The sequence below is a fragment of the Microtus oregoni genome, unplaced genomic scaffold, assembly GCF_018167655.1.
Source record: "Microtus oregoni isolate MIOR12 unplaced genomic scaffold, Mior012 000027F_ref0000203, whole genome shotgun sequence".
NCBI classification, from domain to species: Eukaryota; Metazoa; Chordata; class Mammalia; order Rodentia; family Cricetidae; genus Microtus; species Microtus oregoni.
The window spans coordinates 6,483,918-6,556,006 of NW_024543086.1; the positions used below are offsets into that span (position 1 = coordinate 6,483,918).

Consider the following 72,089-nt stretch of genomic DNA (forward strand, 5'->3'; position numbering starts at 1 on the left):
AGTGTGCAAAGTAATGGAGTTATCTGCAACGGTCATGTGCTACTGAAATATCAAAGATATGTTTTCATTTAAAAAATAAACCATGTTTTTAAAAACAAAAGGGCAACTTGGAAGTATTGTCCATTACATTTGAACCTGAAGTAAACTTTCCTGAGGCAAGTGTGTTTGTCCAGTAACTGCCAAAGGGGACTTGTTCATGGACTTTTAAGCAGCTTCAGTGATGGCAGAAGCTTTCGCATGAAGCTACACTTGACTACATCCTCAGGTTTTAGTGTATAGAAAACTTTCCCATGGAGGAAAATACAAGCTCAGGTGCATGCAAAGTGGGATGCCTGTAGGAGGTGGTGTAGGATTTCATCACCCTAACACCACATTCTTCGGTGAAGAAAGTTTTTTTCAATGCACTTATTGCTGAATTTTGAAAGAACTGATTTTACTGTAAAGATACCAAAAAGAATAATAATTCATATTTGGGTGGGCTGTCATGAAGAGAAAAATTAGCTCAATAAATTGGTGATAACAGCCTAGTTGAATATATCAGAATTCTGAGAATTTTATGTCAAGTAATATTTAATACAGAAATGCTATATTTAGATATTCCTTTTAAAATAATGTCTGGAAAAAGAATAAACATCAAAAAACCAAACATTATTAATCTAATCAACAAATCACATAGGTGGATAAGATAAGCTATAAGGAGCAGTCAAAACAATTCCAAGAAAATGACTGCAATACTCCAAAATGATTCTAAATATCGATGAGTTTAATTACCCACTTAAAATAAATAAATAAATTGGATGAGATAGTTTTAAAAAACCTAACAATACACTGTATACAGGACAGTTTGACTCACCAGCAAACATATGCATAAGCTGAAAGCAAAAGAGCAGAAACTAGTTCACAATGAAACACACTTCTAAAGCAAGAACCAACTATATTTTTATCAATGAACATAAAAGCATAAGAAAAAACTGTAATGAGAGAGAATTTACATTATCACAATCAAGTGATTAACTCTTTAAAAGACATAAAAGCTATAAATCAAAATGTAGACAGTGTTAGTACACCAATTTTTTCCCCCTTTTCACATTTATTTATTTATTTATCTATTTGTTTGTTTGTTTGTTTGTTTGTCCTATGAGTGGAGAGTGTCTGTGACTCATTTACATGCTCTTGAAACACTTTTCCTATTACTGAGTGGCTCTGTTCAGCCTTGATATGAGCGTTTGTGCCTAGTCTTATTGTAATTTGTTGACCCATGTTCACTTGATATCACTGGGAAGACTGCTTTTTTTCTGATAGAAAAAATAAAGGTGTAGACCTGTAGGGAGAGGAGATGGGAGGGGAAGAAGGAGGGGAAACAACCATCTGGGTAATGTATGAAAGAACAATTTAAAAAAATTATATGATTTTATCTTGATTATAGTTTCCCCACCTTCTGTTCTGACCAGTTTCTCTGCACCTTCCTTGCCATCTAGATCTATGTTCTTTTTATTTCTCATTATAAAAGAACAGACTTTTAAGAGGTAACAACAAAACACAAAAAAACAAAATATAACAGAAAACAAAAGTCATCACAGAGAAGTTAGACAAGACAAACTAACAGAAAGAAAAGAGCCCCAAGAGAAGGGAATAGAGTTAGAGATCCACTCATTCACACACTCTGGAGTCACATGAGCACACTAAACTGAAAGCTATGGTATATAGGATAAGGCCCTGGTGGATACCAATATAGTCTTTGTGTGTGGTGTTTCAATCTCTGTGAGATCATATGAGCTTCTTCAGTTGATTTTAAAGGCCTTGCTCTCCTGGTGTACTCTATCAAATATGGCTCTTACACTCTGCCTCGTCTACCACAGGGGTTCCTGAACTCTGAGGTGATGGTTTTTCTATAGACCTCCTACTTAGAGTTGTGTGCTCCACGGTCTCTCTCCCCATGAAATGTTTGAGTGTGGGTATCTGTATTTGTACCCATCTGCTGTAAGAGAAAAATCTCTGAGTAAAGCAGAATACCATTAGGATTTATTTTATTTTTTTGTAGAGCAGTAGTATTTTATTTTACCCTAGGTCTCTGAGATACCATTAATATAGGATTTAATGCTTGTCTCTGGTTCTTAGTCACCAAAGCAGTGCCAGGTATGGGTTCCAGGTGTCCACCCTACCCAGTCTTTTCCTCTATACGTAATATCCCTGGGTCTAAGAATTATAGCTTGTTTATCATTTATTTAATAGCTAATATCCAAATATAAGTTGATACATATCATATTTTTCTTTCTGGGTCTGGATTACCTTGCTAACAATGATTATTTTCTAGTTCTAGTCGTTTTCCTGCAAATTTCATAATTCCAGTTTTTTAAGAGCTGAGTAATACTCTGTTATGTGAATGTACTACATTTTCTTCATTCGTTCTCTTGTTGAAAGACATCTAGGTTGTTTCTAATTTCTGACTATTATAAATAGAGCAGCATGAACATGGCTGAATAAGGGCCTTTATGGCAGGATGAAGCACCCTTTGGGTAAATGTCCAAGAATAATATAGCTGAATCTTGATGAGGATCAATTCCTGTCTTTCTGAGGAGCTGCCATACTGCGACCTACAGTGACTGTACCAGTTTGCATTCCCACAGGAATGGATGAGTTTTCCTCTTGCCGGTTCTCCACACCCTTTTCAGAATGAGTTGTCACATGTGTTATTGGTCTTAACCATTCTGACAAGCGTAAGAGGAATCTCTTCCAGAACCCCAGTTTCAATTCTCAGTACCTACATAGGATACTACAGCCATCTGTAATGCCAGTCTCAGGGGATCTGATGCCCACTTCTGGCTTCCATATGCACTTCACATATGTGGTTCGCAGACAATATGCAGGCAATGTATCCACGAGTATAAAGATAAAAGTCAAATTTTTTGTTTTAAATTTGCAAAAGAACATAAATAATAAGAATTAATGCAAAAATATGATAGAATCTAAAGAGATTTTAAAAAGGCCAATAAAAAAGTGTTAATTCTTTAAGAAGAGAAATAAAAATATTCAAAACTTTAACTTGCTAGAGATGGATGTAACTTATGAAAAAAATGATACCTAATAACAGAGGAACATCTGTTTGCAGATAAAATAAATTTATACACAGATAACCTTAAAGACGCTACCCAATGATTGTCAATCCATAATCCAAAACAGGAGTAATATGCACACATATTATATAAGAACCACTACATTCTCTTTTACTTTTGCTTGGTTTGGAGACAGGGTAACTCTGGGTAACCCTGATTGCCCTGAACACGGCTGACCTTGAAATCACAGATTCACCTGTCTCTGCCTCCCAAGTGCTAGGTTTAATCGTGTGCTCTGCCACTGCACTGCTGAACGAGTACCATTTCTATATGCTAATAGTTACTTACCCTAAACAACTTTCTGAAAAGAGTGCTGTATGAATGAATAGGAGCCAATAAAAACCAAACAACTACTGGAAAGAATGCATGCATAATGAAGATCCAAAATATTAGTGAAAGATATTGACAATAATGCTAAAAGTCAAAAAACCTTCCATATTCATTTCTTGTAAAAATTAATATTGTCAAAATGTCAATATTACTTAAAACAACTTATAGATTCAGTATAATTCCCATCAAAAGTCTAAAGACAATCTCCGCAGAATAAGTACCCTGATATTCATTGTAATTCACAAAAGGCTCCAGATAGGTAAACATTTTGAATGAAAAAATAAAGATGGAGGCATCAATATATATGATTTCATAGCACACTTAGAACCCTAATAAAAATAACCCAAATAGCAGAGTTCCGGCATAAATACAGATATATAGACCACTGGAACAATACAGAAACCCTACAAATATGTTCATGTTTCTATCCAACTTGTTCTGGAAAATGTTGCAAAAACATTTTCAACATGTGGTACTTACTTAGAAAACATGCTATGCAGAATGGTTTATTGGAGAAGTAGGCTTGTCCTTGAGATAGACTCACCAGATCCATTGTTCAGCAGTGAGGGTGGGGTGATATAAACCATAGACTAGTAAGGCTCCATTTACCAACAGATTTTATTTTTTGAGACAGGTCTGGTTGTCCTAGAACTTGCATTGTAGACCAGGCTGGCCTCGAACTCAGAGATCCACCTGCCTCTACCTATGGAGTACCGGGATTAAAGGTGTGTGCCACTACTGCCTGGCCACATTATTGTTATGTATAACTTCTGAAGGCCTTTAGCAGCTTCTGAAGATTTCAGATTGTGTCTTGGAAACAGCTTGGATGGAGTCCAAGAGAACATGTCAGAAGTAAAATACAATCCAAGATCAGCCAGTTACATGGACAGAGAAATGTCTCATAATCATGACAGAAATTTTTATGGAGGTCACATTTTATATAACACATGCTGAAACAAGGTCAGATGACTCACAGGAAAGTCATTTACATTAGGCTTCCTGATTTTTAATTCTGTGCAAATATTAAACCTTCTCTAAGAGACTTCCCAATATGACAGTTACTCATGTACTTTATCCAATATTGTTTACTCTCTGGGTATGATAGAATTAGATATCCTAGGCTACTATTAAACTTATACCAGAGGGCAGGTGATATTATTCAGTAGTAATAAGGCTGACTGCTCTTGCAGAGGACCCAGGTTCTGTTACTGGAACCTACAACAGGAAGATAACAATCACTCACTCTTCAGTTCCAAGAGATCCAACATCTTTTAGCCTCCTCAGAAATGGCAGGAATGGGTGCACACAATGCATGCAGGCACTCATACATATGCATATAAAAATAAATAATTTCAAAGCAGTATACTTTACAGTTAGTCAATTTCGCAATTTATATTCATTTTGGTAGTAGTAGTAACAACTAATATCCCCTGGCTGATTTCTTGTTGGGGCAACATCCTATGAACCAATTCAGATTTTATATCATTTAAAAATTTCAATTCTAGGAAATGGCAGCTGTTATTTTTGCCATGTAGATTAATTTAAGACACACAGATTTTGTAGCCCGAAAATGGTAGCATAATATTGAACTCAGGTACTGTGATGTGGCACCTGCACCACCTGGAACTGCGGTCGGGCTAGGGTCTGGAGATTAAAGAAGACACAGAGATGTGGATCACTCTTGAAGCAAGAAAGCCAATCTTAATTTGTTACCAGTCAGCTTACATAGTGCACTCCTTGCCTAGTAGCCATGCCCTAGCTCTAGGGATTTTCCACTGCAGGCTTACCAGTTATCAGATGGCTAAACCACTTCCTTGTTAGAAACTCATGAGTGTCAAAACATTCCTTGCAAGCATAGAAAAACAAGTTGTTTACTCCAGCAGGCAAAAGGTCATAGAAAGTTCAGTGTCTGAGGGTCTGTAGCTCCCAATACCATGCCAGTAATAGTAGAAATGAAAAATGGTGAGCTGGTTTTCTTTATGTTGCATATATTTGGCCTGTGGTTTCTAGATATTTGACTCCATTGACTTTGAGGGTATGTATAAGAATGTTTTCATTTGAGTGTATCAGTTGAATTAACAGAACAAATATAATTCTATAACTGAGAGGGTTCTGTGTTGCATGGCATTAAGCACTCATTTAGTATTTGAATCTAGCAAAAGAGCAGAGTAAAGCAAATTGGCATTCTCTGACACCCCCCCCCCCTTTAAACCCGGGATATCTTCTTGCTATACTTTCATATCATTAATCCTTTTAATATCAGGTCACTATATGCAAACAGAAACTATAATACCAGTTCTTTTGAGACTCTTCCACTCTGCTGACTGCAGGATCTGAGCATCCCTGCCCCTCACTCCACCCTATCATCTCTCTCATTAGTTCTCTTCTCTGAAGAACTAATACCACTTGCTGTTGGAATTTGGGTGCTTTTTATTTTCTTCTTCTCTCCATTTCTGCCTTTATGCAGATTCTACAAACATCATCAATTATTCTATTGTATGTTGATGTATGTGACAACATATATTCATCTAAAGTCTGACAGAGATGATTCATTTTCACATTTGCCTAATATTAGCAGCCCACCTAAAATAAAATAAACACACAGCAGCAAAGCATTGCAGCATATGTGTGTGTCCACCTTTGTTCAACAGAAAAAAATAAACTAAAATCAGATACTGTTAAAAAGGTCTTTAGTAACATCTGATATGTTTACGTTGTGTTTACACATTGGCACTTTTATGCTTGAATGAAATGAATTCTACAAGTACATATTTTATTGTCAAGTAAATATACTTCTAATTACACATCACATGTGGAAGGGTGCTCTTCTGCCAAAAGTTGCCTGTACTGGATGGGTGTATGATACTAATACTTCTTTATGAGGTATTTTAAGTTCAATTGATCCATAAACTCAGAGTGTGCTCATGGCATTTATGATTTATGTCCCATTATACTTAAATGAATTTGATCCACAAACTCAGAATGTGCTCATGGCATTTGTGATTTATGTCCCATTATACTTGAATGCATTTAATAATGGTTTCTGGGTTTCACTTCTGTAATAAACATTTTATATTATTTTGTCAACACTGCAATTACATCCTTAACACTTTGTGAAGGTACAGTTCTGGGACAGTATTGGCCTCTAAAGTAAGTCTACTCTACTTTTTATCTTTCTAAATCTTAAGAGGATTTTTTTAAGAATTTCAGATGTCTTAGACTAACTAAAGTGTTGAAACAAATTAGAGACAGTTTTTAGTGGCCTGGTTTGCACTCACTGTGGATTCATTTTTCTTTCCATATATTCACTTTTGTTCACATTGATTTCTGAAATACTGATCATGCTAATACAATATGGTTATATTAAATCTCTATCTATCTATCTATCTATCTATCTATCTATCTATCTCTTTAATTTTTTTTCTCTCTCCAAAAAGACTAATCCGGAGCCATATAAATCTCCCTTAGATGTATAAATACATTAAGAATGAATGTTCCAGGAAGAAGTATATCTGAATATTCACCTTGACTTCATTATCACACTATGACTATCATCCAGTCATGTATATTTCTGTGAGTGTATTTTAGTGGAATATTATATAAGCTTGATCTAAAAATCAGTGTTAGAAAAAGAAAAACAACAAGCAGGTCTACTGCAATGTGCTATAACCTGATATTAAATGCTATAACCTAATATGTTCCCTATTATGTGTAACCAGAGACTTCTTTTTATTTCCTGGCCACCCAGACCCAAATGATCACACAAAACTATATTAATTACAACACTGTTTGACCAATGAATCAGGCATATTCCTAACTAGCTTTTGAATCTTAAATTAATCTATTACTATTACCGTTGTATAACCATGAGGCTGTGGCTTACCAATAAGGTTCTCGTGTCTTTCTCCTTGGCATCAGCCTGACTCTGCCTTTCTTCTCCCTGCATTCAGTTTGGTTTTCCTGCCTACATCTATTTGTCCTGCCATAGGCCAAAGGAGCTTCTTTATTAACCAATGGTAGCAAAACATATTCATATCATACAGAGGGGAATCCCAAATTTAATCTCTGCAAACTCAAAAGGATTTTAATGGCCAGAAGGATGGCTTAGTGAATAAGCCTATTTGCCATCAAGGCTTAGGACTCAAGTTTGAGTTGAGAACAATACAGAATGGAAGGAAAGGACAGAATCCCACTAGCTGCCCACTGATCTCCACATGTGTTCCATGGCATGCATGTAATATACATAACATACACATACATAAATAAATAAATGAAAAGACTTAAAAATAGTATCTTAAAAATTATCTTTGGGATAGTATGTTCACATACCCATATATGCACACATACAAGTATATTAAATTATATACACACATACACATATTTATATACATTTGTATATGAGAGGAATTGAAAAAATAAACTAATGTTTATTCTGTCAAACTAATGTTTATTCCATGACATGTTTACTCAAGACAGTATTACGCATCATGTTTTGTGCTGTGCGATATGGAAGCAGGTAGTGATAACATTGAGAAGGGGAGACGTTTAAGCACAACTATGACGGTTCTGATACAATACTGTTCTGACTCAACTACCATTGAGAGAGAATATATAACTGAAGAATCAATACCAGTTATTTATGGCAGAAGACATAGCTATGGAATTGATATGTAAACTGAAACTTTGAGCTGTAATAAATTCAGAAATAGCAACCAGTAATCATATTTTGTTTGTTTATTTGTTTTACTTTGGAACCACTTATTTAAAAAAAAATCCATTTTACATACCAATTCCAGTTCCCTCTCCCTCCTGTCCTCCTATTCCTCCCACCTTCTCCCCATCACACCCCCATCCACTCCTCAGAGAGGGTAAAACTTCCCATGAGGAGTTAACAAAGTCTGTCATATCACTTGAGGCATGGCCGCGATCCTCCCCCCACACCTGTATCTAGGCTGAGGAAAGTATCCATCCATAGGGAATGGATCCAAAGAGTCAGGTTAAGTACTAGAGTTAAATACTGGTTCCACTGCTAGGGGCCCCACAGACTGCCTATGCCTCACAACTGTCACCCACATTCAGAGGGCTTAGTTCTGTCTTAAGAAACACTCCTTAGATGATAAATTCCAGAGTTTCTCAGGGATAGCTCCTAGTACCAAAGGCTTCAAGCAAGGAATGAATGTTTAGGCATTAAAGCTGTTAAAATCTGAGAAATACCATCTACCTCCAAGGCTTGCTATTTTGTAGCCAAGGAGGAACAAAACCAATTTGTAGAAGAATAGTTCATTGCTTCTATTTCCCTGTTCCTGGGTTTGTTTTTTCCATAAATTACTTTATCATTTTGGTGCCCTGAGAAAGTACTATAAAATCATGGAAGAAGCCATAATTGAAAAAAAAAGCAAATAATAAACTCAAAGGTATAATAGTGTTTGGTCTTGGTGTGGAATTCCCCTCTGTATGTTGTGAATACCATTGGTTAATAAAGAAACTGCTTTGAGCCTATAGCAGAGCAGGGCAGAGCAGAGGTAGGTGGGGAAAACTAAAATGAGTGCTAGGAGAAAAGAAGCAATGTCAGGAAGAAGCCATGGAGCCGCAGCTGGAAACAGATATGGATAGAACCTTGCTAGTAGGCCACGATCCTTGTGGTAAAATATAAAATAATGGAAATGGGTTAAATTAATATGTAAGAGCTTGCCAATAAAAAGCTAGAGCTATTGGGCCAAGCAGTGATTTAATTAATATACTTTCTATGTAGTTATTTTGATTTTGGCTGGCTGAGACAAAAAAGGCAGCCTCTTACTGGCCTTCCTATGACATGGTCTCAGGAAGTCTATATGTCTGGAAATGAAGGTGGACTATAGAAGGATTTCTGGTGGTTAGATAAAGCCATAAATTCTCAGGACCTTGTGAAACAGGTTCTCTATCTGCCAAAAGGAGTAATTTTTCTTGCCTCTGGAATAAGGGACATGGCTATGCGTTGATATGTACATGTGGTTCCCTCAGTCCCTACTCACTAGTACTTGTAATATATTTCATAGCCCCCACAGTAGTATGCTGGCCCTTCTCACCTCTCAAAGCTTCCCTCCTCTAAAATGCCCATTTCTTCTATTAAGACAATGATTACCCTTGCTGGCTATCAAGCATTTCTGGACATTCTCTGTCTCTTGGTAGTCCCTCTCTTTTCTTTTGCTCTTTAGCCTCTACACAGACAACCCTGGCCATGTCCAGTGTTCTGGCTACATCCAGTTTACTTCTTTTCCTTTCCTTTAGATTTTTTTCCAGCTGCCTCTGGATATTTTTTTCTCTCTCATTCACAATAAAAATCCTATTCCCTAATAATGGAGTAGACACTTCAGTACTTTATTTGCTGTGGTCCTCTTGCATAAAAATAGTATATGTTTCTTGATGACATAAATCTCATCTGACAGTTCTGGAATATCCCAAAGAAGTTTTCATTCTTCCAGATCTCAAAGTAATTGGATGTTAAAAGAGGAGGGGCAAGATGACCCAGTAAGGCCTCGCCATTCTTCTTGGCTTCAGAGCTCTTCCTGGAGGGCACACATCTGCATGCCTGACTTCCACAGTACCATTCCCTTCCAGATGCTTCCATACCATATGGGGTAGCAGGGAAGAATTATGTAGCTCCTTTTTGCCTTTTAGCCCTGCATATGTCTCCATGTTTCCCAACTCACCAAGCCCAGGGAGAATTACTTTGTAGTCTGGTTGAATTTTTGTTCTTTTATATTCTTCAAACTACCTTGTTTATGCCACAAGCCTAGTTTCTCTATCTCCCCATTTTTTTTTCTGGAAATAAGCAAGACAAATGTTTATTTTGTTTCCTAAGTTGCCACAAACTCTCTTCAGGCAAGGAAGGATAGAATTTGTTACCTGCTTAAAGAAGGGAAAAGGCAATAAAAGAAATATAAAGTAGAGTGGTATTAAAGCTTGTTAAAAGTTTGAAATATTTACAAAGGATATATGAAATGTTAATGTTTTGGCAAGTGAGCCTTTATGTGAGTCTTCAGATTTCAAATTCCTACAGTTTCTGTACCTCTGCCTCTGTCTGGTAACAGCCTGGGTACACCTGCCATACCCTACCTAAAATCAGGTACACAATTTTGGTTTTCTTATTACTTCCTTTTTAACACAAAGACTTCAGTGTTTGGTACCTAATTGCTACTGAATGAGTATTTGCTCAATCAATGTATACAGAAAATATGTATGTGGCATTCAAATATATGTAGGTCAAATAGAAATATTGTATTAATGGTTAAGAGAGGCCAGTAAGTAAACAATAAACTTCCTGGTGACAGCACCAATCCTTTATATTTATATATTTGCAGTCACAAAAGACTTAGTATATATCTATGTAGTGGCATTTAAAGGAAGTATGGCATACAATATATGCCCTCTCTCATTCTCACACACTCCTCCATTTTCCCATTCTTTTCCTCTTTTTGTCCCTCCTACTCCTTTCATCCCTTCTTATTTCCACAATGATTTGCTGTTGTACACAAATTTTCTCCCAACTGAAATATTTCCCTCTAGGAGGAAGGGAAAGACCCATGAGACTCAGAAAGTGAATCCACTTCACTTGTTTTGGAAAATTAAAATATAGAAGATCCCTAAGGACTCCTCCCCTTGGCACCAGAAGCACTCTGCTGTTGTAGGAAGAGATTCTGGCCAGCCAAACTCGAAGAGGATACTCTTAGACTTGTAGAAACGCCTGCAGCTGTGCAGCACTTTGGAGATGTAGCTTTTATGAGCTGTCACCCAAAGTATTGTAGGTTTTTTGTTAATGCAGTCGCTTTTGGGTCATGTCTAGTCTTGTAAGTAACTCTTCTCCCATACTCCTGTTAGTAACCCAATGACAGTTCCTTGCTCCAGTAAGTTGACTTTGGCATGGTCATTACATTGTTCTATCATAAGTTCCCACACTGAACTGAGTAGACATACTTTTCCCCGGGAAAAGTGTCTCCAGTAAAACTCTCAAACTCACAACCCCCCCCCCCACCCTGCTTAGGTCACCTGAGAGTTGGCATGACAAACGTATGCTGATGTAACTGATTGATTTTATAATATAAAACTTCAAATATTCCAGTGATAGTTGTGAAGTACAAAAATTATATAATTATCTATCATACCACATCCACATGCATTATTAGGGAAAGCAGCATAACACTTAATTAGCGACACAATACGTAGAGATTAACAGATTTAAAGGTCTAAGCTTTAGGACAGAAACTGGTGTGTCATTGATGAAATCTTGGTATTTAGAGAAGAGATTTAAATAGATTTAAAATAGAATGAAGGATCTATTATACAAAAGACCTTAAGGGAGAAATTAATAATGATGGTTCAGCTATAAACAAAAGAATGTCAATGTAGTAGCTATAAAAGTCTAATAATGCTTTCAAGCAGAGAGTGGATAATTGTTAAATTGTAGAGTAGATACTATAAATCTCGAGGTAATAAATAGACTTACTTTTAAAACAATCGTATCTTAATTAGGAAAATAAAATAGTTCCTCACTATTCCTTTCTTACAAAATTGTATTCCAGATAACTACGTCTTTGTAAACTAAAGCTGTTGGAAGAAATATGAAGGAGATTTCTGTTCTTGGAAAGGACTTTACTAAAATGCCAAGACTATGTTGTTAAGGTGAAGCAAAAATAAATTTGACCTTATTAAGATATCTGTCTGACCAAATGTGCCACATGAAGTGAAAGATTGGAAAATAAATTACTGAGAAAGTAAAAGCAAAGGGTTATTCGTCTGTCCGTCTGCATGTCTGTCTATCTATCTATCTATCTATCTATCTATCTATCCATCCATCCATTTATCCATCTATGTATCTTTGAACAACTAAATAATGTAATACATACACTTAATAAAATCACTAAAAGCTATTCAAATCTGAAAAAACATGCAACCATTAAACATTAGAAGCAGTTTAAGGTTAAGAAGATGTAATTCAAGCAAAAATGAAATATTATCACACACTTTGGTCATATGACAAGAAGAAAATAAGCTGATAATGTCCTGGAAGTTTTCTCTCTAATAGCTAGATTTCAAAGTACCAGAACCATTATGTAGGTTGTTGGGGGTAAGGAACACTGCAGCAGTTTTAACAGCTGTTAACACTATATACTGTAATGAAGACCTACCTAGTCCAATGTTTCCATTAGTATTACTTATTTATTTTAATCTAGGAACCCCGTTCCCATCAGCTGTTTTCCCATCTCTCAAGTAGAATCAGTTAGATTTGAAAGGAAACCTCATGTATTCTATAATAACAGGGAACATTTTGTCATTTAAAATAATCTGAGCTAGGCATGATGACTCATGCCTGTAAATCCAGCACTCAGGTGGCAAAGACAGGTGGATCTCTGTGAGTTCAAGGTCATCCTGGTCTACACAGTGAGACAGGTCCAGGATACTGAGGAGTACATAGATAGACCCTGTCTCAAATGACCAAAATAACAATGTGGATGATGTGATTTCAAGTTTGTTGTTTTATCATTGTCTCTGGGGTTTTTCCCTTTACAGGATAGTAGGTTTGAAGTTTGTATCCTAACCAAGCTAGACAGAATCCACGCTTAGTGGAATACCATTCTGCTGGTTCTTCTGTAACGTTTTCCTGGAGCTCATTATTTGGCTCAAATCCAAGATATAGTCCTTTTCTTCCTATACTTCAAACACAAGATACATACATAGGCAGATTCTAGGGCATGGGTAGCATAGTCAGAAGAGGAATCTCAGCGGTCCCCTAGTGGCCCAAATGGGCTTGTGCAGTTTTCTAAAGTGCTTATTCTACTCCATGGAGGGGTGGCATTCATTAAGCAGCAAGTTCATTAAGTAACTTCTAATTAGCTATGTTTTCCCCTCCACCAAGAAAGGAAAGCACTCTATACTATTTAGGTTTGCTCCCCAGTGAGTCACACACCGCTTATCCAAACGTCAACGCTGTCGTCACAATCTGAAATTTTGCTTTCACTTTGCAAGATGGCCTACCAAATTGTAATGCTAGTGGCAGATATCAACCCAAGTTGCCCTGGGCAAGAAAGATATATTTAAAATAAAAGTACAGTGATTTCTTGAGAAACCTAATGATAGATATGACACCCAGATTATGAAGGAGTAAAATTTAGGGAAGTTGTCAGAACTAGGAAGTTGCAGGAACTCAGCACTTCTTCTCTCTGAAGATCCACTGCGTTTCTGTTCCTTTCTTTTCCTAACAGATCTTTTTCAGCTGTTGCTTGAACTATTTTTATTTAATCCACCCTCCTCCATCACAATGACTTCAGTAAGTGATGTAGTCTCTAGTTTCTTAGCTTCATTTTCAAAAACCTAAAAGAAAAGATTTGATTTGGCCAGATGCAATGAAAAGAACGGTGATGATAAAACCAATGATGGATGTACTGATGATGGATATTTTTCATTTCTGGGTTACTATGGGTATGACCATAAGAAACAACTTCATCTGTGTTTATTCCAGCCTCATCATAGCCCTATACTCCCATTTCATAAAAGGGGAAGGTGACACCTAGAGGAGATAAATCATTTGATTGTACAATATGTATAGTAATGCACAATATTAATCATGTTTTCTAAAGGAACGGAATTGATAGAATAAATGCCTTTATATTAAAAAGTAGATTTATTAAGGTAACTTAAGGGCTTTGGTTTAGCTAGATTAACAGTGGTTGTTTCCTGAGGGAAAGACCAAGGATCCAGAAGATGTCCACTTCTACTAGGTTTCTCAGCAGTTCCAATACGGGCTGGTGTCCTGGAGGATTCTTAGAGAGCTGTTGATCTTTAGTTTACGTTGGAATCCTGAAGAATTAGTTTCTAATACTAGTGACCGAATGTCTTACAGATAGGATAGATGAGCTTGACATGGAGAGTAGGGGCTAGAAGACAAAAACACAGAAGTTCCTTTTTCCATGTTCTTTTATTTGGGCAATAAGGTGTGGCCCAGATGTAGGGTAGGTCTTCCAACGTCAAATGATTCAGTCAAGAGTAGAGAAAAATATGTAGCTCAATAAAACAAAAAACAAACAAAACAAAACAATGAAAAAAGGAAAACCCCTCACAGGCATGTCCAGCATTTTGTGTTTTAGTTGACTCTAGATATAAACAAGTTGTGAATATTAACCTTCACAGCACCCCAATTTTTAATCCCCAAACAGTCTAATGTACTAAAGTTCAGGACATTATCAAGTGGTGCAAATATAGAAAGGTCTTGTTCCGTGTCTAGTTCTGTTTCGATGACTCATTCATAGAGGAACTGTTGGGCACTATTCAGGAAACCCATGCTCTCTAGCCATCTGAGGAGTCTGGTCCTTTTCCTCAATTGAAGAACTTATCATTTTAAAAGACTTGGTAATGTCTTCCAAGCTTCTCATTCACCTCATTTTTCTTTGCTTCTATATTGCAGTTTCTCAGTTGTTAAAATTATTTTTAAATACAAGTATTTTCTCACCTTTGAGCTCCTCATAAAGCTCAGGGAAGCTGTTCCTAATGTATATTTTACTCCAACTCTGAACTCCAGTCCAATAGATTATATTCTGTGTTTCCTATGAAATAGTCCCCATGCTCTGTAACAACTGCCTCCTTACTTTCTGTCTTCATTATTGGTTAATAATGAGTATTCTCTATTCAATAGTTTATTCTTTTTTATTATCATTTTTATTTATTTATTAAAGATTTCTGCCTCCTCCCCGCCACCGCCTCCCATTTCCCTCCTCCTCCCCCGATCAAGTCCACCTCCCTCATCAGTCCGAAGAGCAATCAGGGTTCCCTGACCTGTGGGAAGTCCAAGGACCACCCACCTCCATCCAGGTCTAGTAAGGTGAGCATCCAAACTGCCTAGGCTCCCACAAAGCCAGTACGTGCAGTAGGATCAAAACCCATTGCCATTGTTCTTGAGTTCTCAGTAGTACTAATTGTCCACGATATTCAGCAAGTCCGGTTTTATCCCATGCTTTTTCAGACCCAGGCCAGCTGGCCTTATATATTTTATTGGTATTAACTGGAGAAACACTAAAATGTATATATAAATTTTAAGGGAGAGTACTGTGTTATAAAACATCTATTCTCAGCATTTGTCATGTGTTTAATGTGTAAAAGTTGGATATAACTGATAATAATTGAGAAAATACAAATTTTAAAAAATAATTATAAGCTTCTGCAAAGTGGCTTCTGGTTTCTCAATATTTGCATTTGAAATGCCTATTTTCTCTCTGCGTGTTTTGGAGACATCAGGGTACCCTATAACAAACTCAACAATCTGCTCCTATCCAAGCCAGGAACAATTTCCAGCAGTAGTCCATAGGAATGTCCCTTTATTGTCCTTTGCTTCCCAGAGCAATTTTATTCTTATTACACTGAAGCCCCAATAGGTATCACACAGGGATTTCCTAGAGTGTCCACTGAGATGGTAGGTATCCCTTAATAACAATAGAGGATTCTGCTGGTCCAGGAAGTTTAAAAGCTATGACTTTAGAAAATGAGTTAGGTCTGCTAGACATGAAACACAGTATAAAAACATACACATTTTGGAGTTAGAGATAATAACTAACTCCAAGACCTGAGAGTAGTAACATACCTTTAGCGAGTCGCCTTTTTCACCATTTGTAAAACCAAATATGGAAATAACTAATTTGTAGGGTAGTTGAATAGATTACTGACAGTATTTTTACCTGTGACTCCCATGCAGTAAATATTCAGTAAATACTTGCCATTGTGCGGTTCAGCACTTTAGCTCCTTCCTTTAGTTCAGTGATGTAGTACAACTTTCATTTCTTCTATAGTATATTCTGTCACCAGTAATCTTCCCATTCCTCTTTCTAATGTGACTCCAAAGAAATGAACTGAGCTTTTAAACTGAACTATCTGTATATGTTTCCTGTTGGACAATTATTCCTTAAAACATTCCAGATAGCCCCAGTGTCTTACAGAATAATCACAGGGATCATATTAATTGCCTCCATATCATGCAAATCATTACTGCTGCTCCTTTGAGCAGGACATTCATTTTCACCTATAAAAGCTGACTCCATCTTTGAATGACTAACAAGAGAAATGATTCATTTAGTGAATGCTCACTTCTGCACATCAATCTTAGGTTCTCTCTGGCTGCTTTTGAGGGATAATTTTTGGTTTGGTTTTAAATTTTGATTCTGCCACTTATTTGACATGGGATTCCCCTTTGTATGCTGTGAATATTTTTTATTGTCATTGGTTAAAAAAGAAATTGCCTTGGCCTATGGCAGGGCAGAATAAAGCTAGGCAGGAAATTTGAACAGAGATATAAAGAAAAAGCAGGCAGAGTCAAGGAGATTCCATGTAGCTACTGAAGAAGAAAAGATGTGGGAACCTTATCAGTAGGCCACAGCCTCATAGTGATGCATAGATTAATAGAAAAGGGTTAATTTAAGATGCAAGGGCTAGCTAGGAATACACCTAAGCTATTGGCCAACCAGTGTTGTAATTAATGTAGTTTACATGTGATTATTAGGTCTAGGTGGCTGGGAAACAGTTCACTCTCTGTTGTTTATATAATGGTGCCCAACATGGGAACATATATCGATATAAGGCCTAAAAAAAGATTGAAATTATAAAAAAGGGACTTCTAGGTCCTCAGAAGCAGGAGTCAATTAAAGCTTCTCGGTAGACACATATTTTCAGATTGGCTTTGTTTGCTCGTGGGGAGCAGAGGAACAGGTCCTTTAAGAGAAGGCTTCCTAACTCAGCATTAGCAGCAAAAACTTCATAGTTTGTGCTGGAGGAACAAATGAATGTGGCTCTTTTAAGAGTTACTTAAATGGGGTTTATGAACAGTGTGTTACAAATTACTTAATGGTGATAAAGACCCATTGTGTCCATGGATCTGGGGTGGTTAGCATCACTCAAAGAGGCAGTGAATGTACCTCTACCATGTTGGACTGGGTAGAGCCAACAGCCAAAGCTGCAATGTTAATCCTAACCATACCTTCTTAGTATTCCAAAAATAAGAAAATAAAAAAAAATCCTCTCCTGGTCAGAAACTGATTACAGATACACAATAAGACAGACTCAAATAAAAAAAGACCTCTGAATGGGTCACAGTGTTGGATAAATTTCCATGGTCTTAAGAGAGAGTAAAGACAGAATAGAGACAGCCGTAGATTAAAGGAGTAAAGATAATAAAATAAATATTAAGTAGTAGAATAAAAAAATTAAATAGCCCATGACAAGATGGAATAGACACAAGGAGTCTAGATTATGTATACTGTTGTGTTTTCTTTGAATTTTTGACTGTCAATGAGCCATCTACAGAGAGATATTTCATTGTATGGGTGCTATGCTAAACCAACATATATATTTTAAAGGTATCTTGACTTCAAAATTTGAGTCTAAGGATATATTGCTTTGAAAAAAAAGGATCTAATTTTGTTTGCACAGAGGATGAGAACCTTTGAATTTCTTCCAAGCTAATATGGTTTGATAGAACAAGACTTCCTGAAAGGTCTCCACAAACACTGAAAATACTTTACCCAATAAGCAGTAGGAAGAAGTTTGGTGCAAACAATGCCCAAATTTCCAAAATGACTGTTTATAAATATTTGTTTTCAGTTAAAGGGGGATATAACATAGAAATAATTACTTTACATGGTTTGGACTTTCTTTATTGATACAAACTTAAGGTCAATTTTGTTATATGTATATTTATCTCTTACTTAAGGTATTGTATTTATGCAGCTCTTTAAAAATGTAATGTTTAATTAATAAATATAAATTAATAGAGAGTCATTTGACTAAACTTGTAGTCATTTTAGTAAGGTTTTCTAGATATACAGAGATGTATTTCAGATGGATAGGTATTCTTCAATCCTAAAAATCTACAGAATATGGTATTTAAAATGTTTTAAGAACTTAGACTTTTCTTGACAGTAAGACATGTATGCTACCGGCAGCACCAATTACCTGAGAGAGGTTGATGGGCATCAAAGAAACTTGTTATGGAATTTGCATTCAATGTGACAAGACTAGCCATCTGTGCAAGAAATTATTCTTGTATGGATTGCTTGTTGCTGTGTTGTATCAATTGGACATGCAGGACCCACAGAAATGTGCTGACTTTTTCAAATGATGGGTTGGTCCTTTAGTGTTCCTGTTTCACAGAGAAAACTACCAGACAATCTGCAGGACACAGTAAAAAGTAACTGACAAGCTGCCAATATAGGAAAAACAGTCTTTTAAATTTACTGCTTCATGGAAAAATCTGCCAGATACTATGGGCCTGTAGGCTGAAGATGGATGGCTCAACATTACAGAAGAACTTTGGATAACTGTCCAGGCAGCAAGATGTCTCTGTCAATTCTAGAGTTTTGGAAGTTGCTTACAATGCACTTCCTGTTTATTTAGGTAATGTATCTTTCTGGGGTCTTTGATGGAGTTGAAGATAGATAGTTATAGTTTTCTTAGTTATGATCAAAGTTAAATTAGATATGAAGCTTTAGACTCACATAAAAATATTGTAACTGTAATTCTTTCATGATACCTCTATTGTTACATGTAATTTTACTATATTAAAGTTAAAATCTTCCTTTATATTTAGACAGGAAAGGGGAGATGATGTGGGATTCCCTTCTGCATGCTGTGAATATATTACCACTGGTTAATAAAGAAGCTGCTTTGGTCTATGGTAGGGCAGAATAAAACCAGGCAGGATATTCAAAGAGAGATATAGAAAAAGTAAGTGGAGTTAAGAAAGATGCCATGTAGCTGCTGAAGGAGAAAGATGGGGGAACTTACTGGTTAGTCACGGCCCCGTGATGATTCATAGATTAATAGAAATGGGCTAATTTAAGATGCAAGATACACCTAAACTCTAGGCCAAACAGTATTGTAATTAATATAGTTTATGTGTGATTATTTGGGTCAGGGTGGTTGGGAAACAAAGCAAAGTCTCTATTTACACTTAGTAGCTTAGTGTGACAGGTTATAAGGTACACATATTACTTATTTACCCAATGAACAGGATTAAAGACATCTCCCAGAATCAATGAAACTGTTGGCATTTTTTGAACACTTAGGCAAGTATTTCAAGCAAAAATGATAGTTTATCTAGCCGTACTACACTACATTGTGTTAAGATTCCTCTGAAGTGTATTACTGAGGGAGACTCCTTACACATGGGATGGAAAGTTAGGCAGGCTCTATGCCCACTCAAATTCTCAGTCTTCATGGAGTTGACAGGAAGTTTTTGTTAATTCTTCTCTGGTGCCATAGCAAGTATATAAGCAAGCGTGGGATTGTCAATTGACTTCTTTGTGACATTTTCTATATTGGGGTGGGAGGGTAATTTTTAAGAATAGTTCGCAGCATCCCTCATTTATGCTTTATTCATTCCGAGCAAAGGTGTAATAGAAACCCCTCGTGAAGCCACATTTCCAAAAAGTACACGTCCCTTTTTTGTTGCTTTATTATATGGAATCATATACTATACCGTAATATGTTTATCAATGGTAAGCTATACAGATTATAACATATAACATATTATATGTCATATTATGCATACAGACAGTATTCATAGGAGTCTATAAGATTTAAGCTTGTATAAATTTGGCCTCTGTTATTCTCATGGTGTCAAAGTCATGCAATGATACAATTCTAAGAACATATCCCCATGAGGTAAAGCAAGAATACATTGGACTGAGGATGGGGATAGACTGGGAATGGTGGTTTCACTACGCTACTGTAGCCTCTTTGTGTGTCTGGATATGCAGAAAGTTGGCTTGCTCAAATTGCCTGTGGAGTCTGAGTCATATTTTCCTTATAACTGTAAAGACTGGGCTAATGCAAGCATGCCTTCTTACTGTGTTCCTCAATCATATATAATGCCTGGCCTCACTGGAACATTTTAAAATATTAAGGAGTTTATTATCAAAGATTTCAATAATCATATGGTACTATAACACATGATTTTAAGTATTCTGAAATGTGTTGAATAATCACATAAAATGAAGAACTGCCATTACCGAATTTCAAATACAATATTGCATTGAAAAGAAATGTATTGGATATAAACATTTGATTAACAGATGATCTGCTTAAGCCATGAGATGAACTTATACACTATTCAATTTTTATTTAATTTATTATTGATGATAATGTCCATCTTTCATTCTCCTTGTTCATTTTTTCCCCAAGCAAACAAATAACATGAGTTTATTTTCTTACTCCTCTGAGGGCCAGAATTTTGAAGTCCAATCCAAGTTCAACAAACTGAAGCCCATGTGCTATTGAACTGGCACCCTCTAAATGAGGCAATAGGGAACCATTTCCTACCACCCACGGCATCTAGAGGGACCATGTGGGTTCATTGGTTTGTGATCCTTCATCTCTTTTTGAAATTCTACTTAAAAAACATTTTTTTTCATTTATTTTACATATCAACCAGCTTCACCTACCTTCTCTCTTCCCATTCCCTCCCCCTTCCTACCTATCCCTTCCCCATCTGCTCCTCCTTCAACACCATTCAGAAGGGGGCAGGCCTCCCATGGGCTTGCACAAAGCATAGCATATCAAGTTGAGACAGGACCATGCTCCTCCCCTTATGACAGATGGTGTGAGGTAAACCAGCATAGGGAACAAGTTACAAAGGGAGAGGTCGTGTTCTGACTGTTAGAACCCTTACTTAGAGACCAGGATACGTGATTGTTATAAACATGCAAAGGGCCTAGGTCAGTCCCATTCAGGTTCCCTCATCATTCATGAGTTCTGGCAAGCTCAGACCAGCTCTCTCTGTGGGTTCCCTCATCATGACCTTCTGGCTCATATAATCCCAGATGCAGAGATCCACAAATAAGCACTGCACTGAGCTCTGAGAGTCTTGACCAAGTTTTTATTGTAATTTATAAAGAATCAAATATTCAGAGATCAGCTCAGATTGACTACTATTTATTTATTAGGTATATAAAATAACAATCTGTTTGTACATTTCTAATCGGAGCCTTCTATGGGTTTCTCTAGTTTCTCTCAAAATGTGATGTGTTTTATCATTTATACCAGAAATATAGTCATAGGTATTATAGGCTAGCCTCAAACTCACAATAAGGTCAGGGGTGTCCTTGAACTTCTGACCTTCCTTCCACTAATACTCTAATGCCAGGATTACTTGTATTTATCATTATTCCACGTTTCATGCAGTATAGGAAATATAATTCAGTGTTCTGTGCATGCTAGGCAAGTACCCTGCCAACTGAGCTATATTCCCAGAGCTTTCTTTATTTTGGTTTGAATGGTCCATGGAGAGGCATAAATAGAATAAGTATGTGTTCTGAACTTATTTAGATATTGAATTTTTATTTTTATGTATGTATGTGTATACATATGTTCATATATATGTATGTTGATCATTTTGTATCTGAGAAATACTATTTTGTGTGTAGTACCAGGGTTTTCTTTCTTTGTAATATTTCTTCAATTTGCTCATATTCTGTTATAGTATTCTGTTATAGTACATTTCTAATGCACAAAATTATGCCAATGTGGTCATGCAGGAAGCTAAAATATTAGGTAGAAAGAGGATATATTTTTTCTCGAAAGTTCTAGAAATAATATAACAATAATATCATATTGTTAAGAATGAGAGTTTAGATTTGTTACTAACAAAGAAAACAAGTAGCCACCAAAGGAAGAGATGGACATAGATAGTTGCCAGATATATATTCAGAGATGGACATAGATAGTTGCCAGATATATATTCTCACACTGTCCAAGAGAAGGAAATTGTCTCTGTAGGGGAGTTCTGATGCTTGATTTGTAGTCAAAATGCTAAATAAATGCTCATATACTTCCTGAAGTCATCACCATTTTCATGTCCTTGACTTCTTTTCTCTTGCTGTATCCACAGAAATATTGACAGTGTGATTTTAAGCTGCCCATAGATCTTCTTGGCCCAATTCTTAGAGGAGTGAATTAAGGAGAGATTTCATTTCATGTAGACAGTCACACATACCTGAATGTATTTGGGTAGACTTCACCATATGTAGACACTAACATAAATAGCCATCTGAGTATATGAAAGGAGATATTTACCACATAGAGATACTAACATATATAGTCTTCTGAATGTATGAAGTGTGATCCTCATTACACATACACACTCACTTATATATTTATTTGAATCCATACAGTTCCAGAACTTGAGCATTTTAAAGGTGACTTGGCCTTGCATCATCCTCTAAAGATCAGATGGATCAGTGACATAGCTGTGAATGCTTAATCTATTACAATTTGTAAATTTTGGATAGGTTTTGTTGTCACTGTTTGTTTGTTTTTTATTCTTTTTGTTTTTGCCTATTAAAATAGCAAAAGGAGTTCTCTCACTATTAATTGGTTACCCATGGGACAATTTTTTAGTACAGGGATGTCTATAATCAGCAGAGTCAATGAAAATCCAAAAGAGAATCCAGGAAATGCCCTAATATTTGAATTTTCTCTCAGAGCTATGTAGGAATCCTTCTGTGAACCATAGAAATAATAAATGCTGAGTCCATTGGAACATAATCTCAATCAGCAAGATGCCACTGCTTTCCAGATTTCCTCACAGGCTCTGCTAATTTCATGCCAAAACTAGCAATGAATTTCTTCCTTTTAATCTCCCCTAATGCCTTAGTTAATTATTGTCATTGTTCTGACTCCCCATTTCTCAACTGAACCAGTCAGAGGAGGCTGGATATCTGCAGGACTTAATCTAAGACCACAAACAACCCTAATCCATCTGAAAAGGCAAAAATAAGACAAAAGAATAAAAGGAATTACTAACAATTTCCTGGCAACCCTTTAATCTACTGGATTGCTGACTGGACATAGACCGGGATGAGGGATATGAAGGGTCTGGAAGATTTCTCAAGTTGATTGTCACAGGAAAGCTGGCTGAGGGGAGGAGGAAGCAGGAAGACAGTTACCTGGCATCTCAGTGAGCCTTAGAATGGTGGTGTTTCTCCCCTGGCTCTCCATTATTCTATGGTAAGAATTTTTTTTCTGATTTTCCTCCATTTTATCTTAGAGGAAAGGGAGAGCATATATGCACTAGGTGAAATTTAAAGTGCACAGTGAAAATGAACAGGAATGGTGTGTCTGGTATCTAGGATGGGGTAAACTAGCACGCATGAAACAATGGATTTTCTCTGAGGCCAAGTGTGAGAACTTTTGACTCTCCACCATCAGGCTAGAAAACACAAAAGCTCAACTTGAAGATGAAGGCAATTTCTACTCGGAAAATGTCAGTCGGATTCTTGACAACCTGCTGGAAGGCTATGACAACCGTCTGAGACCAGGATTTGGAGGTAAGAGACTGCCTTGCAGTTAGATGAAATACTTGAACTTTCATTCCATTCCGCTTTTGTAACCCTTCTGAGACCCAGAGGATTCAGAAGGAAGGCAGTGTTTGAGGGAGGGTACGAAGAGTTCATGTGTGCATTACTATCCCTTTCTCACTCCTTCCTCAGTCAGTGACCTTATGTAAGTTATTTGAATGCTATAATCCTCACTGTCCTAAACAGAGGTATTTGTGTGTATGGACCTCATTGACTCACAGGGTTATGGAAACGTAGAAAGAGTTTTTCCAGGTGTGCTACTTTTCTGGTTATTTGTCCTTTGAAAGCAATCAATACCGATGTGTTTTTTTTTATCATCATTAGTAGCAGTATTAACTATTAATAGGGCACACTGATTTTGACATCTTCCATCCCTTAAGACTATCCTAATGTGAATGAAATGACTTTAAAATAATTGTAGATTTTCAAAGTTTAAAAACTGAAGGCTGTCCTTTAACTTTCAGATATGTGAAAGGTTGTGTGGAGTCACTAAAGTCTAGTAACAGCACACATGTTAATAGCCCCAACCTTCTTGACTTTTGGTAGGTGCTGTCACAGAAGTCAAAACAGACATCTATGTGACCAGCTTTGGGCCTGTGTCAGATGTGGAGATGGTAAGTACATTGGGTACTCATATTTAGGAAGGAGAGCTCCAACTTAAGACTAATGATTACAGGTATTGCCATTCATCTCAGCACACACGGCGTGTATTTCCATTGGGAAGGCAAAGCAACTAGAGCAAATGATTGACTCTGCTTGGACTCTTGAAGATGAGTTAGTTTTTTATATTATAGTCTCTCTTCCATTCACTTATTATACAATGACTAGTCCTTCAAAGAGAAGAGTTTCTCCTTTTTTGTGAGGTCCTAGCAAATCACTCTTGTTATTTTAAAACTTCTTGCCATGTAAGAGTAGACTGATAAGGAAGACGCCGAGGTATACATATCATTTGTTATGTACCATCACCAGTGCATTTTATCCAAACAGTGAAAAGAGTCACTTGGACAGGTTCATGCTTTCCATCTTGTCCATTGCGGATGCATCAGTGGGAGTTCTGGAAACTCTGTTCCAGGTACAGATGGCTGTAGGATTCGTAAGAGGGTATTTTTGGAAAGTGGCAAGGAAAGCCTGGAGTTGTCTTTTGAACAAAGTGTATCACATACCTTCCTGGTTTTCAAATGGTATTTATTCTCACAAAGCTAAAATACAGGCAGCAAGACAGAAACTGTCATAAATGTCTTCAAAGAATTATGACATTATCTTTTCTTGGGAAAATTGTAATTATGTATAAAAGTTGCTGGTGACTTCTTGTCCTACTTTAGAACTGATATGAAAAGAATGAAGAAATGTGAATAAAAAGCAAAGGAAAGGGGAACTAGATAGACAGGACAAAAAGGAGGATGGAAAAAAGAATGGGGGAGGAAGAGAAAAGGGGAGAAATGAAGGAAGATACAGATGAGGGGCAGAGAGTGGGCAAGAGACCTTATCAAGAAATAAAAATCATAAGACTTGAAAAAGGAGAGTCAGTACTGGATACTTGTTATTTTAGCATATTTTTTTCCTTTAAGTTCTGCTTAGTTTCCAAAAAACAATTATAAACACTTGGAACTGCATCACTCTAATCAGGGTTTACTTTACTTTCATTTTGTCCATGTGTCTCTTCTTAGAGTACTTTTGTGTATTAGAATCTTTATGTTGCATGGTTTGTGATTGTATAGATATATTCTGTATGGAAATTTGTTTTTAAAATTTAATCACTATCTATAGAAATAAGCATCATAAAGTGGGAAGAAATTATTAGCAATACTTCAACATAGTAGCAAGGTATTTGTTGTTGACTTCTGTGATAGCCTCATAATTTTCTTTTCAAAATTAACATTATCCAGTAAAGCCATGGTTTAAAAATCAAAATTGTGGAATTTACATTAAATATTCTATTTTCTGTTTAAAATAATCTTGCTTTCATCTGCTTGTATATTCTCTGAGAACAACATCAGAAATCCATGGTATGCCGTCTTAATTTACTAATCATTGAAGGTTTGTGTTGTTGGGATTGTACTGCAAGGAAGTATTGTCCTCTGAACTGACTGTAAAGGTGAATGAGAGGCTGGAAGAATCGCTAAACTAGCTTAAGGGAAGGTAGGACATCCAGCAAGAAACCTGAACCATAGATATTTTCATGTGTTTTTCTTTCAAGTTAAGAGGATTACAGAGAAAAGATCGAGGTTGAAAAGTTGGCTGACTGGGTAGATATGGAGGAAAAATGTTGATCAGATTCAGGATGGAGAAGGAGTTTGGCCCAGTATATCTGTTTTATAATATTACAGACCTTGTGAGTCTGAGAAAAATAAGGATTCACCCAAATCTGTTTAGTATTAAAAACCCTTTACTGGGTATAATCAGTATCATTGATTCTAAAAATCATTATAGACTACCAAATTATTCCGCTTCATTAAGAAATTATTGGTATATGCTTTCTTGAGTAAATTTAGAATTACATATAAATAATGAATAAACTATTTCACAAGACATGCTCCACTTTGTGTGAATATTTGTTTTTTCTCTTAGGAGTATACAATGGATGTTTTCTTCCGCCAGACTTGGACGGATGAGAGGTTGAAGTTTAGGGGTCCTGCTGAGATCCTGAGCTTAAATAACTTGATGGTCAGTAAGATCTGGACGCCTGACACTTTTTTCAGGAACGGGAAAAAGTCAATTGCTCACAACATGACCACCCCTAACAAGCTCTTCCGATTAATGCAGAACGGAACAATCCTGTACACCATGAGGTGAGTTGTCCATTTATTTCTGCTGCCTTGAGGATGCATCCTCCACAGTAACCAGATGTACATATTTCAATATCTCCAGGCTTACTATCAATGCTGATTGTCCCATGAGACTGGTTAACTTCCCTATGGATGGACACGCTTGCCCACTCAAGTTTGGAAGCTGTAAGTTACACAAAGTTTCTGGAAGTCAAATAGATCACTAGAAATATGTATTCATTTGGCCTTAGCTGAAGACTAGGAAAAAGAAAAATTATATTTAGGAAACTCTCAGTGTGAGTTCAGGAGTATGCTGTCTGTCAATATTAGAAGTTTCCGTTAATGAGATGTTTAAAAAAGCAACAAAATATGTTTCTTTCTCCATAGCTAATGCAGGTAATGTTTGTTTTCAATGAAACAAAGTTAACCAGCTATATTTAATGTTTTGTGTCATTTGTTTAAAATATACAGATGCTTACCCAAAAAGTGAAATCATATACACATGGAAAAAAGGGCCGCTTTACTCGGTCGAAGTCCCCGAGGAATCCTCGAGCCTCCTCCAGTATGATTTGATTGGGCAAACAGTTTCTAGTGAGACAATTAAGTCTAACACAGGTAAGAATATTTTTAAAAATCATGTAATACAACTCCAGTGTATATTTTCAAAATATCTAGTATTTTATCTCATTAATATTAGATGTAACAGACTTAATTTATTATTTTGAAGTAATAGCTTCAAAATTGTTTGCAACTGGGTAAATAGGAATATTTGTGTAGTCTTGGAATGATTTTTCTTTGTGTAAATAAATGACATAGGTTTACCAACAAACCGATATTTCTCTTTGCATCTGATCAAGTAGTATTTTTATATATTTTTAAATCATGACCTCGCTTGTTCTCTTTCAGATCATGTTAACTTAAACACTTGCGAGTTTTATATCCACTGCATTCATTTTTCTGTCGACAACAACCCTACTAATGAGCGTGTCTTCCAACAGGTGAATACGTAATCATGACAGTCTACTTCCACTTACAAAGGAAGATGGGCTACTTCATGATCCAGATATACACTCCGTGCATTATGACGGTCATTCTCTCTCAGGTGTCCTTCTGGATTAATAAGGAGTCGGTCCCAGCAAGAACCGTCTTTGGTAGGCCTCACACTTTGCCTTCTATTTTAACTTCAATGCCTGTACTTTTCTGGTGAATATTGACAACTGTGTGTTCTCTCAGTACACGGAAGAAACAGAGTCACATCTGTCACAGAGACATGTGTCACATAAAATGACTCTTGTCTTTTTGTAAATCGTGTGCCGAAGTAGCAAAATATTGTCCCTTCAGCAATTCTGGCTCTTTTCTATAACTAAAGTGTGTCTCAGTTAGCAGTGCTCAGCATGAAGGAGAAGCCTGACCAGAAGGTGGTGGCACATGTTTTAATCCTAGTACTTGGGAGGTAGAGGATCTCTGTGAGTTTCAGGCCTGGTTTTACAGTTTTACTGAGTTCCAAGACAGACAGAGCTGTTACACAGAGAAAGCGAGAGAGAGAGAGAGAGAGAGAGAGAGAGAGAGAGAGAGAGAGAGAGAGAGAGAGACCTAATGCATCCGGGAAAATTGGTTAATACTGTAAATCCACTCATATCTCACTTTCACTGGGATGAATAAAGTGAAGTTGCTAACTCGAAGATTCCAAAGTAACAGTGGTGCACGCTTTTTTAATCCCAGCACCCAGCACTCGGGAAGCAGAAGCAGGCAGAGCTCTGTGAGTTCTAGACCAGCCTGGTCTACAGTGCGAGTTCAAGGACAGGCTCCAAAGCTATGGAAAAACCGTGTCTGCAAAACACTCCTCCTCCTCTTAAAAAAATCGCTACGGGGTGGCCAATGAGGGAGTCTTCTTACTAGCCAGCCCTTATTTTGAATCTCGTTACAGGATTCCTGATGCTAAATACTGCTCTTCTTTTTTTCTCATTGCAGGAATCACCACTGTTTTAACCATGACCACCTTAAGCATCAGTGCCCGGCACTCCCTGCCCAAAGTGTCCTATGCAACCGCCATGGATTGGTTCATAGCCGTGTGTTTTGCTTTTGTCTTTTCTGCTCTCATTGAGTTCGCAGCTGTCAACTACTTCACCAATCTCCAGTCACAGAAGGCTGAAAGGAAGGCACATACTCCAGCTCCGCCCCCTGTGGCTATATCAAAAGCCACTGAACCACGGGAAGCTGAGATTGTTGTGGTAATTGCTCCCTCTTCTACTACTGTTAGCCAGCAGATAGAGGAAGCGAGTTCAATCAGTGACAGCATACAAACAGTCCGAAACAGGATTTGTTGAACATAAATTATATAACCAGAGTTGCTCACCGCTTCCCAGGGTGAAGCTGAAGAAAAGCCTCCGTTGATCTTTGCTCTAAAGTTTTGATATTCTTTCATCATCCTTACTTGTGCTGGCAGACTCTAGGCTCTCAAAGGAGACTAGAAAATTCTGCTTAGCCTTTAGAAGTTTCCTTTGAACAGGCTCCCTTATAGTGACTAGGGAAAATAAAGTTTTGCTTTTTTTTTTTTTTTTTTTTTTTAAAAAAAAAAAGGTTCTAATGAGGCTCCCAGAGTCTGAAGGAAATAAGACAACTCCTGCAGCATGAGCGGCTTTGTGAGTAAATCTATAGGCCACGTTATTTTGTCAGGGGAGAAGGTAAATAGTGAATATAGGCTCTCTGAATGGATGTATGACCCATATATCTGATTTCCATGATCACATTTTCATGAGTGTATCAAGTACATGTGTGTCAGTGAGCTCATGTTCAAAGGCTTATTATTTACTGAGAAATGTTCATAAACTTTCCTTAAATGTGCTATATGCAGGCCTTTGTCTCTAAAGTTTATTGGAATCAGAGATAAACGATATATCCCTATTTAAAGGGTCATAAACATTCTTCCCAAATTTATTCTCATTTGTGAAAAAGTTTTTACCTTTTTTTAAAAAATAGATTAGAAAATTGATTGACAAGCATGCATTTTTCTTTTAATACAAACCTCGGAGAGTAGTCCTTGACTAAGAAGTATCTTATTCTGTAAATTTGAGTAATACAAATATTCTGAACAAATAATCATTATTGTTTAAATTGACTGAACATTTTCTAACCAAAAACCATATGTAATGTGGTAATGCCCTCATTTAGTGGAGATATGTAAAAGCTTTTTATATACTAATATGAATATATATTGGGAAAAAAGAATGAAAGAAAAGAATGCAAAGGGAATAAATTTTCCATTCTAAATTTTCTGCTTTTACAAATAGGAAATTCCTATCTCAGAAGTCATAGCTGAGCAGACATTCTTAAGTACCATGGTGTTTGCCAGATATATGACCTGGTGGAAAAAATCAAGAATTGATTGTAGAATTTCTGTTGTCTACAATATTAGAGTCTAAGGTCATTGCTCTCTAACAATGTCCAAAGGAAACGAAGGTACCTGAGCATGTACTATTGGATAAAACTCATTTTAGAACATAGATGACAGAATTCTCCAAAGTCCTCTTTTGACCTGGTGATATTTTCTGTGTATAATTATATGTAGAGAGAAAATATATGAATGCAGATATACTAGGAAAGTATTTATAACAAAAATATGCTTTAGGCTTAGTCTGACATGCATGCAAAACATTTTTCAGGCAAGTTAAGTTTTAATTGTTTAAAAACATATTTTACTTGGGAAAAAATGAATTCTATTGTATGTATACACATATAATCTACATCATCTAAATTTATATTTGAATTTAGCATATATCTTTAAAGAATTATTTATCAGAATTCAAAACTGTTTAAAAGGGGGTCATTGGAAAGGAAGAAGCTGAATTAATACAGTGTGGAGCTTACATCTAGTCTTTGCAGATAAAGTGGAACAAAGCTTGGTCATTTTCCCGAGTCATTTCCTCAGCTTCCATCTTGCTAAGTTTTTTTTTTTTTTTCAAGAGAAGATATTAAAGTCTAAGTTTGAGAAATAGAACAGGAAAGAAAGTTAAACTAATCAAAAATAGGATAAATAAAAGCAATTGAAATTATTTTTAATATACTCATCAATTTAATTAAATTTGGATTAAATTGGGGGAAAATGCCAAATCCTTTTTATTTTTACAATATACACTAAAAGAGGCAGGGCGCATAATTTCAAATCTTTGGAGAAGACTTAGAGCTATCAATAACTTAAGCTATTATTTTAAAGGTATAAGCAATTAAATGGTAGAATGTCAGATCCCAGGTATTCATATATAAACTCTCTTCTGTAACGCTAAAACAGTAGCATGATGAGATGGTCCTATTAAAAAATGCATTCAAATACCCTCAGAAAAATTTCTATAGCAACTTCCATTTGTCCTTATGAAAAGTTCTATTTTCCTGAAGCTTGCACTACTTAAAATATTTGAAAATAACAAATAGGATATATTTTTTTGTTTCTGAAAGGCTAAAGTGTAAAAATAAAAAAAACAAAACTAACCAAATCAAAAATATACACTCTAAAGGTATCAAAAATAAATACATATGATTATGTAGAACATTTATATTTCATTTGTTCATGGTGAAGCTCAGCAAGTGGCTTTATAGACTTGAGAAGAACAAACACAATTTGCACATTGGCTATTTATGTTATACAATGGCTTATTATGATTGCAAGGTCAGTTTATTTTTTTCCAAAATACCATGACATTTAAAAATGCCTATTCAGTTATAACCAGCACCTTATTTTAAGGAGCTGGCCATTGAAACTTCAGATTACTCTGGTGAAGTTGAAATGCAGGAATTGGGTTGCTTCCTTCTTACTTTAAAGGTCTAGGGCCTCTTTGTCATGCTCTTGAGTATGAACGCTCTCTATACCCACCACTTGTTCCCTCTAATAGCACATTTCCCGATATGGCATGTGTTCCTTACAAGAGATGTGACAGTTCTTGTGAATCTGCATGGAAAATCTGAATATAAAATTGACAGAAATTTCATTAGCAAGGGCATACAGTAACTATATGTTAATTGCTTCTTTATGCATTCTTTGTCATGCACCTGATGAGGGACTTTGGTAAAAATTTTCTTACCTTGAGGATATGTAAAGATTTTTATACAGAATATGGAGTGTCATCATAAGGTCTTTCCTTGAACGGAGCTTCTTGTGCAGCAAGAAGAGAGAGCCAATGGGAGAAATGAGTCCATGAGTATTTGTGATAACGGCTGTAGCTAGAGATAAAGGGCTGCCTGCAAATATCTGTGTGAAAATATCTAACTCATTTTGAAGGAGTGTGCATTTTTAGAAGAGTGATTTCAAAGATGAAAAGAGAAAGATGATCTTGGCAAGGGTAAAAACCCAAAGATAATTGCTAGGAACCTGGGCACAGAGAGGAATATAAAACTATTCTTTCTGCCTTCCCTTTCAAGGTGAAGGTAAATGCCATGCCCTGAACACGCTATAGCCAACTATGCCCAGAGATGTGAAGAACGGAATGCCAAAAGTTCCTTCTGCTCTTCCAAATTTCCCTAAGATTTCTTTGAATTACAGTGTTACTTCCCAGAAATAAGGGTTGAATTAAGATTACAAGATCTCGACTCTAAGAAGCAGAAAGCCCTAGGTTTCCCTTCCTCATGATTGTTCCATCCTATAAATTATGGGGAGACAGAAGTGGATTAGGTGAAATGTCATTTGTTAACATTTTGCCACACAGTTTATCAAATCCCCACCCAGCTTCTCAGTCTGTACCATTCAAACAGCAGCCTAGATTCCTTAATAGCACTGGTGCACCAGATGGATGCCAACAGAGATTTCTCAGAGGACTTTCTGGAATCCTCCATGATATCAATAATACTTGGTCCAACACAAACTTTAAAAAAAAATTATCAGTACAGTTCTAATTTTGCCACAATATTAACATAATGTTCTTGAGCACAGTTTATAAATACTGTTTGTTTAGTGTTTTGTTTGTTTGTTTTTGTTTTTTTTAATTTTGTCTTATTTTGATGAATTCATCGGCCAGCTCTATAAATAATTGTTTTGTGCATTGAGGAGTGGGACCTGATTAGATTATTTCTATTAAGAAATGTATTTGGAGCTTTGAGAGATTGCTCATTGGTTAAGAGTACTAAGTGCTCTTGCCGAGGATCCAGGCTCAGTTCCCAGCACTGACATGGTGGCTCATAAACTACCAGTTATTCCAGTTCCAAGGGAATCAATATTGTTTTCTGATCTCCTCAGCTACCAGGCACAGCATGCACATGGTGCCCAGACACATGTGCAGGCAGAAAACTTATAGAAATAAAATAAAAACTCAAAAATAAAAATATTTTTAAGAGATTACATATTTTGGCCACCTTATTTAAAATACTAGGCTAAAACAAATTATTTCCTTAATGCCTTATCCCTACACCAAATAACTGAGTATGATCTTGAATGCTCTAACTAAGGCACCTTTGCAATATAATGTTACTTAAAACAAAGAGGTGGGCTAAAAATACCCAGAGCAGGATGGCACTCAGCAGCAGGGGAGCCCAGGAAAATTTCAAAACCACAGGTGTTCCACTCAAAACCCTGACAGCCCCAAGCTGAGCTCTCATCTGGACTCTGACAAAAGCCTATTTTACCATCAACCTGAGCTCCCTTACAATAGAGCAGGTGGGGTCTGAAGCTAACTAACCTGTAGCTTAAAGGGTTTGCAAAAATTGCTTTCTTTTCATTTCAAAAATGTAATGTTTTTTTTTTCTCCTAAATTGGCACCTACTATCTTCTGGCTGCCAATTTTTAACTGCCTATTCAGTGTACAATATTAAATACAGAGCTCCTGCATTTTCTTTAGAATATTGCATTTGCTTCTACGAGAACCCCCACCTCCACCACCTCCCATTCGTTACCCATTACCCCCTGTCCAGTCACTGCTGGGCAGGGAACAAGCAGGATTCTAAGACGGCTATTCTCAAACTATTCTCCTAGTAGGCATTTGACAGTATCTACATATTGTAACATGTTGGGGTGAGTATGCTATTAGTACCTCGTAAAAAAGAGGTCTTGATATTGACCAATAATATGGATGACAGTCTTCATCCAGAAAATATTACCCAACCTAAAATGTTCGTATTTCAGAGTCTGAGAAACCCTGAGTAATGCTGGCCGGATGCATAGGGTAAAAACTACTAAAAGGGAAATTTCTAGCACCTGAAAAGGGTCTAAGTGAATTTCCTTATTATATTTTATTTTTTTTAAGTATAAAATGAGTTTAATATGACATTAAAGGTATTTTCAATGATTAAATAAAATTATTCATGTCAGTTTCCTCATAGTGCTCATCAATTCCTGGAAAATATTTACATTTTTGTTCATATGTTGATTGAACATAAGTTTCTTTTTTGTTTTTTGTTTTTTACTTTTTTTTTTATTGAGAAAAGGAGAAAAAAAAACAAGTTTCCACCTCCTCCCAGCCTCCCATTTCCCTCCCCCTCCTCCCACCCTTCTCCCCCTCCTCCCACCCTTCTCCCCTTCCCCCCACTCCTCTCCCCCTCCCTCTCCAGTCCAAAGAGTAGTCAGGGTTCCCTGCCCTGTGGTAAGTCCTAGGTCCTCCCCCCTCTGCCCATATCTAGGAAGGTGAACATCCAAACTGGCTAGGCTCCCACAAAGCCAGCACATTACGTAGGATCAAAACCCCGCGTTGAAAATGTACTATGTTCCATGTACTGGATAGGCACTCTTTTTTGTTGTTGTTTTGTTTTATAAGACAGGGTTTCCGTCTAACAGTCCTGGCTAATCTGGAACTCACTCTATAGATTAGGCTCCTTGAACTCCCAGAGATCCGCCTACCACTGCCTTCTAAGTGCTGGGATTAAAGGTGTGTGCCACCACCACCTTGCTGGCAAGGCACACTTGCTTGAACATAATGTGTCATGTTTCATTAAGATGTCATGGCATGAAAGAAGATGAGACTAAATAGAAGTAGTTAATTCTAGAAAAAACAAAAACAAAAAACTACAGGAGCTCTAAAGAGTCCAGAAAAGTGTGTGAAGGTGTTATCATCATTGGTGATGGCAGTGATGTATGAACTTTCTATCATATTTAAATGCATGGCAACAGGGGAACATAATTCCCAGCAAAAAGGAAATTTAGTTCAAGAAAATGCTAAGAATGAGCAGCAGACACATACTGCAGATAATTGAAAAGATAGAGCTAAGATTTGCTAAGCAAATATTTGTAAGCAACCACAGAATATACTTTGTCCAAGTTCATATAAAAGAGGAAAATATGCATGAGGAGAGGTGTAATAATACCTACATTGAAGATGAAAACTGAGGCTTACTTAGAGTTGGAGCCTTCGATCTTGATGGTGCAGCTAAGCCATATCACAAGTAAGTAGGAGATGTGGAATTGGAACATGGGGTTTAGGCTCCTGTCTCATCAACTCAGATGTTCCACAGAGCTTGGTGCAGAAGTGATGAATGGGCTCCTAGTTCCAGGCTAATGTTATTTTACTAGTGCTCAATCATAGTTGTTATCTCTCAACTAAGGTCACTGGACAATGTCTGACAATTTGGAGATGATAAGATATTCAGAAAGAGCTTTTCTACTCCAAGTCATTAAAGATGATGGAAGGAAAAGGAATTTTATTGGGTATTATATTTTACAGTCATATTTTCAGTCTCAATGAATGAGACAGATCTGTCCTCCTTCTGCCTGAAATAGAAAGAAAGGCAAGTTTCAGAAAGGTAGTATGTGATGTTCAGATGAGTCTGGAAAGAAAGTCTCTGAGGATTTGCCCTTCTCCACTCCATCATGATCGTAGAAATTTTACTAGGGCAAAGGATTTTAGTGTTCACATGGACGGAAGGAGAATGGCTTTTAGGAATCTATGGATATTTTTTGAGAATGAAATGGTGACATTTTATGCTCTCGGGTAAATGATAATATAATAACATTTTAATGTGCAAAATAAAATTAGCTAATCAAGTGGGCGACTGAGAAACATGGTATTAAACACTAAGAAAACAGTGCCAATTTTATCCCATAAGATCTAGTGCGTGATATATGAAGATAAAAATATTGTTGCTCTGATATAAAGCGCAGTCAAATAACCATAGAGATTTAGTTCTCAGTATTACTTAGTTTTAATAGATAATGCCACTCTTTTATGGCAAGAATCAGAAAGTAGGTCTTTACCTATTTTATATTCTCTTTTCCTTGTTTAATTCTATAAATTAATAAAAAAAGACTTATTTAATTCTGTAAAAATGCCAACCTTAGTACCAGGCAAATAGATAAGGTAATCTTCATATGGAAATCACTGTAATTATATAAAATCAGATTCACTTTTTATTTTTATGAAGAAACAGATATTTCCATGGTTTCTAAAAATCATAGTGGGCTTTGATTCTTTAAAATGACAGCTGTTATTAAGAGAATCAGAAACTTCCATGGTGAGTCAAACAATGAAGATGAGAATAAAGACAAAAATCAAATTAAATCAAAAAGATTCTTTAAGTTGATGTTCCTGTAGCCCAAATGTCACCACACCAGCAGGCCACTGTTGTCTTGTGGATAAGCCAACACAGGAGAGGTGGCTGTCTCATTCCTTGGCTGCAGGGTTTCTGGCTTTAGCTACAGGGGTCTGCCCATGAGGAATATAGTATGCCATTCTGCTAAGTAGTGATTTTTGTTGCCAGGGAAGAAACAACCCCATTTTACAAGATTGAGGGGGAATGTTAAGCAAGTATTTGAAGGTAAAGTGTCAGAAAAACAACTTAGCCCCAAGGAAAGGGATTGTTATAATATGTAGACAGGAAATAGCAGGAAACAACAGAAGCATGCCCGGACTCCAACAACATGGAACGATTTAACATCAGACAGAGCCAAAGTCTCTGAACTAGGCTCAATAGTTTAGAGCAGAGATAAGAATGGGTTGCTATGACACAGCATGAAATTGGAGCTTTAGTAGAAGTACAATCATAAACAACATGCCCCCACTTTTTTTGATCTCCACTTTCACAAATGTTTATTGATACACTTAATATCTCATTTAAAACTCACATGTCTTATGGTTTTAGTAGGAATGGAAACTCAGGAATAGAGAACATGGGACAGCATTCGGGTTAGTGTGTGAATCATTTGGGATTATTTCAAAGGAAGAGAGGCAAGTCGAGGAGAGTTCATTGGGACAGTGAAGGCTTTCTGTGTCCAACTACTAGGCTTAAAGACACCACACACACACACACACACACACACACACACACACATATATATATATTTCAGGATAAAAACATTCTTCCACTTGATTTAAAGTTTTTAAGCATTGGCCTTTGATATATATTGGTTTGAGGGACATTGGCTAATTCTTCTTTTCTTAAATTTCACCTGGTTCAGAGTCCTAAATTGAGAATATGAAGATTTAGGCTAGAACTTTTTAGAAGGCTGTTAACAGTGAACAACCTAAGATTTTCTTGTGGTAATTGTCCACATATTTTAAATGGAATGCAGCCCCCAGACACATGCATACATGTATGTATGAGTGTGCATGTGCACACACACACACACACACACACACACGAGAGAGAGAGAGAAAGACAGAGAGAGAGAGAGAGAGAGAGAGAGAGAGAAAGACAGAGAGAGAGAGAAGAGACTTAATTATATACATTTATTAGCTTAGAGGTGATGTGGGATTAATGTGTTTTATTACCATTGGTCAATAAAGAAGCTACTTTGGCCAATGACAGGACAGAAAATAACTCGGTGGAAAAACTAAACTGAATGCAGGGAGAAAGAAGGCAGAGTCAGGCAGATGCCATGTAGCCACACAAGAAGCAAAATGTGAGGTAACAAACCACAAGCCTTGTGGTAAAATATAAAATAATAAAAATGGGTTAATTTAATATGGAAGACCTAGCTAGGGATATGCCTGAGCTATTGGCCAAACAGTGTTGCAATTAATATTATTTCTGTGTATTTGGTTCCAGGTGGCCAGGAAAAGAAAGCACAGTCTCTTTTTATATAGAGGCTTAAATATAATTTTGTGACTTGTACCAACTTTTCTTAATTGCATAATTCTCTATACAATAGCTCAAGCATACTTTTAATGTTTGGCATTTAATGTTGACATATTCAACTTTAGGATGTCAGATTGAAGCAAACTACTGTTTTTGATGTAGGATTGAGGGCAGTGGTAGAATACTTGCCTGGAACATATGAGATCTTGAGTATAATTCCCAGACAGCTCAAAACTGAAAAAGAAAATTGTAGCCACCTTCAGTTTTTGCTTGAGGGCCTGATGTATTGCTTAGTGGTAGAGACATAGGCCACATGCACAAAGCCATGCATTTAAACTCTAGCACCAGAAACACACACCCACACACACACACACACACACACACACACACACACATACACACACACACTCAGTAAAATCTTTGTATGTAAGTGCTATAACTCTTAGAAAAATGATAATATAACATGCTCTTACAAATTTGCTGATACTTTACCACACATAGTTAATATATGTGTGAGTGGTGAGAGTCATGACTGTCTAAACAAGGGACTTCTGCTTTTTTGTTATGTTGACAATCTTTATTTTTCTTCCTCAGTATTCTGACTCCAAATACCACCTGAAGAAGAGGATCAGCTCCCTGACTTTGCCGATCGTTCCATCTTCTGAGGCCAGCAAAGTCCTCAGCAGAACACCCATCTTACAATCAACGCCTGTCCCTCCCCCTCCACGCTTACCAGCTGGTGGGGGCTCTAGCAAAATAGACCAGTATTCTCGAATCCTCTTCCCAGTAGCATTTGCAGGATTCAATCTTGTGTACTGGATAGTTTACCTTTCCAAAGACACAATGGAAGTGAGCGGTAGTGTTGAATAGTTTGTAGCCAGGACAACCTGGATGCTGCAGTTTCTCATTTTCCTCACTGACAGCAACACAAATTATTGAGATTTGTATAGATAGTCTCCTTTCAGATATGAAGTGAAAGCTGAATACCTGTAATTCATAATGCGGAATAAGCATGTATGGGCCCAAAACAATGATGTTACTCTTCAAAATTGAATTAAAAGGCTACTGAGAATATGGCTTTTCTATGCAATAAAATAATTAATAATAATAATGTATACAGATAAGGTAGATTCAGGGTGATATTGCCAGCCTTTATTTTCATTGGTCAATATTTTTAATTGTCACTCTGAATAACATTTTCCACAAGGCAGACAAACTCAAACATGCTAAAGCTTGCCTTAAAGTTGTTTATTTTGGCTTAGTTTCTAGTCTAAATATTTATTGGTACATTTACTCAGCATGCTGGAGGCTTTTATGGTTTTACAAGAACTTTCAGTGGCATTGGACAGCTTATATTGAGTTAGGCAGTTCTTTTTAACCTTGCTGTGTTCTGTTACCTCAATAAAATGTGGCACTATATACATATAAATAATACATAGTTTATAAATTATGTATGCATATGTACATAGCTTTAGTTTTGCTGCAATACTGTTCCTACTTCCCACTGAATTCACCTTTAAAATAATATGTTTGCTACAACACCAGGAGGTTTTAGGAAGGTCACTTTGTGTATGATGACTGTATATTCTGATACGGTTACCACTCACTCATATGTTCCACTTTCCTAAATATAATATTAAATAAAATTATAACAAGCCTGCATCTTTGGTTCTGATTCATAAAGTTGGAGAGACAAGTTTTCTTAGGTACTGAGACACAACCTGGCTTTTTCTTGCCCAGTGTTTGTAACACCTGCTCTGAGATACAGGCACTATGAGACAGCCAGGCTCAGTGAGCGGTTGAGAAGCCTTGAGTCATAGTCAAACAGTTACTGCTTCCTTTTGCTTCTTCATAATCAACAGTAAAATCTAGATGGGCTGTCTCTTCTCTCTTTTCCCCAGTTCTTGATGATCCTTCTTTGCTTCTCTTACATAAAATTACTCTAAGGAAAGAGAAATCAGGGGTAAGAAGGTACACGCAATGCAGTCTTTTCAAACGGACTGAATCTCAGAACCCATCCACCTACCAAAAGAATACTTTGGTTATAATATCTTGTCATTTTTCATGAAAAACACCCACTACAAATAAACAATTTCAATTTTTTTTTTTTTTTTTGGATTTTCGAGACAGGGCTTCTCTGTAGCTTTTGGGTTCCTGTCCTGGAACTAGCTCTTGTAGACCAGGCTGGCCGCAAACTCACAGAGATCCGCCTGCCTCTGCCTCCTGAGTGCTGGGATTAAAGGGGTGCACCGCCTGGCTACAACAATTTCAATTTTAATTGAAATATATGGCTACTAAGGATAAAAAGAGCTATCTCTATCCAACTTACTTATTGTTTTATTTTTTTTTTTAGCAACACTGCACTTTTCATTGTTTTTAATTGAGCTATATATTTTTCTCTGCTGCCCTCCCTTCTTCCCCTCTCCTCTGATCCTCATGCTTTCAATTTACTCAGGAGATATTGTCTTTTTCTACTTCCAATGTTATCTACATCTTATCTAGATCTATGTATGTTTCTCTTAGTTGTCTCTTAGTTGTATATCTCTCTTTGTTGTCTAGTTTTTCTGGGCTGTGATTTGTAAGTTGTTTTTTCTTTGTTGTATGTCTAAAAACTACTTATGAGTGAGTATATATTATATTTGTTTTTTGAGACAGAGTATTTTCTGTAGCTTTGGAGCCTGTCCAGGTATTAGCTGTTGTAGACCAAACTGACTTTAAACACACAGAGATCTGGCTCTGCCTCCCAAGTGCTGAGATTAAAGGTGTGTGCCACCTTTGACTGGCCATATTGTTTTGTTTCTTACTCAAGTATATTTAAATTCTTGTGGACTATTTCTATTTTCATTTGTAGAATAGAACAACTGAAGTAGATTCTTCCAACGATCTCTCTGTACTGAAAGAAAAATATGCTATTTATTTTATATACACAAAATGAAACAATTACACAGGGTCCATATCTCCTTTAGGGAGACTATTAAGTAATTAAAAGCCAGTTGGTTTCCATCATCAGCTAAGCTAGGCAATATTGAGTTTTCATTTTAATTCTGTCAAACATATTCTGCTATTTTCTCCATTTAAAGATAAAAAATAACAACAACTACAAAAAAAAAAACTAGATGCCAAGAATTCTAAAGTGAGTAAAGAAAGGTGCATAGGAGAGGATTGGAGGGAGGGAATGGAGGGGTGCATTCCCTCTTGTAATTATAGTTTAATTTATATATTAGAATAATAAACCAAGATACCCAGAGCATGAAAAAAATTGTTTAAAATCAACTCTCTTACACAATCATGCCTTGGCACAGGTATTATACCATAGCTCATTCACTAACCTTAATCACACCTGTCCCCGTCTAATGAATCATGATTCCTAATCCCCTTTCTTCAGTGCCCTCTCATGCCATGTTTCATTTCCCATAATTGTTCTTCTGGCATCTCACATCTTGCATATCATTTCCCATTTTCATTCTGAATCTTATCATAATGAGCATTGCTCTCTCTTTGCAGTAGAAACACAGAAACATGTAAGGACTAAAGATCCCTCTCTAATAAAAGCTATTGAAAAAATCACTCCATCAAATAATAAAACTTCCAGTTTAGAACTGTAGGGAATGCTATCACTCAGCGTATGCCCTGGAATGGTAATCGAGACTACTTGAAAAGAAAAGAGTTTCCCCAGTCAAATAATTTGGAGAAGAGATGCTGAGTCAATATTAAAACAGGTTTCTCTTCTGCTAGACTTCCCGCAGCCTTTATTGCCCTCATGTGTGCCAAGCTGTTAATAGTTTGCTGTGGGAAGATCCCATTTCCTACCTCCTTATGACTGTGAACTTCACTTTGTAAAAGAAAATCTTAGCGCTAGCATTCCCTAGGAAACAATATGGGAAACACCACTTTAGGTACCATTTACATGATTCCCTCTATTAGCCCCCAATTAAGCAGACATGGAATTGAGTGTGCGGATGGGGACTCTTGTTCTCACAGCTATTAGAAGCCATATTATGACTGTAAAATAGAAATCAAGCTATGTTTTCCAGTAGAGAGGATTTAAAGTGTGAATGTCTGCTAAGCCACAGAGAGATGTGAACTCTAGGAAGCAGATAAAATTAAGGAATGGAGAGGTTTATAGAATCTACAAGTAAAGGAAAGAGGACATAGAGCAGGACTCTGCCATCTGAATAGAGGACAGCAGCAAGGTTGTTAAAAAAAAAATCTAAGCACTTTGTGAAGAAAGCTTCTGGACTGGGAACCATTCTTTCTAAGTTGATCCTCAGTTGGTCCTGTAGCTCAGCTCACTGGGTTCCCAGAGCTCAGGCTCGGCCCTGAGTGGATTGAAAAAAAAGCTCCTGCACATGGGGACCACATCTTAAGGATGTTTTGCTTGTTTGAAACTAACATGCTTAGACGGCATAAAGTTTGCTGATTCTGGGATTATATGATCTGGAGATGGGAAAGAATTGCATCTCAAAATGAAATGAGCACTGAAGGACAAAGTGAGTCAACAAAAGAGAACAGATTTTTTTTTCCTATACTCTTGCTTTCCTCCGTCCATTGATGGACAAAAGAAGAAAATTACAGCTTCAACTCATGCATCAGAAAGTGGGGAATGAAAGGTTAGATACTGAGCCAACAAATATTTGTTTAATTTAGTATATTAATAATATATACATATTTTGTGCATGTTTATTCTGCTTTGCAATAATAAGATGCAATTATCCTTAATACAAACAACATGCAAACCCTTATAAGTTTTCAAAAGAGCATACACAAAATCCTGAAAGTCATGTGTGTGTTCGTGTGTGTGAGTCTGAATGCAAATGCACATATGCTTTGGTCTGTGTGCAGAGGCCAGAGAATGAGCAAAAATGTTTGTCTTCACCTTCCATCTTGTTTGAGACAGGGCTTCTTTAGTATTTGCTGTTGTATATGTCGGATTATCTGGCCATGAGCTTCTATTCTTTGGAAGCCCTAGCAAGGCAGCTGTGCATTTTGTTATCCAATTTTCTCGGGTTTTGAGAGTTTGAACACAGGTCCTTATGCTTACACAGCAAGTGCTCTACCTACTGAGCCATCTCTCCCATCCTCAGACATTTTCATCTGTTTTTACATAACATCCATAGTATGTATTTCTGACTACTAATAATTACCCTTCTAATAAAATGATAATCTCACCTCAAAACTATTTTGAAATAAATCCATTGTGAGATCATTTGTTATGGAAAAAGCACATATATTAAAATAAATAAAAATGTAGAAGAGCCACCAAAACATTATTTCCTATAAACTTACCATATTTCTATAGGATATATATATATCTATATATATATATATATATATATATATATTGACAGAGGTTTTTCTGCCCACTCCCTCAGCCATTCAGTCCCAAAGAAACACACAGAGGTCTACATTAATTATAAACTGGTTGGCCTATGAGCTCAGGCTTCTTATTAACTCGTATAACTTATATTAACCCATAATTAGCCCCCTAGCTTGGAACTCTTTATCAATGAGGCATTCCCATCTTGCTTCCTCTGTGTCTGCAGACTGAGCCTTTCCTCTTCCCAGAATTCTCCTGTTCTGGTTTCCCTGCCCATACTTCCTGCCTGGCTACTGGCTAATCAGCATTTAATTAAACTAATGCAATGGACAAATCTTTACAGGGTACAAGACTATTGTCCCACAGCATATATACCTATATCTATATCTATATCATCTAATAACAAGGAATAAAATATGCATGGCTACTACATTCTCCATTTCTGTAATTATTTGTTATTATAACCCATATTTGGCCTTAATAACTGATCTTCTGTTAGTCTTTCCTCTCAGTCAGCATCTTATTTGTTTTATTTGGGGTTTTTTACCCAGAAAAATCAATGAAAGGTGCTGATGGAGGAATAAGACAGCATCATCACTCTCAGAAAGACTCTTTAAGGTCTCAGAAAGCCTTGCAGTTCTGAGATTCCCAACGTTACCTGAGACCACTCACTGTCCAAAAGGTCATCTGGCATATTTCTTCTAGGCAAAATAACAAGTATAAGAGTTTGGTATAGGAGATATACAAGTATCCCCGGATACTTCATTACTATAGAGATCATTTTCACTGACTGAGATGAGGGTTCTTGTTATGATTTAGCCATGCCATTTCCCCCATTCATAATGCAGTATTCCGTGGACATGACCAAATAGAACCTAACATCTTTTAGAAGCAAATGCAGTTCAGATAGAAACTAGCAATTATTTTTAAGGATAGGACACAAAGAAAAGGCATTTTATATTATCTTCTTGGGATATGATCCCCGATGAATTGGAGTCCAGAACTTCAAGAAGGAACCAATCCTAAGCAGGATGAGGCTAATGCTGGGAAGATAATATGGACCTAAAACCCGACCTAACTGCTGTTTCCAGGCAGGAGTGTCATTACACGGAAAGGTTTAATACCAGAACAGTATTGGGTATAAGGTGAATATTGCTTATTCCTTTTTCTCTTATCTATACATTATATACTGAAGCATATTATGATAAACAGGACAAAGTATCTAAAGAGGATACTGTTCATTTCAGTCATAGTATGATGGAGGAAGGTCATTGGTTAAATAAACTGCCTTGGCCCTGATAGGTTAAAACATAGGTGGGTGGAGTAAACAGAACAGAATGCTGGGAGGAAGAGGAAGTGAGCTCAGACTCGACAGCTCTGCTCTCTGGAGCAGAGACGCCATGCTCCCCTCTTCCTGGCAGATGCGATAGCTCTGCTCTCTGAGGCAGACGCATGAAGCTCTGGCCCAGGATGGACGTAGGCTAGAATCTTTCCCAGTAAGACTGATGCTACACAGATTATTAGAAATGGGCTAGTTCAGGTGCAAGAGTTAGCCGAGAAGAGGATAGATATAATGGGCCAAGCAGTGTTTAAAAGAATACAATTTGTGTGTTGTTATTTCGGGACATAAGCTAGTCAGGCTTCCGGAGTGCTGGGGACGCAGCCCCGCCGCTCCTATTACAACAATAGTATTTTGAATTAATGTACAAAAAGGGAGGTGGATTTCTAAGTGGAAAAAAAGTAACATGCATACAGAGATGTCAATTCTGCATATTTTATACCATTTAAAATGCTGTTTGAACAGTTGTACCATGCAGTAAAGGGCATTTTGTCATAAAGTACTTATTGATAAATTCCATTTACATATATTATATAAATGAATTTATATGTGCAAACTGTTCATCTTCTTATATAGTAGTCTTAATCACCAATTCACAATTGCTAAGACTATGGTTAAAGACATCACTGTAAAACAGTCCAACCACTGTGGTAATCAATGTAGAAGTCCTTAGAAATTAAATGCAGAGTTATCATATGACCCAGTCATAATACATTTTGGTATATACCGAAAAGACTGGAAGCAAGCACACTAACAGTGACACAAACATTCTCATGTTTTTGTAACATCCATACTATTTGAAAAGGCTGGAGTGGGGCAGCAGACCAGAGCCTTAACAGAGACCAGACCTTAGTTTCACTTCACTTGAATGGGTCAGAGCTGAGCAAGCAAGTCTCATGAAAACCACAACTTATGGGTGACCATCAGTAAGCACTTCCACAAGCCCTTCTGCTGCATCAGTAGGCCCCCAAAGACCTTCTAACTCAGCAGATGCTCCCAGACCTCTGTAGGCTAACAATAGCTTTCCCTATCCTATTGCTGCAAGGTCCCCAACCCCTAGGACATTCCACCAATCAGCCCCCATACTAATCTTTCCTCCACCAATCAACCCCAGATTAATCTCTCTTCTCGGGAATTCCCCTAACTCTGCTTAAAAGGAGCTTGTGACTTTCTTCGGGTGTTGCCCTTTCGCCACCCCAACGTTGGAACCAATAAGTTCTCTGGTTATTGCATATGGTTTTTGGTCTTCTTTGGGGGCTTTTTCTTGGACCCTAACACTCCACAATACAGAAGCAGCTTAGATGCCATCAATAGATGAGAGTATAGTTAAAATGTGGTAAAAATATAAAATAGAGCTTTAGCATGCATAAAGATGAATGTAACTACCATATAGAGGAAAATGGATAGGATTGGAAGTAATCCAAATAAATAAAAAGAGCCTGACTTAGAATGATGGCAGATTATATTTTATTTCTGTTCTAGTTGACTTTTATATTGCTCTGATAAGATAGTGACCAAAAATAGCCTGAAGATGAGGGGTTTATTTAACTTTACAGGATACAGACCATCTTTGACGGAAGTCAGCAGGGAAGTTTTCTAGAGGCAGGAACTGAAGTAGAGACCTTAGAGGAGTTGCTGTTTACTAACCTCCTCCCCATGGCTTGCTTATCTTGCTTTCTTATACAACGCAGTACCATCAGAGAAGGCATGGCACTAACTACAACCATCCCATGTCAATCATTAATAAATTTTCCCACCCCATTGAATACAGGATTATATTATGGAGGAGGCAATCCCTCAATTCCCTCTTCTCAGATGACTGACTCTAGGTTTGTTTTAAATTGACATTAAGTAATCATTTTAAGTTGTTTTAAGTAGCCATTTAGAACATCAACATAATACATGTACATCTTTGAAAACATCTCTTCCTTAAAGCAATTAAGGTAAATAAAAGTGTTTTTGTTTAATATTGATCGACAAAACTGATTTAGCATGTGTTTGCTACAGAGCCAAAGTTTTGTCTAAGGTCACTTGGCTGCTTTATGGTAAGGGATAGTCATTACTGTGGAGCACAGGGAAGAAGCAGTAGGCAGGTATGGAAAAGGGAAAACACAGGACTTTTTTCTTTACAACAAACTGGAAAGATCTGACTCTCACAATCAAAGTGTTCCTGTTTATGAATGACATCATCATCTATTAATTTCAACCTCCAAAGCAAATCATTTGGTGTGGCTACAGGCCATAGCAGAATATATGTGGAATCTTGATTTGTTCGCATGTGTTATTTGATGCAATATTTACTTATAACAGTTCTATGAAGTACATTACATTCACTCACAATGCACAAATAAGGGACTGAGGTGTAGTATAGCTTTCATTTTTTACATTATATCATGTTAAGGAAAAATCCAGAACTTCGTTTGATTAATTTTTTCCTCTTACAAAATTTCAAACCACTTCTATATGAGGCCAAGATTTCTTTGTGACCATCTCTTGAACCACAAGCCCCATGTACAATGCTATTCCACTCACACATCATTGATGGAGGGCTTTGACCTGCACTTCATTATATGCAGTCAATGACTGCTGTGTACTAATGCCCAGATTTCTGCATGGATACTCAAGGGATTAACATGATTCCCATTCTGTACTCACTAAGGGCATGCTGACATTATCTATCTCTCTATCTCTCTATCTATCATCTATCTATCTAATATCTATCCATCTATCATCTAACTATTGACCCATATTTCATATATTTGTTATTTATCTATCTCTCATTTTCTATAACCCTATTAAATGAAATATGAATAAATATTACCCATAATATCTTGATAAGAAATTTATTTCACCAGGCAGTTAAGAAAGACAATAACACAAAAGATAAAATCTCATTGTAGGACTAAAAAGGCACCCTTGCACAGTACCCTTAATATGCCTTCATTGATGAGTCACAACATTTTTGAACTTTTTATGAATTATTCTTAGTTTATAGTATTGTTGTAAAAACATAGATACACATATATAACATGCATACTGTTAATACTGTCTGAGATATATTATTTATTAGCCAATGACAGATAGTTTAAAACTAGGCATTATGATTTATTTCTTTGTATTTCCCTAATGTGAAGTACAATGTATACTATTTTACTGATGTTCCATAAATCTTTCTTAAATAAATATCAGGCTTCTCTTCAATTTAATGTTTTAAAAAAAATGTCTTTGAGTGTGTAAAAAAACAGCTTTTCCTACCTGAGAAAGTTGTTATATCTCCAGGATCTCTCTCTGGCCTGTTCATTTTCATATTCATATATCTCTTTCCTGTTCATAAAAACCTTCTGATAAAAGAATTCAGAGCAGATATACAGAGTGTGCTATAAAAGGCAGGGTTTATAACGGAGTAAAGAGAAGCAGTATCAAAGAGTGAGACTAGACAATGGTCAGAGATACTACTGTGCAAATTAATCATGGTCCATACTATTTCTAAAGTCCCTAGACAAGACAGCACTACCTTAGAGGTATTTCCCTGCCCTGATGATTGACAGATCCATTTGTACTAATCCTTAAGAGAGGAAATGATGGCATGTCCTTGTTTCTTATCAGAGAACCTTCTACCAGATGGTAATCTAGTACGATTTAGATAGTTACTTACTAACGACCTTCTAGGAAGTTTAGAAAGTCATTTCTCTACCTGGGCGCAGAAATGTACTCGGATCTTATTTATCTCTCTAGCGGGTAGGCTTCTGCCAAAAAAGCATCTCTCTCCAGCAGATAGAGACCATTTCACTTCTATTTTACAAGCTACTGATGATGAGCAAGGGGTCCATCACCATGGGCCTTCAAACTTGGTAACATAATTACGTGCCTAACAGTTACATCTCACATAATGTACTGCACAGTTTCCTTTTAGAAAAATCTCTTACAAGAAGTTTTAGTAAGACATCTCCACATGTGAAAGACAGAAGTTATATAATGTGTCCACCATCAGAAAAGAAGATCATAAATAGTTTCTTCTGCCTGGTGCTGGATATCAAAGCCAGGGTGTCAAGCATGCTGGGCAAGGGATGTACAGTGAACTCTATCCTAATTCCTAGAAGCTGGAGTTTGAATTCAGGTCTTTTTATGTTTGACCCAAAACACTCTGTTGTTGCTGTCTGCTAGTCATTACAATCTAAATGACCAGGAGCTCTAAGAATGCAAAATGTATTAAGCCAAAAAGTACTTGTACATGTTACAGAATTCCTGGCAGTGGCCACTTAGCAAGCACCTCTTCTGCGTGAATCATTCATGCCGCCCCTCAGTGTATGCATCTGGCATAGTCATGGGGAAGCACTGTGCAGTGGAGAATGGATTAGGGCAGAGTGCTCTTGCCATTGGCCCAGATAACCCAAATGGGCCTATTAGGCAGGATGTGCATTATTCATACCCTTTCATCTTTCTAGTAATTCTCCAACCTCTGGCTCTTTTCTCACTGTTATTAGTGAAAACAGATTTAGATCAGGCTATTATGAAATTCATTAGTGGGTCATCTGAAAGTCACATGGCAAAAGAGAGAAGGAGGAATACATATGCACAATTATCTGTGAATTTACTATTGTCATTTTTCCCCATCATGCTTCCATGTTCTTATTTATAATATTAGGGTACCAAACTCCTCCACTTTAATTGTGAGAATTAAAATTAAATACTGAAATTACATGCATTTGGAAATTAACAACCCACAGTCATAGAGGCATAGCAGTTGATATTATGGTTACAATTTTATACAAATCAAAATAGTCACAGAATAATAGAAAAGTTGTAGTTCAGCGTTTATCTGCTATGCAAATGTTAATACGCATATCAAATGTGGTTATCAATTTTAAAGAGTGCTCACACACTGAAGGGTGTCAGCAGCACTCACAGACTTTCCAACTATATAAATTGTCTTTCAAGTGTAGTAGTATCTTATACAATTATTTACTTCTAATTCCACCCATAGTGCAGGTATTACTTTATGGATTTACTTTTATTATAAACATATTTTGTGTTATTAGTCTGAAACATAAACTTGTTCATCCATACAGAGTATTTATTATGTTCCAGAGAAGCAGTGAATTTTACCAAAAAAGAAAACAGTAATATGTAGTTTATGCCTTCAAAGTCAGTCTCCAGGAAAGAGAATTCAAAAGATAATTGCAAAGTACAGAGGAAATAGTAAAGGAGATAATTACAGCATGACTGAGTTCTGCTAAGGGGCACTATGAAACATAAAGGGGAAGATACTCTGTCCATTTAACTCACTCCTCAACATGGTACATTTTATATCTCAGTGGAAAAACTACAATGGAAATGAAAAGATACGGACGTGAAAGTGAACATTATGTAGGCCATGTTCATAAAGATCTTTGTATTAGTTACTTTTCTATTGCTATGAAGAAAGACCAGGACCAAAGAAACATATACAAGAAACATTTAATTGGTGGCTTGCTTACAGCTTCAGAGGATGAACCCATGGCAATAATGGTAAAGAGCTGGGCAGCAGGCAGCCAGCTGAAGCAGTAGCTGAGTGCTTACATCTGATCTACAGGGCAGAGAATGAAAAGGGAGGGAATAATAAAGGATGGAGGGATGGGAGGACGGGGTGGGGAGAACCAGAATGGGCTTTGAGGTTTCAAAACGCATCCACAGTGTTATACCTCTTCCAACAAGGACACCATACCTCCTAATACTTCACAGACATTCACAGACAGTACCACACATGGGTGATAAAGCATTCAAACCTATGGTCTTATGTGGGACATTTACATTCAAAGACCTACCTCTTCATCCAGGGCTTATTCAAGGACACAAACAAAAAGAGGGCAATACAAAATTGCTACTGGTGGTTGTGGTCTGGACCTGGTATTCCCAGGTGCTTGGGAATTAAAATAAATGCACATAAATTTCAAAGTAACAAGTGATGAGCTAAAGCAAATTGGCATTGGACATTTTCATATGAGATAGATTGTTTTGGATATAATGATTATAGGGAAGGTCAAAACATTGACACATTTTATAAATCAGAAAGCATTAAAGTTAAATCTGAAAAGAACACATGACAAATCTGATTCACAAAAACTGATCAAATCAATACAGTTATTCATTTCTTCTTATTTCTTATTATTATTTGCTTTGACAAACTAGGTAGAACTTGAAATTTACTAGGCTGGGCTACAGATTACATGTCATGAAATATCAAATATTGTATAAGCCTACAAGATAACCTACTTGTGCCCACAGAACAAACAAGTGTGGGATTAATGCAGAGCTTTATCCTACTGAGGTCAAGGAGGTGAACAGTTTAAAAAAAAAAAAAAGTAAAGGGGAGGGAGGTGCCCCTGGGAAAAGAGTAAGACACTTCAGCAGCTTAACTCTGAGAAGAGGATATTAAAATGAATTGGCTGATGACAACAGACCAGCTTGTAAAAATGAAAACAAACAAAAAGAATGCCTATCATAGTTTTATCACAATTACCTTCATTTTTCCTTATCTAAAATTTTAAATGCCTTTCTGGTTCCTCTAAAGAAAATAAGAAGAAAATCCTGGAGTGACAGAGCATACAGACTTTAAGGGTTAACTCTTGAAGGGACAAAACAAATGCAAACGTGTTTTATATTTAAAAGAAAAAAGGGGAAAGCAGAATGGTAAAATGACACTTTCTGTCCAGTGCTATTGCTTGCTGAACTCTGTATATTTTCAATATTCTTTTTTTCCCCCCTCTTCAGTGCAATACCAGAGCTGTTTGGGCTTAGGTGCCCATAAATACATCAAGAATTTCCTTTATTTATTTAATATTTGTTTTATTTCATTTCTGATATGTAAGAAGGATGCCTCGTGGAATGGATTTGTTTTTGACATCTGAGAACAATTACCGTCTAGATCAACGGCTGAACACAGCAGCTCAGTAATGTGAGCGCTTATCTACAGCTGAGGATTTTTACCCCGACAACTCCTGACTAGAATGTCATCGCAGATGGAACCACAAGTTCTTGGTAGTCCCAGATCCTTTCATAGAAATGTAAATAAATACTTGGGTCCTCAGATAAAATCTGAGAATTTATTTTCTTGGTGTCTTTAGGGTATTACTGACGTAGTTAAGTCAGTAGCTTCAATACAAGAAATCAATGATAGCCGGGTGGTGGTGGCGCACGCCTTTAATCCCAGCACTCAGGAGGCAGAGGCAGGCGGATCTCTGTGAGTTCGAGACCAGCCTGGTCTACAAGAGCTAGTTCCAGGACAAGCTCCAAAACCACAGAGAAACCCTGTCTCGAAAAACCAAAAAAAAAAAAAAAAAAAAAAGAAAAAAAAAAGAAATCAATGATAACAGTTACTTTCTAAAAACCTTTAGTTACTTTTTTATTTTTGTGAACACACATATGTACCCATCAGAGAGGACAATCTGCAGAGTTCTTTTCTCTCCTAGCACTATGTGGCTCTCTGATGTCTTAGTCACTACTCTAAGAGATAATGTGACCAAGAAAACTCTTATAAAATATAATGTTTAGTTGGTACTTGATTGCAATTTCAGAGGCTTAGTTGATTATCATCATGGTGGGGAGCTTGGTGGCTGCTGGAGCAATAACTGACAGCTGCATCCTGATCTGCAGGAGAGAGAGAGAGAGAGAGAGAGAGAGAGAGAGAGAGAGAGAGAGAGAGAAGGAGGGAGAGAAAGCCACTGGGTCTGGAGTGGGCTTCTGAAATTTCAAAGCCAAAGCCCACCCTTAGTGACACACTTCCCCCTAATCTTTCCAAGCAGTTTACCAACTGGTAACTAATTGTGTAAATATTCTAGCTTATGGGAGCCACTTTTATTCAAACTACCATACCTGGGATCAAACTTGGGTTGCCAGGCTTGGCAGCAAGTATATTTGCTAACAACAACAACAAAAAGATAGTAAAACAGAAACAAAACCAAAGACAAAACTCACTAAACCTTAACAACTACCACCAACAAAAATTACACAGTACAATGACTTTCATTTTGTATTCAACTACCCCTGAATGTGAGGTGTGCCTTAGAATATATATGGTCGATGTAGCCAGATAGGAATGGGCTACCTGCTGTTGAGTCTTTGGCCAAAGGAATAGAACAGACCCTCCCAAATAGTAAACATTTCTTTTAATTTCCTCTAGTAATTTTTAAAATGTAATCAATGCTAGACTTAGATGCTCTGAATTATAAGTGTCAATAATATGCTCAATTTTAGAATAGTTCGAAAGATTTAAACCCCTCCCTGTTGTATGGTGTGCTGTTAGAATGGTGTTGCCCTCAGAATGACCCTCTATCAAGGGTTTTGAAGCATTTGAGGATTATCTGTGTCATTATTTTCTTTATTTTAATTTACTTATTTTGCTCTTTGATGTGTACAAATATATATGATAAAAACAACATCTCAAATATCTATACCTTACATAGCTATAATGATGTGTATATGTGTGTGTGTGTATGTGTATGTGTGTGTGAATTTAATTATTTTCTTTCCTTTTAATTCTTTCTCATCCCTTTCTCTCCCCAGTTGAAACCGTTTTTTAATCCCCTCCCACATTTATCTTTTTTACTGTGTGTGATCCACAAGCTTTAATTACAGCTGCTTGCATGAGCATAGATGGTAGATTATTTACTGAAGCGTGAATAATTTATTGATGTTTCTACCACTGCAGAAATTGACATACCTTTCCCCAGACATCATTAGCTGTCAACTGTGGCTCAAGGTTGTGTGGGCGGGTCTAACGAGCCAATCCCCCTCCCATAATGAAATGATGATGGGCCCAATCTATGTAGTTCTCAGCTACTATTTATTTATGAGTATAATGGCCAGGAGATGATATTATGCATAGATTCTCACTATTTGGCTGCTACAACATTTCTGCTTTGACTGCTGCAATATTCTTTGAGCTTTGAGAATAAGATGATATGATATAGATGTCCCTAAGTCCAAATTGAAGATCTAGCCTAAAACTTATTCTCTCTCTCTCCATTCCCCCCTCTCTCTTTGTTGATTTTTTTGAGGCAGGGTTTCTCTGTGTAACAGTCCTAGCTGTCCTGGAATTCACATTGTGACAGGTCTGGCTCTGAACTCACAGAGATCCACCTGCCCCTGCCTCCCGATTGCTGGGATTAAATGCATGTGCCACTACTGTCCAGCCTGAAACTTAGTCTTATTTTTAAAATAGGAAGACAAATTTTAGTCTCTTGCCATTATTTACTGACAACAAGAAATGTCCCAAAGACAAACACTTCTGAGTATTTTATACATTTTTTTTAAACTTTTGAATGCTGGAAGTTGTTCAGTATCCATATGAAGAAAGAATAAAGAAGTAGATATCATTTCATATCTTCTTAATATTTAAAAGATATTTTAGAGAATATCTTTTAAACAAAATTGATAACATTGGTATAGTTTCCTCTGTGTCTCCTGTAAACCTTAAGAGAAGGAGTAATGTTACAGCTAACTCTTTCTACCATTGTAATACAGGATTACAGCTGTTGAAAGCTTTCCCAGATGTGTTTCTTGAAACACAATTAGATATTTTTGACATTGTATCTTGAGAGATGAGAGAAATATACTAAAACTGTAGCGAGAGCTGAATGAACTTTTTAAACATTTTAATGTTGACTGAATTGAGAAAATTTAAAAAATATATCTGTTTTGTTTTGAGATAGAATGTATTAGTCTTCCTCTTCCATTTGTTAGTGGATATTTTAAAATTAATATTCTCTCTCAATGATATGGATATTGTTTATTTACAATTTCCTCATAAAGCAGCATCAATGAATCTTATTCATTTGCTATCTAATATTTTGAAATAATAACTTAAATTGCAGATAATATAATTTCTTGACAACTTTTTTTGTTTGCAGTGGGCTAGAATTTTTTAACAGTTGGAGGGAATTTTATTTACACATTTTCAGCATTAGCTGATTCTATACATTTAAGTGAATATTTCTTTTATTGATCAAATTCTATTAATAAATATGAAAGACAATGTCCTTGTTAGGATTACTACTCTTGTGATGAAACACCATGACCAAAGCAACTTGGGAAGAAAACGGTTTATTTGGCTTATGCTTCCATATTACTGTTCATCTTTAAAAGAAGTCAGGACATGATTTCAAATAGGGCAGGTATCTGGAAACAGGATCCAAAGTAAAGGCTTGAAGAAGAGTTGCTTAATGGGTTGATTCACATGACTTATTCAGCCTGTTTTCTTATAGGACCCAGGACTACCAGCTCAGGTTTAGCACCACCTACAACGGGCTGGGCCCTCCCCCATCAATCAATAATTAAGAAAATGCCATACAGATTTATCTACAGCCATATATTACGATGCATTTTCTATACTGAGCACCCTTCCTCTCTAATGACTCTGTGTCAAGTTGACAGAAAATTAGTCAGCATAACTTACCCCTTGTCTATTTGACACACAAGCAAATTACTGTTAAGTCACAACCTTTTCTTTCATATTCATCCACAGATTACACATTAAAAAAAACTCACAAGGTAAAATATTTTACAAACTTAGAAGGCCCCAGAATCTTATCATTTCAAAAACTTTAAAAATAGTTTCCTTAAAAATATCCAGTTTCTTATTTTTCAGGATCATTTTAGCTATCCTGAGTTTTTTCTTTTCCCATATGAAATTGAGTATTGTCCTCCCAAGGACCATATAGAATTGTGTTGGAACTTTTGTAGGTATCAACATTTCTGATTTCAAGCTACTCTACAGAGCTATCATGATTTAAAAAATATCCCACATGGTAGTGACATCAAAACAGACGGGCTGGTCAATGGGATTGAATCGAAGACCCCAGCATAAAGCCACACACCAGTGGATATCTGTTTTTTTTGTTTGTTTGTTTGTTTGTTTGTGTGCTTTTGTAGAGAAGTGAGAAATGCACAATGGATAAAGAAAACATCTTTAACAAATGGTGCAGTTGTAACTGGATGTTGACAGGTAGAAGAATGCAAATAGATTTGTATCTATTGCCCTGAACAAAACACAAGTCCAAGTAGCTCAAAGACCACAACATTAAATCAGATACACTGAACCTGATAGAAGAGAAAGTAGGAAATAGCCTCGAATGCATTGCACAGGAGATAATTTTCTAAACAGAACACCAGTAGCACAAACACTAAAATCGATGTTTAATAAGTGGACTTCATGAAACTGATAAAGCTTCTGTAAGGCAAAGGACAGTCAATAAAACAAAACAGCAGCCTACAGAATGGGAGAGGATTTTCACCAACTCCACATCTGGCAGAGGATTAATATCCAAAATATATAGAGCTCAAGAAACTAAACATCAACAAAGCAAACATTCCAATTAAACAGATCTAAGTAGAAAATTCTCAATAGAGGAATCTCAAACAGTTGAGAACCACTTAAAGAAATGATCAGTATCCTTACCCATCAGGGACATTTAAATCATCTTACACCTTCCAGAATGTCTAAAATCAACAAGGAAGTTACAACTCACCCTGCTGAAAACATGCAGCAAGGAGAATACTCCTCCATTGCTAGTGGGCGTTCAAATGTGTACTACCACTTTGGAAATCAGTATGACAGTTCCTTGGAAAACAGGGAATTGATCTACTCCAAGACCCAACCTGACCACTCTTGGGCACATACCCAAAGGGCACTCAATCCTACACTTGCTTGTACACTTGCTCAACTTTGTTTATAGTGGCGTTATTCATAAGAGTCAGAAACAGAGAACAAACTAGATGTCCCTTAACTGAAAAATTAATAAAGAAAATGTATATTTACACAATTCAGTATTACTCAGTTGTTAGAAAGAAATTTTCAGGCAAATGGATGGAATTGGAAAAGAATCATCCTGAGTGAGGCAATCCAGGTCCAGAAAAATAAAAAGGGTATATATTCACTTATAAGTGGATTTTAACTGTTAAATGAAGTCTAATCACACTACAACCCACAGACCCAGAGAGGCTAAATGACAAGAAAGTCTCTTGGGGTGAGGAGGTGCATGGGTATCCTTGGGAATCAGAAATAAAATAGACATTGTGGATGAACTAGGGATGGGTGGGCATGGGAAAAGAAGAGATCAAATAGGGGTAGAGGGACAGAGGGTGAGAGTACAGGGAGAAATGATTTAGGGGTAAGGTAGAAAACTAGTGCAGTACAAACTTCCTAGAGTCATGAGGGTGACTCTAGCAAGGACTCCAAGTAAAGAGAGATATGGAGCCTGAACCAGCCATCTTCTGAAACTAGGCAAGGCTCCCAGTGGTGGGACATGGACATCAACCCAGCCAGAATACATTTGACCCACACCTGTCCTGCCTGCAAGATGTACAGGGGCAATGATGACTATGAGTCTGTAGGTGTGTCCAACCAAAGCATGGTTTAACCTGAGGACCAACCCAGTACAAACAGCTCATGGTCAGCACTACCTTGATTACTAGGGACTGGAAGCTGGATGGCTCAGAGACCTAAGGTAGAACCAAAAAGGACTCAACAACAACAACAACAATTCATTAAAATGATTCCTAATAATGTTGTCTCATGCTAATAGATTAGTATGTAGCACAATCATCACCAGAGAGGCTTCCTCCAGCATCTGATAAACATGGATGCAAAGACCCACACCCAAACATTATGTGGTAGAGATCATGGAACCCTTTGGGAGACGGGGATTAGGATTGTAAGAAGCAGATGGGTGGAGGACACCAGGAGAACACATCCCATGTAGTTAACTAAGCAGGGCTCATAGAGGATCCAGAGGCTGAAGCAGCTATCATGGAGCCTGCATAAGTCTGTGCTATGCCCTCTGCATACTTGCTGTGGTTTAGCTTAAGGTTTTGTAGAACTCCTAACAAAGGGAGTGGGGATGTCTCGGATTCTCTTCCTTGTTCTTGGGATGCTTTTCATCCTACTGGCCTTGAGAGGAGGGTTCATGTCTAATCATATTGCATCTTGTTGTGCCATGTTCAATTGATATATTGGGAGCCTGCTCTTATCTGAAGGGAAACAAAAGATCAATGGATCTGGGGTATAGGAGGTGTAAATAAAAGGAATGGATGGAGGAGAGTCAGAAATTGGGATGTGTTGTTTGAGAAAAAAATAAGGAAAAAATAAAGGAAAAAGGAAAAATATCCAGTCTCTATTAAATATCAATTTTTCTATAAAACGTCAAAATCTTTTTTTTTAAAGTTTTATGTCTCTCAACTGTGGGCTCCCATAAAATAAAAAATAAGCCAACAATTTTCTTACTTTAAGAGGGAAGAACCAGGGCAAATCACAATCCAGACAAAGCAAAACCAAACGCCAAGAGTATAAATAACTGAATGCCTAATATCTAGGGTTTACTCATACTCTCTGGATTCCTGCAAAAGGCTTGAGTCACTGTTTCAGCTCTACCTTCTGCAGCGCACACAGCTTGTCTTCTAAGCTTGGACAGGCTCCACTCAATTGCTTCTGCTGTTCTTGATGGTCATGGCATTGGCATGTCCAAAATGCTGCAAACTTCTGCTACAGCTAAACTTAACTTTCACCAGTAACCTCTCATGGACGACTCTCTTCATGGTGCCAAACCTCAACTTCTTTGCATAACCCCTACAGTTCTGGGCCTTCAGCTGCTGCTGAGGCTGCACCTTCTCCAATGGCCACTCCTGATCTCTCACAGTGCCAAGTCTCAGCTGTTCTCCATGACTCCTCCACATATTTAAAACCAGTACTACCTGGGTATCACTTACACTATCAAGTTCAGCTGCCAGTGCAAAGTACAACCTTGGCCTAGTCTGGAACATAGCTTTGGTGTGATGGCTCTCAGAAAACAGCTTCCAGAAGACTTCCCCTCAACATTACTGGTCTCTTCTTTTTTTTAAAATTTATTTATTTATTAAAGATTTCTGTGTCTTCCCCGCGACCGCCTCCCATTTCCCCCCCCCTCCCCCAATCAAGTCCCCCTCCTTTGTCAGCCCAAAGAGCAATCAGGGTTCCCTGCCCTGTGGGAAGTCCAAGGACCACCCACCTCCATCCAGGTCTAGTAAGGTGAGCATCCAAATTGCCTAGGCTCCCACAAAGCCAGTACATGCAGTAGGATCAAAAACCCAGTGCCATTGTTCTTGAGTTCTCAGTAGTCCTCATTGTCCACTATGTTCAGCAAGTCCGGTTTTATCCCATGCTTTTTCAGACCCAGGCCAGTTGGCCTTGGTGAGTTCCAGATAGCACATCCCCATTGTCTCAGGGTGTGGGTGCACCCCTCGTGGTCCTGAGTTCCTTACTCGTGTTCTGTCTCCTGCTGCTCCTAATTTGGACCTTGAGATTTCTGTCCGGTGCTCCCATGTGGGTCTCTGTCTCTACTGGTCTCTTCTTAATCACCATTAATTTCTCAGCTCCAGTCTACCAACATCGCTTTGAGTATCCCAGCAATCACTTTTTCTGATATCTTGTTAATCACAACCAATTATTTAGACCCAGAAACACAGAATCTTAATTAAAAATTACAAATAGCCCAATAAATTCTTTAAGTAACTCTCAAGCTTCCCTCTGGAACTTCACAAGATGGGCCTCCATCATCTGAAATTTCTAAAACATTATTTTCTTTCAAATTCCCATAGAATAGCTCATCAAGCTCTGAACATTCAATGACTTTTTTTCTCACAAAGTCCCAAAGTCCTTCCACAATCCTCCCCAAAACAACAAGGGCAAATCTATCACAATGATATGCCACTATCCTGGAACAAATTTCTGTTCATTACTGAAGGAAGTCAGGACAGAAACTCAAACAATGAGGATCCTGGAGACATGAGCTGATACAGAAACCATGGAGGGGAGATGCTTAATGGCTTTCTTGAGATGTTTTGCTCAGCCAGGTTTCTTATAGAATTCAGGACCACCAGCCCAGGGGTGACATCACCCACAATGGGCGGGGCCCTAGCCTATCAATCACTAAGTAAAAAAACAACTTGCAGAATTGTCTACAGCCCAGTCTCATGTAGGCATTTTCTCAGTTGAAACTCTTGCCTCTGTGATGACTCTAACTTGTAACAAGTTGATGTAAACCTAGCCAACATAGGTAATAACAAGGGACAGGAAAATATCTGTTATTATGTGTTTATTGGTGGCTTATTTGTTAATATTCAGCTAATGTGATGCTTCACTTTCCAACAGCTTGTAAAACTAATAAAAAATTTTAGGAGCACAAAAATGTTAGTTTGGAAGTAGATGTGATTCATTCATGTTTGAAATGATAATTTTACGTTCATTTTTCCAGTACTCTCATCATCTTTTCCTTTTTGTTCCTCTTTTTTCTCCTTCTAGTCTTTTCACGAAGTAAAAGAAATACATATAGCCGGGCGGTGGTGGCGCACGCCTTTAATACCAGCACTCGGGAGGCAGAGGCAGGCGGATCTCTGTGAGTTCGAGACCAGCCTGGTCTTCAAGAGCTAGTTCTAGGACAGTCTCCAAAACCACAGAGAAACCCTGTCTCAAAAAACCAAAAAAAGAAAAAAGAAATATATATAATTATCCAATAATATTAGATATATCCAATGGTTATTAAAATATGTATTATGAAAAAATGTATATTAGAAAATATTATTCTTACTCTAAGTACTTCAGTAGTTTATAAATTTTGTTTTTGAATATTACTTGATTGAAATAATTATATAAAAATTTAGATTCCTGAGTATGAGTATGGCCATCATTGAAACATTTGTCTTTTTTTGCTAATTTGGTTTTTATTTGGTTTATTTGAGACATGGTATTTTCTATGTAGCCCTGTTTGTGCTGTAACTAGCTGCATAAACCAGACTGAATTTAAACTCACAGATAACTGCTTGCCTCAGTCTTTCAATACTGACATACTATTGTGCCCCACCATGTCTGACTCCTTGTAATGTATGTACTGGATGTGGTGGTTTGAATGTGAACAGTCCCATAGGTTCATAGATTTTAATACTAAGTCTCCAGGGACTGGTATTGCTTGAGAGGGATTAGGAAGTGTGGCCTTACTGGAGTGGGTCTGGCCTTCTTGGGGGAAGTGTATCATTGAAGATGGTCTTTGGGGTTTCAAAAGTTCAAGCCAGGCTTAGCGTCTTTCTCTTCCTGATGCCTGCAAATCCTGATACAGAACTCTCAGCTACTTGTCCAGCACCATGTCTCCCTACATGCCATGATAATGGACCAAACTCTGAACTATAGGCAAGGCCCAATTAAAAGTTTTTCCTCTATAAGAGTTGCTGTGGTCATACTGTCTCTTCACCGTAATAGAATACAGACTAAGACAGTGGAAAACAAAGTAAAGTTTCTATTCCTGTCCCATATTATCTCCATATCTTTAGAGGCATTATGTGAATATAGTTTTATCTTTAAATGTATACTATAGTCACAATTATGTTATTTATATGCTGCCAACAATGTGCTTTGACTGTTTAGGACTATAGTCATGGCTCTGACCACTGATCTTCCTCATCACTACTTAACTGGTCCATCCAGGAAAGGAGAACAAACAAGGGACTACAGACATAAGAACTCAGTACTTCCTGAATTTTGAAGACTTCAGAAAGTACAAAAAGAAATTTCCGTTGCTGCTTATATAAGTTCACCATCTGCATCTCCATATTTATTTATTGTCTGAAGTTAAAAAGGTATTAAACTCACGTAATGCCATTGTCTTTATAATGTAATTAGATATAGACATTTTAGCTTTTATGCAACTCACTGTTGTGATCCTAGAAGCTATTCCTTTTCATTTTGCTTTAATTCTAGGAAGCCATCCTATTTTCAAAGACTCTTTTCAACCAAACGACTGACAAAGATTTTTGAAAAGCCATTTTAAGAACACATAATGAGTGCAGACTAAATTATAGGCAACTATTATTTTGGAGATAAACATTTAATTTACCCTAAAGGAGACTATAGTTATTATTTCCAGGAATTACCAACATTGAAGACTGTATTTTTTTTTTGTTACTTTGTAATTACTTAATTTTTCCTATTGTCCTGTATTTCTTTGCTGAGGCTTTTTTGGGGATTGTGGTTCTGTAAGTTTCCTGTGACTACTCTTGGTAGCAGTCGTGCGTGCACGAGACCTTCATAATCAATTGCCCTTTCTTATTTATAGTTTGAACATCAAAATATTCTTTGAAAATGGACTGTTTTACTAGAATTATGTGAAATGATAAGTGGTAGTTGCTAGGATTGCTGCAATTAGATGTAAAACTGAGTCCTGTATCTTTCATACTAAATGATGTACATATAACTCTTCTGAAATCAGAACACAGGCAATAGAGAGACATATTGTATTAGAATTTCTCTTAAAGCCATCACATAAAGTGATAATTATATACTATCGCAGGCAGATTTACATTTTAAATTTCAAACGGATTTGTTTAATCTCCATTTTTAACATGGAGACACTGTAACTATATTATCACAGAATCACAGTATCTCACTAAAGTCTCTTTTCCACACATCAAAAGCATCGTGGGCAGCATCTTGTCTAGTGATGGCCTGCCCAACCTTGGTCCAGAGCCATCACTGATCTAGATACTCTTAACTAAGTTTGATTGTTTCAAAGCAACCTCTGTGATTTCTCAATTTTACTTTAAAAAAAAAATCAGCACAGATACCTCTGTTTTCCTGAACATTAATTAATATTTATTAATAGTTTATCACCTTTTCTTGAACTTAAGGACTGTGAGACACATAACCATCTCAAATTTCTTTTTTTAGGTTTTTTTTTTTGCCATTTGTTTTGTGATTCTAGAGACAACCAGTAGGATATGACCTGCCCTGCCAAAAAAGGTACTGAACCTCATTGTTCGCCATGTTCAGAGAGTCCGGTTTTATCCCATGCTTTTTCGGTCACAGTCCAGCTGGCCTTGGTGAGCTCCCAGTAGATCAGCTCCACTGTCTCAGTGGGTGGGTGCACGCCTCGTGGTCCCGACTTCTTTGCTCATGTTCTCCCTCCTTCTGCTCCTCATTGGGACCTTGGGAGCTCAGTCCAGTGCTCCAGTGTGGGTCTCTGTCTCCATCCATCACCAGATGAAGGTTCTATGATGATATGCAAGATATTCGTCAGTATTGCTCTCGGATAGGGTCATTTCAGGTTCCCAATCCTCAGCTACCCAAGGAACTAACTGGGAACCTCATGTTGGGCACTTGGGAGCCCCTCTAGGGTCAAATCTCTTGCTCTAGGACTTACCACAGGGCAGGGAACCTGGACTGCTCTGTGGACTGGAGAGGGAGGGGGAGAGGAGTGGGGGGAGGGGTAGAAGGGTGGGAGGAGGGGGAGAAGGGTGGGAGGAGGGGGAGGGAAATGGGAGGCTGGGAGGAGGTGGAAACTTGTTTTTTGTTTATGTTTTTTTTTCTTCTTTTCTTAATAAAAAAATTATTAAAAAAAAAAGGTACTGAACCATGTGGCTAACATAGATAAGAATAATAGGTTAATATAAGTTATAAGAGCTTATACAAAGCCTGAGGTAATGGGTCAGCCAGTTTATACCTAATGTAGGACTCTGTGTGATTTTTCTTTGGGGCTATATGGCTGTGGGACCTGGTGGGAAGACAGAAACCCCAACAAGCAGGCCCTCATGTTACAGAATGGCACCTATGTGGACAACTGCATCCACAAAAACCTGATAGAGCTTGAAGAGGAATTCTAGACATATAGAGTTTAACAGAGTTTTTGCTGTTTGCTGGCAGTGTGCTGCAGAAAGTTTTTCCTGACTCAGCAGCCATACCAAAAAAAAAAAAAAAAAGCCATGCAGTTTTAAAATCCCAGCTTTCTGGTCTATGCTCCTAGCATGACCTCTGTCTCTTGCAGGAGACATAACATTCAGATAGGGTTTGTGAGTAAAGTGCTATGGTGTGCCTGAAAGGGGGGCATTGCACTCCCACAGCTCAGAGGCACAAGAGGTTCCGCCATGCTAGTTATTCACTGCTTATGGCTTAGAGGCACAAGCGGCTCCAATATGTTGGACTGGGCGGGGCAAGTAGGCAGTAAATGTATTTGACCTAGGATTGTCACAGTTTAGATTCTTAAGAGTTTAGCATTTTAAAATCGCAAAGCAAAAGTATTCCTGGACAGTAGTAAGTTACAAATTCATAATAGGACAGATTCAGACATAAGCAACCTCTAAATGGGTCACAATGTTTAATAAATGTACAGAGACTTGAGAGAAAGAAGAAAAAGAGTATAGAGAGTCATAAAATAAAGTTAATGCTTTTTTTAAAAAAAGAGTAAATCTTTAAAGAGACGGAGTACAGATAGTCCTAGATTAAAAAAATAGTCCACGTAAAAATGAAAAATTCACAGAGAGTCTGGATTTAGTGTATTATTGTGTTTCCTTTGAATTTTTTGCTGTGAAGGAGCTAAGTACAGAGAAACTTTTCATTGTATGTGCTGCTAAGCTAATCCAGCATAAAGGTATCTTAACTTCAGAATTTGTTTCTAAGAATATGATGCTTTAGAAAAGAGGTTCTTCTTTTGTTTTCACAGAAGATGAGAACCTTCTAGACCAATATGGTATGACAGACTATGCTCTGCTGAAAGGTCACCATGAACACCTTCAGAAAATTTCTTTGTCCAACTGTCAACTGAGATGAACCTAGCATGCAGGATACACCATGAAAGACCTGATTAACAGTGCCCCCATAAAGCATGAAGCAGTTTGGAGAGAAAAAACTATGCCCATATTCCCAAATATTGTTTATAAATGTTCATTTACATTTAAAGGGGGATAAGATATAGATATGAATAATTTGCATTGGTATGGATTTTGCTTTATTGATGATAAAAATATAAATTTTGTGACTGTAATTCTTGCTTGATAACTGTTTGTTATATGTAATTTTACTATGTTAAAATGAAAGCCTTTCTTCTTTCTTTAAACAGAAAAGGAGGAAATGGTGTAGGAGGTTCTTCTGTTTACGTGTTGCTTTCATTGGTTGAATAAAGAAACTACCTTGGCCTTTTGATAGGGCAGAACTTAAATAGGTAGAGTAGGCCAAACTGAATGCTGGGAAGAAGGACAGTGTTGCAGATGCCATGGTTCTCCTGCCCAAGATGGACACTGGTTAGACTCATGCTGGTAAGCCACAGTCAGGTGGCGAAACACATTAATGGAGATGGGTTAAATCAATATGTGAGAATTAGCCAATATGAGGCTAGAAATAATGGACCAGGCAGTGTTTAAATGAATACAGTTTCTGTGTGATTATTTCATGGATTAAGCTAGTGGGGCAGCCAGGTCAAACAAGGGACCCAGCTCACTACTACAACAACTGGCAGGAATCCACAAGGATGACCTCAACTGAGACTCCTAGCAATAGTGGGGAGGGTACCTAAATTGACTTTCCCCTTTAATGATATAGGCAAATACCCTGTCATCATAGAGCCATCATCCAGTAACTGATGGAACCAAATGCAGTTATCCACAGCTGAGCACTGCTCCTGGAGTCCAGTCTTAGGGAGGGAGTAGGGATTATGCGAGCAAGGGGATTAAAGATCATAGCGGGAAATCTACAGATAGCTGAATCAACCTCCTGGGAATTCATAAACTCTAGACTGACAGCTGTGGAACTCTGTATATGGGTCACAGTTGTGTAGCTTGGTCTATATGAGGGGCTCCTGGCAGTGGGACCAGAATCTATCCCTGGTGCAGGACCTGGCTTTTTAGAGCCCGTTCCCTATGGTTGGATGCCTTTCTCAGCCTTGATACAAGGGGGTAGGCTTAATCCTGCCTCGATTTAATGTGCTAAGTTTTGTTGGCTTCCCATGCCAGTTCTTATGCTTTCTGAAGAGTAAGGTGAAGAGTTCTGGAAGACAGGTGCCTCAAGGAGTGGGAGGATAGGAGGGGAGAACTGTGGTTGATTTGTGAAATGAAAAGCTCTCTTTTCTCATTTTACAAGGCAAATCCAGTTCCCACTTACTCCCATCCTTTTTCTCTCTCCTCTTTCCCTCCTCCCACTCCCCCATCCACTCCTCAGAGAGGGTAAGGCTCCCTATGGGAAGTCAACAAAGTCTAGCACATTGCTTTGAGGCAGGACCAATGACCTTCCCATTATATCTAGGGTGAGCAAGGTATCCTTTCAGAGAGAATGGGTTCCAAAAAGCCAGAACAAGGAGTAGGTCTATATTCTGATCTCACTGCCAGAGGCTCACAGTCTATCCCAGCCATACAAGTGTCATTCACATTCACAGGGCCTAGTTTGGTCCTATGCTGGCTTCTTCGCTGTCAGACCACAGTTAGAAGGCTTCCATAAGCTCAGATAAGCTGTTTCCGTGGGTATCCTCATCATGGTCTTGACCTCTTTGCTCTTATTCTCATTCCTCCCTCTCTTCAATTGGTCTTTGCAAGCTCAGCCCAATGCCCCACTGTGGTTCACACATATTATGTTGAGGCATAACCAAGGCTCTCTCTTCTGCATTAAGGCTGAGCATGGCATACCACCTCAAGGAATGGACTCCAAGAAGACAGCTAATGCATCAAGAGTAGATCTTGGTCTCACTGCTAGAGGCCCCTCAGATAGACCAAACTACCCAACTGTCTCCCATATGCAGAGTACCTAGTTCAGTCTTATGGAGGTTCCATAGCTGTTCTACTGGAGTTCACGAGTTCCCAGGAGATTGGTTCATCTGTCTTTGTAGATTTCACCATGAAGACCTTGAATTCCCTTGTTCATATATCCCCTTTCTTCTCTTTGGCTGGATTACTGGAGCTTGGTCTGGTTCTTGGTTGTGCATCTCTGCACCTGGTTCCATTAGTTACTGGATGAATGCTCTATGATGACAGTTGGACAATTAACAAATTACAAATTACAGGGAAAGGCTAGTTCAGGAATCCTTTCCACTATTCCTAGGAGTCTTGTTGCAGCCATTCTTGTAGATTCCTGTTTTGCATTCTTAATTAAATTTATTTAGCAATCTCTTTTTGTTATTTTAGTCTGACAGGCAATGGTATATATATAAACCTAGGTTATGTATATTTATTTTTTTATATACTAAGCAGCATTCTTTGCTTTATATTTAGAAAACCCTCCACAGATGCATTTGTTAGAATACGTGCTTCCCTGTTTGGTGACACTGTATTGAGAAGTTGTGGGTCATTTACCATGACCAAACTGGAAGTATCCATGAGCTGCAGGTAATAATTATATAAAGACAAAAGTAGCTACAATGCATCACATTAAATCAATAAAGTGTGATGTGGGATTCTCCTCTGTATTCTGTAAATATCATTGGTTAATAAAGAAACTGCTTTGGGCCGACAGCAGAGCTAGGTTGGGAAATCTAAACTGAATGCTGGAAAAAAGGAGGCAAGGTCAGAGAGAAGCTATGGAGTTCTGCTGGAGACAGATGCAGGAATTTTATCCTGTAAGCCACAACAACTTGGCAATACACAGATTAATAGAAATTGGTTAAATTAAGATGTAAGCATTAGCCAATAAGAAGCTAGAGATAATGGGCCAAGCAGTGATTTAATTAATACAGTTTTTGTGTGATTATTTCTGGACTGAGAAGCCAGGAACCAACAAGCGGCCTCCTCCCTACAACAAAATACATTAATATTTTATGCAAGAAGCATATGACAAATTCTATTCCTTTATTATAAAAAATTCTCTATAAGTTTTGGAAATATGTGTCTCTACACAATAAAGGCCATTTACAAAAATAAAGAAGATAATTGAATATCTCACCTAATATACAATATTATCTCTGGCATCTACCTCAGATAACAACTTTACATTTCCACATATAATATACTGAGACTTTCAATCTCCTTTATTCTTCTCTCTAGTCACATTTATCAGTTCTATGAAACACATGTAATGCATACTGATCAAAACACAGTGATGTCCTTTTGATATGTTCCGAGTAAGCAAGCTGTTAAAAAATTTAAAGAATATATTTTCAAAATAAATTCATCTTATTTTTTTCTTGATATGTAATCATTTTAAAGGTAGCAGGAATAGATACCATTGAATCTGAGCTAAGAAGACATTCTGATGATGGCAAAGTCACGGTCATGGAGCCAGGAACTTAAAGCTTATTGCATCCACCACAAGGATGCAGGGAAAGAAATGCTGCAGTACAGCTCATCAGGTACACATGAAAGTCTGACAGACAGAACTAGATTCAAGATCACATTGAGAATATTCCCACATCTGTTAACATGGTATACAAAATCATTTACAGATGTGTCCAAGGTTTTGTTTCCATTGTGATCCTATTCCGCTGACACAAGATTAATGATTCCAAAAAGGCAAAACTTATCTTTTGCTACTACTGAAGGCTACATTATTATAACCTTCTGTTTGCTCTTACTCTAGTACCAAGCCTATGTACAATTTTAAGCACAAGAATGAGTAACCTAGATATAAATCACCATTCATTTTCTGTTTTTTATTTTTTTAGTCTTTGATTGAGCTGGGATTGAACACAGAGGTTTAGGCATGCAAAGCAAGCATCATTCTACCACAGAAGTATACATTCTACCCAGGCAATGTCTTCTTAATGTATACAAGTTCCCATTTTTTTCACTGTCTTTGTAATAGATGCCTGTAATCTCTGTCTTTGTCTTTGTTTGCACGCTGTTCTACACTCTTCCTATGACTGGTGGACTTAGAACGGAATGCACTTGTTAAAGAGTTCAGTCTGTCGTGGCAGACTGTCTCATCTCTTCTGTTATTTAGGCCTTAGATGTTGACAAAACACATATTTGACTTACAAAAACTTACAGTAAACCGACTGCTTGATTACAAAAACCCTACATGTAACTTTATTATTAACCATTTTGTCCAACATGGGAGCATGTGGAGAAGCTAGACAAATGTTATCCTGCAATGTTTCTGTTCAAGAGAAGATTTTATGGAGTTCTGTATGTATAGATTTGCCCCCATCTCATAACAGGTTAAAATTGTAGGGGATAGATCACCTATTATAAAGAGATTTTATATATTTTTGGTTTTTAATACAGCCTGACTACATGGCAATCACCAATTACATTACAAAAATTTTCTTTATATATTAGTAAGTATTATGCCTCACAAACTAAAATCAATAAGATTGGTTGCTGCTGTGCATTTGAAAATAGATCTGTTTTCCTATTATATAAAATTATTTTATGTCAACAATATTTATTGTGTAATTTGAATTGTAAACTCAATTTAGAAATCGAGTGTGATTCTTTGTAGTCTTGAGTATGCATAATCAATAAAGTGTTATTTCCATTAATGTTTTCATTCAATCAAGTGAATGTGTGTATGTGTGAATGGCAACAAAAAATGTTTCAGTTTAGATACACTCTAATGATATAACTATGCTTATTGTCATAAAACTGAAATGAATGCTCTGTTCTTGAACTTAAGGCACATACTCTTCCATGGTGTTCTATTTTATATACCTTAGAATTGCCCATAAATTCTTTAATATGTGGAATTATGTACGGGCAGGATCCAACTCACAAACTTTATTTTCTTAGTTTCTCAGGCAGTCAAAATTTATGCAAGTGCAGCTAAAAACGTCTGTTCTGAAAAAGATAAAATACTTATTTTGAAATGAGGAATCTACCCATAAAACATCTTATTTTCTCTTTTCATTGGGATAAATAATGCCCCATTTTACTTTAATTCATTAGTTTGGGATACACATTAGATAATAAAACATTTAAGTACATCCTAGTCAATAAAGCGAAAAAATGACAACAAAGCTTTTCAGGTGCTTACCACAATTTTGTATATTTTTATTTGACACATTTATTATAGGCTACTAATGAGAAATTCTAATACTTATGAAAGACGACACATGTTATTGTTAATGCCACATGGATTTCAGTAAACAGAGTATCATTGTAAGAATATATCTATCTGCCTGTCCCATTTAACTTCTGAATTTTAACTAGCATGCTGTAATTTTTATTTGTGTTCAGAAAACAACTTGTTTGAATGCATGTGATTATCTTAAGGTGAAATCATTTCAAACACCATATAAACAATAGAAAAAATAATGATCATTTAAAAATAAATATTATGGAATACTGTTTTATAAATGACATATTTTCAAAAAAGCATTATGCTGTAAACAATATTAATTTGAATATAATTTCTAAATAAACACACATGTGTATGCCTGTGTGGTTGAATAATTACACAAACACATACTATCTACCAATTTATTTATCTGTCTACATATCAGAAAAGCTATTTCAATAAATTCTACTTTAAGTATTATATTCTGAACTGTAGTTTACAAAATTAAAAATATGGACCTCTGTGGGACTGGGCCCAAGCCATGGGAACAGGCCTTAGCCAGCAACCTTCACAGTACCAGACCCAGGCCAGAGACTTCTGCGGGATTAGGCCAAAGCCAGGGACAACTATGAGAGCAGGCCCAGGTGAGTGACCTCCAAGGTAGCAGGCCTGAGCCAGCACCTCTGCAGGAGCAGATATTAGGGAATTATCTCTGAGGGGGAAGGAGTGAGCCAGCAACCTCTGTGAGACTGGACCTGAGCCAGGGACTTCCAAGGGACCAGGCCCAAGTCAGTCACCTCCAAAGGACCAGGCCTAAGCAAGCTACCTTTGCAGGAACAGGCCCAACCCAAATATTTCCTTTGAATCAGGCCTTAGCAAGACACTTCTGTGGGAGCAGAACCAAACAACCTCTGGGATAGCAAAATGACCTCTGTGAGCACCAAGCTACCTCTGGGACCACTGAGTGACCTCCAGGGTAACTGGAACCATGACCCTGATTGTACCATGAGGAACAATTAATTATCTGAGCTTGGGATCCACTGGCATCTGGAAAAGTGGCCACCAGAGACACAGCCCAAACTACCAATCAGAGAAAAAGATGGGCAGGCAAGGTAAGAACACACTCAACACCACAAAGAGAAATATAACATCAACTAAAACTAATGGCCCTTCAAAAGCAAAACTTGAACAACCAAATATATTTGAAGCAGAAGAAAATGACCTAAAAATAACTTTAAGAGAATGTTTGAGGCCCTTAAGGAAGAAATAAAATTTCCCTCAAATAAATGAAGGAAAAGACAAACAAAAAATTAGAATCAACAAATCCCTTTTAAAAAAAAAGTCAAGTAAAAGCAATCAAAGAGAAGAAAGGAATGATTCATGACTTGAAAACCAAAACAGAGACAATAAAGAAAGCACAAACTGAGGGAATTCTGGAAACAGAAAATATGGGGAAATGATCAGGAACCACAAATGTAAGCATAAACAGCAGAATACAAAACATGGAAGAGAGACTCTCAAGCAATGAAGATACAATAGAGGAAATGACTCTTTGGTCAAAGAAAACCTTAAATCTAATAAAAGCTTAATACAAAATATCCAGGATTTATGGAACACTATGAAAAGACCAAACCTATGAATAATAAGGACAGTAGAAGGAGAAGAAGTCCAATTCAAAACCACAGAAAATATACTCAACAAAACCATAGAAGAAAACTTTTCCAGCCTAAATAAAGATATGCATATAAAGATACAAGAAGCTTACAGAGTACCAAATAGACTGGACAAAAAAAGAAGTCTCCTCACTATACAGCAATCAAAACACTAAACCTACAGAATAAAGAGAAAATATTAAGAGCTGCAAAGGAAAAAGGCCACGTAACATATAGAGGCAGACGTATCAGAACTATACCTGACTTCTCAGTAGAGACAATGACAGCCAGAAGGTCCTGGTAAAGCTTTATGAAAACATTAAAAGACCATGGATGCCAGCCCAGACTACTATACCCAGCAGACCTTTCAATCACCATGGAAGGACAAAACAAAATATTCTATGACAAAACCAGATTTAACCAATACCTAGTCATAATCCCAGCCCTACACAAAGTACTAGAAGGAAAATTCCAACTCAAAGAAGTTAGCTACATCCACAAAAACAGACAATAGATGATACCACAGCAGCAAATCCCAAAGAAGGGGAAAACACATACAATAACATCACCAACAATGAAAACTAAAATAACAAGAACTAGAAATTCACTGGTCATTAAAAACCCTTAATATAAATGGACTCAACTCACCTATAAAAAGACATAGGCTAACAGATTAGATATGAAAACAGAATCCATCCTTCTGCTCCATACAAGAAACATACCTCAATATCAAAGACAGACATCATCTCAGAGTAAAGGGTTGGGGAAAGACTTTCCAATCAAATGAAACTATGTAACACATTGGTGTAGCTATCCTAATACTTAACAAAATAAACTTCAAACTAAAAGCAGTGAAAAGAGACAAAGAAAAGTATTTCATATTTTTCACAGGAAAAATCCGTCAAGAGGAAATCTCAGTGCTGACCATCTATACCTTGAATACAAAGGCATCCTCACATGTAAAAGAAACACTACTAAAGCTTAAGTCACACATTAAATTCCACATACTAATAGTGGGAGAGTTCAACTCCCTACTTTCACTACTGAACAGGTCTGCTAGAACGAAACTTAACAGAGAAATAAGGGAATAACTGATGTTGTTATTCAAATGGACCTAGCAGGCATCTATAGAACATCACATGCAAACATAAAAGAATGTGCCTTCTTCTCAGTACCTCACAGAACCTTCTCAAAAATTGACCACATATTAGGTAACAAAGCAAACCTCAGCAGCAGCTAAAAAAGAAATTTGGATATTCCCATGCATCTTATCAGATCACCATGTTTTAATTAGAATTAAATAGCAACACTAATTTAAGAAACCCACAAACACAAGGAAATTAAACAATTCTCACTTGAATCACCAATGGGTCAAGGAAGAAATCAAGAAAGAAATTTCTAAAATTCAACGAAAATGACAACACAACATAAACTAATTTATGGGATGCAATGAAAGCAGTGTTAAGAGGAAAG

At 37.1% G+C, this 72,089-nt stretch overlaps 1 protein-coding gene across 1 annotated transcript; it reads left to right on the top strand.

Annotated features, from left to right (window-relative positions):
• Positions 1 to 23,073: 23,073 nt before the first annotated feature.
• Positions 23,074 to 39,273, top strand: Gabra6 (gamma-aminobutyric acid type A receptor subunit alpha6). The gene is made up of 9 exons (XM_041676466.1): positions 23,074 to 23,462; positions 23,664 to 23,782; positions 24,359 to 24,426; positions 26,381 to 26,601; positions 26,681 to 26,763; positions 27,049 to 27,192; positions 27,576 to 27,728; positions 28,549 to 28,808; positions 38,158 to 39,273. Exons 1-9 carry the CDS (start codon positions 23,425 to 23,427, stop codon positions 38,431 to 38,433), a joined length of 1,362 nt encoding a protein of 453 aa, XP_041532400.1. The 5' UTR covers positions 23,074 to 23,424; the 3' UTR covers positions 38,434 to 39,273.
• The last annotated feature ends 32,816 nt before the right edge of the window (positions 39,274 to 72,089 follow it).

Excerpts from the sequence above, each read along its gene's own strand:
- Gabra6 (XM_041676466.1), top strand. The coding sequence starts at position 23,425 with ATGGTGGTGTTTCTCCCCTGGCTCTCCATTATTCTATG. Across the intron at positions 23,783-24,358 it reads TCTGAGACCAGGATTTGGAG|GTGCTGTCACAGAAGTCAAA; the intron begins GTAAGAGACTGC and ends GACTTTTGGTAG. Across the intron at positions 26,764-27,048 it reads CCCACTCAAGTTTGGAAGCT|ATGCTTACCCAAAAAGTGAA; the intron begins GTAAGTTACACA and ends TAAAATATACAG.